The sequence below is a fragment of the Aegilops tauschii genome, chromosome 4 (genome assembly GCF_002575655.3).
Source record: "Aegilops tauschii subsp. strangulata cultivar AL8/78 chromosome 4, Aet v6.0, whole genome shotgun sequence".
In the NCBI taxonomy this organism is placed as follows: domain Eukaryota; kingdom Viridiplantae; phylum Streptophyta; class Magnoliopsida; order Poales; family Poaceae; genus Aegilops; species Aegilops tauschii.
Window position 1 is genome coordinate 510,101,575 of NC_053038.3, and position 72,089 is coordinate 510,173,663.

The 72,089-nt window shown below is 42.4% G+C and overlaps 3 protein-coding genes across 3 annotated transcripts; 1 reads left to right on the forward strand and 2 right to left on the reverse strand.

Annotated features, from left to right (window-relative positions):
- Positions 1–5,503: 5,503 nt before the first annotated feature.
- LOC109735066 (WAT1-related protein At5g64700-like) lies at positions 5,504–7,274 on the forward strand. Its single transcript, XM_040386335.2, has 6 exons — positions 5,504–5,670; positions 5,764–5,877; positions 5,974–6,214; positions 6,411–6,569; positions 6,656–6,807; positions 6,981–7,274. Exons 1-6 carry the CDS (start codon positions 5,570–5,572, stop codon positions 7,129–7,131), a joined length of 918 nt encoding a protein of 305 aa, XP_040242269.2. The 5' UTR covers positions 5,504–5,569; the 3' UTR covers positions 7,132–7,274.
- A 17,570-nt stretch (positions 7,275–24,844) lies between these two features.
- LOC141022036 (uncharacterized) lies at positions 24,845–25,676 on the reverse strand. Its single transcript, XM_073497915.1, has 2 exons — positions 25,640–25,676; positions 24,845–25,558 (listed from the first exon to the last, which is right to left on the reverse strand). Exons 1-2 carry the CDS (start codon positions 25,674–25,676, stop codon positions 24,966–24,968), a joined length of 630 nt encoding a protein of 209 aa, XP_073354016.1. The 3' UTR covers positions 24,845–24,965.
- On the reverse strand, positions 25,580–59,898 carry LOC109735075 (callose synthase 9). Its single transcript, XM_020294275.4, has 51 exons — positions 59,436–59,898; positions 58,764–58,861; positions 58,217–58,380; positions 57,961–58,084; positions 56,752–56,862; positions 56,539–56,664; positions 55,477–55,566; positions 54,487–54,584; positions 54,284–54,401; positions 53,182–53,307; positions 52,992–53,068; positions 52,838–52,916; positions 51,906–52,022; positions 50,786–50,888; positions 50,559–50,682; positions 49,348–49,525; positions 49,178–49,230; positions 49,031–49,091; positions 48,866–48,947; positions 47,959–48,008; positions 46,598–46,684; positions 45,984–46,069; positions 45,887–45,911; positions 44,910–45,004; positions 44,754–44,835; positions 44,487–44,647; positions 44,282–44,402; positions 39,333–39,430; positions 39,147–39,237; positions 38,890–39,050; positions 36,642–36,751; positions 36,148–36,282; positions 35,972–36,040; positions 35,710–35,884; positions 35,457–35,571; positions 34,956–35,075; positions 33,581–33,696; positions 33,408–33,491; positions 33,213–33,325; positions 32,310–32,362; positions 31,375–31,551; positions 30,576–30,623; positions 29,898–30,056; positions 29,495–29,608; positions 29,300–29,388; positions 29,056–29,214; positions 28,850–28,952; positions 27,389–27,508; positions 26,741–26,791; positions 26,466–26,648; positions 25,580–26,075 (listed from the first exon to the last, which is right to left on the reverse strand). Exons 1-51 carry the CDS (start codon positions 59,632–59,634, stop codon positions 25,839–25,841), a joined length of 5,715 nt encoding a protein of 1,904 aa, XP_020149864.1. The 5' UTR covers positions 59,635–59,898; the 3' UTR covers positions 25,580–25,838.
- Between the last annotated feature and the right edge of the window lie 12,191 nt (positions 59,899–72,089).

A 72,089-nucleotide genomic window follows, 5' to 3' on the forward strand; every position in this document is an offset into this window, starting at 1 on the left:
GCAGGCGGCTCGTCTGGCTTCCAGGCGGCGGATCGAATATTCCCGAGACTGGAGAAACAGGGTTGACCGACCGTGCGTGGCTGCTTCCGCTTCGGCACGACGCGACGAGCAGGGTAGGCTGTTATTGGGCTTTTTTTCCTCCAAGCCCATCTCTTATATTACCATTTTTTTAGAGAGGTCCTGCAAAACGGGCCGGCCCATTCTCACTAAAAGGAAATGTCACGAAAAACAACCGACCTAGTGATAACGCGCCACTGAACTAACGACTGAGCATGTGTTAAATTACAGCGCTCAAATTTACCTATTATGTACAGCGGCAGATCCTTTTTTAATAATTCGTTCAAGACATAAGGACGTTTTCTTGAACAAATTTTGAAACTCGAACATTTTTTTAAAACGTGATTTTTAGTAAAAAGTGAATAATTATTGAAACCACGAAAAGAATTTGAAAATCCAAACATTTATTGAATTTTATAAGTTTAAAATATACATTTCATTTTTTTAACATACGCCGAACAATTTCTAACTACACGGTGTACATTTTTGTGATATTTGATGAACAAATTCTAAATATACATTGAATATTTTTGTAATATACGTTGAACAATTTTGAACAACACGTTGAACAATTTTTTATATACACTAAACAAATATTAAATACATATTGAAATTTTAGGGTGGAGCGTGGCCCACCATGTGCCTCCTCCAATGACCTGGATCAGAGAATAAATGGAAGGGACTATGCCAAATTTGATTTTTGCCGAACGAATTTTCACGCCACACTCCTTATGTGTACCGGCGTCTAATTAACTTTTATTTTTAATTATGTATATTTGCAGTCTTATAGCAGATATAATTTGCAACACATACATGACAACATATAAGATCTGTTGCAATCTATGTAGGACACTATGGTCACGAACAAGAAGTCGACAACGCATATGCTGCAACGCTTATATGCATATCTCTTGTGAATTTTGCAACTTATAGTCAAAACGTTGTACAATATGTGTTGCTTTATAGGGTGTATCCTTGTAGTGGATGAGACAATACAACACTTATTTATAGAATGCCCCCTCGCGAGATTACTCTGGCAATCGATTCATATAGCCTTTAACATTAATCCACCAACTAGCATTGAAGGTTTATTTGGGACCTGGCTAGCTGGTATAGATTTGCTTACTGCGTCTCGTATTCGGATTGGAATATGTGCGCTTTTTTGGGCTATATGGAACTGCAGAAATGATATGATCTTTAACAGACAATATTCCTTAACATTCTTGCAGGTCATTTTCAGAGCTACTGCTTGGATCCGTACGTGATCCTTACTCACTCGTATGGAGTCCAGGGAGCCTTTGGTTACTGGGTGCATCCAATGTGAGACGGTAGCACGGGATATATTCAACCGGTTTGGATGGCGGTCTCTTAATAGAATAGGCGTTTAATATTCTATTCTTTTACACATGCCGGTTGTGGCTTTGATAACTCTTTAATTTTCGCTCCTCTTGCGAGCTGTAATGGAGATAAGACTATTTTTGTTTTGAACTTCGTTTTTAATAAAGATGGCTGCATGCATTCTTCGGATGCAGAGGCCGGGGGTAAGCCTCCTTTTAAAAAAAAACTTATCAATAGCGTGGGGCTCTTACCCGGCGCTACTGCTAAGCATCTACCTATAAGGTATTTCCTAGTAGTGCATGGCGAAATAAGATTTAAGAACAAACAAGCCTCTTATGTAAAGCATATAATATGGGGATCAAATAGCACATCTTTTGTTGAGGATAACTAACTTTCGGAGAACAAAAGTGCAAAAGCTGTGAAAACTATGGATCCCAAATGAAAACGCAGGGGGGCAACTCAAGGAGGCGTTAGCTTGGCGAGGAACATACAACCAACAAACAAGACATTGAAGAGAGCGGTAGAGGGAAGTCCTGGCCACCGGTGCAGCACCGGGTGTGGGAAAGAAGAGAAGAGGCGCGACCAAGCAAACCCCATGTGTGTACCATAATTGTTTCCGAACCGGATTATTTCAAAGATTTTTCTTAAAATAGTAATCAGTTTTTAACATGGAAAAAATGGTATCACTAAAAATGAAAAAGTGTTGATGTATGTACATATGAATAAAAATTCCACCGCGTATATAAAAATGTTTGTATATACAAAAAGGTTCATGTATTTTTTAGAAATAGTTCATAGCTAGTTTTTTTTAATATTCATACACATTTTGAATATATATTCATGTACTCTAAAAAAAGATGTTAAAAGTAAGTATCCAAGAAGAAAAAGAACATAAATAGACAACAAAAAGGTGGAAATAGAAATAAAAAAATAAAAAAAGAAAAGGTAAAACAAACTAAGCCGAAGTATTGAAAGAAAAAGGAAAAGTCCGACTAAAGAATCTGCCCAATAGACTGACTGAATCTACTCTCTACCAAGCAGACTGAACTTGCTGTAGCAGTTGAGCGTGAATCTAGCTAGGAGCGAAGAATGGGTCACACGGCCTGCAGCTCGCCCGCCCGCCCGATTCCACAAGAATCTCTCCTCTCCCCTGGTTTGTTACTTCACTCCAGTGCTTGGCGCATCGATCGCCCATCCCACTCGACCCCCGCAACTCGCATCACAGAACTCCTATTCTTGTTGGCTGATCAACCAAGTTCTCGTCGTCTCGATCGAAAATCTATTGATGGGGTCGTCGTTTAAGTCGGAGTGGGGGCCGGCGATCTGCATGGTGCTCATCGAGCTGTTCACCACGGGGCAGCTGCTGCTCACCAAGGTGGTGGTCGACGCCGGCCTCATGGTCTTCGCCCTCCTCACCTACCGCTTCTTCCTCGGCGCCGCCCTCGTCGTCCCTCTCGCCCTCATCTTTGAGCCGTACGTCGTCGCTACTCTTCTCACCGCCCATGCATCTCATCTTCAAGATTTTATTATTACTCCCTCTGATTCATATTAATTATCGCTGGTTTAGTACAAAGTTGTTAGAGGGAGCACTTATTAATTTATGCGTGCATGCATTTCTGATCGATTATATTCATGACGTGACGTGATTGAATTCCTTCTTTGCACTTATATTGATATGTGGTTCGTGTGTGCCTATGGGTGGATGGCATGTTGTGTTTGCCTGTTGCCGCCGTGTCACTAGCATGTACTCCTAAAAAAGTACTCCCTCTGTTTGAAATTACTTGTCTCGAAAATGGATGTATCTAGAACTAAAATACGTCTAGATACATCCATTTCTATGACGAGTAATTCCGAACGGAGGGAGTATAAGATTGTTTAGACCACGAAAGACTATTTCTTTACAGAGGGAGTAGTCTCCAGACAAGTTTAGCTTGACAGACCATTTGTCTTCTTTCCTGGTGGCCGAAGAAGCTACTGAGTTTGGCGGTGGGAACTGTAAACATGACAACAACGCAACCTTGGGCGCCCGCCTTATAAGTAGTATGGAGGGTCATCACACCATTAGGGAATCAAGGGGAAGTAGTGGCTACTGGCTAGGCCTACGCCCGGTCGAAAACATAGCAAAACATTTCAAAAAAAAAAATCTCTGTATTTTTTACATCCCAGGAGCTCTGTAGCTCTGTATTTTTTACAAAGCTGCTCGGATGTCATTTGGGAATCAGACTTTGCAAAGACCTATAACACTTGTTCATAATCATTGTCACAAAGTTAGACAATATGGTCTACAAGTAACACTTAAGGCCGCAACAACGAAAATTACGCTCGTAAATTAAAACTACTCCCTCCGTTCGGAATTACTCGTCACAGAAATAGATGTATCTAGACGTATTTTAGTTCTAGATACATCCATTTTCGAGACAAGTAATTTCAAACGGAGGGAGTAATTGGATACACTAGCACCACCTCATGATCAGAAATTACAATATGCATGATCTTTGCATTCATATTGATCTGTTATGTTCTTCCCTGCTGGACCAATATATGGTTCGTGTTTGTCTATGGCGTGTTTGTCTGTTGCGTTCACCGTGTCGCCAGCATGTGGTCTGTTACTTCTGTACTGTGTTTAGCTAGATAGGTTGTTTATCTTCTTTCCTGATGGACAAAGAAGCTATACTGGGTTTGTAGGCGTGGGAATCGTAACCATATCAAATCTGATATGCCACACATATTTCCCAGGATCTTTTTAAAAAAATCAATAAAAAATGCAGCAAAGTCCAGCTATTTCTCTCAAAAAAAAAAATCCCAGGATCTCACTAGCCTTTTTTTTCGAAACGAAGGCAAAAGCTTTGCCTCATCTCATTAATAAACAAAAACGGAAACAAATTGCTTGGTTAATTAACGAAGACCCGGGCGAAAACCGCTACAACACGCCCACAAGAAAGGGCACCCCGGTCGACTTGGCACCGACGAGACCACACACACCACCGACAAGGGGACACCGCCAAGGTTGTCTGCAATGTCATCGTCATCACCTCTCCCCGAGCAGGCGACTCAGACCATCGCTCACCAACGTCATCCCACACAAGCCGTCAAACGGACCTCTCGCATCACCGGCCACCTGCCGCGATGCCGTGCAAGTCCAGCCCCGGGATCTCACTAGCCTTTCATGGCAACAACCTTGCATGTTTCTCATGTGGTTATTTACCAGCATGGGTTTAGCTCACGATGTCTTTGGAAGCCCTCCGCCGAACGAGTAGTATTTCACCACGAAAGGCTTACAAGGAAATTCCACTAGTATCCTACAGACTACGTACTCCCTCCGATCCAAATTAATTGACATAGATTTAGTACTAAAGTTGTGTCAATTAATTTGGACTGGAGGGAGTACATGATACAGGTTTAGCTCATTACTCGAATGAAACCAAGTCTACGACAAAAGACTAGGAATTACTTTATTAATTAATTGGAGGCATGTAGCTAACAGAGCAGGCCCTAAATCTGAAAGATTAGAAAGTTGAAAGTATAGCTAATTAGATGCAAACACAAGTTCTCTGTATAGCTAACAGAGCATGCACCGCCCACCCATATTCAAATATTTATTTTTTAGAGATTGAGGAATAACTATTATATATCCCTCAAACATAAAGAGAAAAATTAGAGGGTGTAGACATCTTGCAAACACAAGTTCTCTGTACATGCACGCCACTAGCTCACACATAAAGAATGACAAGCACTTGGTGAGTTGTTAGAGCCAGCACTCATCTCCCCTCCCTCCCCGTAGCTTTGCCATTCCCTCCTTGTCACTTTGCTCAAAGGCTATCTCCATTCTCCAATTCTCCACCACGTACGTCCAGCGACAGTAATGGGGGGCTCGACGAACGTGATGGAATGGTGGCCTGCCATCTTCATGTTGTTGATCCAAATTTTCACGACAGGGTTAATGTTGCTCACGAAGGTGGTGGTGGACAGTGGTTCACTTGCTTGGACCTTGCTCACGTACCGCTTCTTCCTTGGCGCCATCTTGACCATCCCCTTGGCGATGTTCTTTGAGAAGTTAGCTCTAATTAACTACTGTTATTTTAGCATATTTTTCTCCTTCTCATGGTTGTCATATGACAGGGAACATTTGGCAAGTAATTATCAAAATGTGTCGTGATATAGAAATATTTTGCAAATGATTATCTGTTTACTTACCCTCATCACCTCATGTAGAGGGAGGTTGAAGGAGCTTAAACTGAAGGCGTTCATATGGATTTTCACCAGTGCACTTGTGGGGTTAGTCATTTCGTTCACATCATCTCAGTTCGGCAATGGTTCTGATAAATATCTACGCACAAAGTAGTAGTGATTGTTGCTGTCACCTTCCAGATTCACAATTCCTGGTTTCGCCTACATTGGCCTTGGAGACACATCGCCAGGATACGCAGTTAACTTCTATAACATCATACCGATTGCCGCCTTCATCCTCGCGGTCCTTTTCAGGTAAACAAGATGGAAATATAATCACAAACGCCTACTATAGGAATATTGGGGCCATAGAGGAAGGAACTGCAACAACCGACTGTTTTTTTTTCTCAGGAAGGAGCCACTGGACATGAGGAGCCTGGTGGGGAACATCAAGGTCATTGGAACCCTAGTCTGTGTTGGAGGAACGCTGGTGATCAGCCTGTACAAGGGCAAGGTGCTGCACCTTTGGCCCACAAATATCATCGGCTACCACCCGAAGCAAGCCGGAGCTGCTTTTGGTCACCACCATGTGCGTGGAACCATCTTGCTCATCACCAGCAGCCTCAGCCTCGCCGTTTGGTACACAGTACAGGTATATAACAAACATATAAGCAACAACTCACCATTGCAAAGTCTCAAATAAATAGTATTACCTATATATCATTAATTTTGTACAGGTATTTCATGCAAAATTCAACTACTCCTCCGAGGGAGTATTACCTTTTTTTTAATTCTTAAGCAAAGTGTGACCAATACAGCTTAATTATATATGAGTTTGTAATGAGCAGGCTCAGATGCTAAAAGTGTTCCCATACAAGTACTGGTCCACTGTCGCTACATGCTTCGTGGGGAGCATCCAAACGGCTGTCGTCGGGGTTGCCATGAACAGAGAGAAGGCAACATGGGCGCTCAAATGGAACATGAGCTTGCTCACCATTGTGTACTCGGTAAAACTATTCGGCTATTCCTTTTGTTGTGCATCAGTTCACTTTGTGGCTCTCAGTTGAAGGTCCTCATTTACATCTTGCTGCAGGCAATACTCAACACTGCTGCCAAGTTTGTGATGATTTCGTGGGTCGTCACGCAGCGTGGGCCAACCTATCCGGCCATGTTTTGCGCCGTGACGGTGTTCTTCACTACTATTCTTGACTCGTTGCTTCTCGGCCATGATCTGTCCGTTGGGAGGTATGCTTACCACTTCTCTCCATCCTATGTTAATAAGTGCAGATTTTGGCTAACGTTCTTAAGACCGTAGGTATATACCAGAATATGCATCGCCAATTACTAACATTATTTTCTTAAAAATTGTTGCTGAGTTTTCCTTGCAATTAATAATCGATCTGTTTACATGCCTGCAGTGTTCTAGGCATGTTCATGATTCTAGCTGGGCTCTATCTTTTCCTTTGGGGAAAGAGAAAAGAATCGGTACCTCCGAGTGAAGAAAATCCAACGGAACAAATGTTGTTTCAGAATGGAGACAAGAATGATAAATCAGTAGCTAATGTATGATTATTTCATTTGGCAATCTTACAAAAGGGACTATTCAGAAGTTTGTGTATACGAAAAACAGAGAAAAAAGGTCAATACAGTTTGTGATGTCCTCAACCATTCATCCAATTTGATCATCACGTAAAAAGGTCAATATCCCAAAATTGTTGATTATGGTTGAGTTTCTTCATTTTAATTAGCAAAATTCAAACCAGAAAGTGAAAATAGCAAAATGACACAATTAGTTCTAAGTTTTGTAGTTTCTTTGTTTGGTTTTATATGAAGTCCTCGAGCATTGACCCTGCATTATTGTATCTCTCCACTGCCTCATGCTTTTCCTCCTGTCTGAATGGATCGAGATGGATCTGTGAGGGGGCCGGGGTGTGAATAGGTCTCTACAATATTTATGATGCTTGCAAGGTCAAGGGACCAAAGTAAAACGCAGATGAACGAGCTACGGTTAGGGACAATCAAAGGCACGAGGAAACGAAGATTTATTTCGATGTTCACTCCCTTGGAGGGGAGATAATCGCCGTTGGAGAGGTGGGAATCCACAAAGTAAACCAACACCACATTGCATAAGAGCAACTCCAACACGCCGACCCAAACGGACACGCGCTTTGTCCGTTTTTTGTCCATTTGGGTCAGCCGCCCGCTTGGCGTCCACCCTCTTTTTGATTTGGATCAGTCGTGTGCCCAATGCTCGCGGCCCATTTCATGTCCTGAAGGAAATATGCCCTAGAGGCAATAATAAAGCTATTATTTATTTCCTTATATCATGATAAATGTTTATTATTCATGCTAGAATTGTATTAACCGGAAACATAATACTTGTGTGAATACATAGACAAACAGAGTGTCACTAGTATGCCTCTACTTGACTAGCTCGTTGATCAAAGATGGTTATGTTTCCTAGCCATTGACATGAGTTGTCATTTGATTAACGGGATCACATCATTAGGAGAATGATGTGATTGACTTGACCCATTCCATTAGCTTAGCACTCGATCGTTTAGTATTCTGCTATTGCTTTCTTCATGACTTATACATGTTCCTATGACTATGAGATTATGCAACTCCCGTTTACCGGAGGAACACTTTGTGTGATACCAAACGTCACAACGTAACTGGGTGATTATAAAGGTGCTCTACAGGTGTCTCCGAAGGTACTTGTTGGGTTGGCGTATTTCGAGATAAGGATTTGTCACTCCGATTGTCGGAGAGGTATCTCTGGGCCCACTCGGTAATGCACATCACTATAAGCCTTGCAAGCATTGCAACTAATGAGTTAGTTGCGGGATGATGTATTACGGAATGAGTAAAGAGACTTGTCGGTAACGAGATTGAACTAGGTATTAAGATACCGACGATCGAATCTCGGGCAAGTAACATACCGATGACAAAGGGAACAACGTATGTTGTTATGCGGTTTGACCGATAAAGATTTTCATAGAATATGTAGGAGCCAATATGAGCATCCAGGTTCCGCTATTGGTTATTGACCGGAGACGTGTCTCGGTCATGTCTACATAGTTCTCGAACCCGTAGGGTCCGCACGCTTAAAGTTCGATGACGGTTATATTATGAGTTTATGTGTTTTGATGTACCGAAGATAGTTCGGAGTCCCGGATGTGATCAAGGACATGACGAGGAGTCTCGAAATGGTCGAGACATAAAGATTGATATATTGGAAGCCTATATTTGAATATCGGAAGTGTTCCGGGTGAAATCGGGATTTTACCGGAGTACCGGGGGTTACCAGAACCCCCCCCCCCCCCGAGGGGTTTAATGGGCCAAGATGGGCCTTAGTGGAGAAGAGGAGGGGCGGCCAGGGCAGGCCGCGCGCCCCCTCCCCCTCTAGTCCGAATTGGACAAGGAGGGGGGCGGCGCCCCCCTTTCCTTCCTCTCTCCCTCCTCCTTCCCCCTTCTCCTACTCCAACTAGGAAAGGAGGGAGTCCTACTCCCGGTGGGAGTAGGACTCCTCTCTGGCGCGCCTCCTCCTGGCCGGCCGCCTCTCCCCCCTTGCTCCTTTATATACGGGGGCAGGGGGGCACCTCTAGACACAACAATTGATCTCTTAGCCGTGTGCGGTGCCCCCCCCCCTCCACCATAATCCACCTCGATAATATCGTAGCGGTGCTTAGGCGAAGCCCTGCGTCGGTAGAACATCATCATCGTCGCCACGCCGTCGTGCTGAATGAACTCTCCCTCAAAGCTCGGCTGGATCGGAGTTCGAGGGACATCATCGAGCTGAACGTGTGCTGAACTCGGAGGTGCCGTACGTTCGGTACTTGATCGGTCGGATCGTGAAGACGTACGACTACATCAACCGCGTTGTGCTAACGCTTCCGCTTTCGGTCTACGAGGGTACGTGGACACACTCTCCCCTCTCGTTGATATGCATCACCATGATCTTGCGTGTGCGTAGGAATTTTTTTGAAATTAGTACGTTCCCCAACAGTGGCATCCGAGCCAGGTTTTATGCGTAGATGTTATATGCACGAGTAGAACACAAGTGAGTTGTGGGCGATATAAGTCATACTGCTTACCAACATGTCATACTTTGGTTCGGGGCGGTATTGTTGGATGAAGCGGCCCGGACCGACATTACACGTACGCTTACGCGAGACTGGTTCTACCGACGTGCTTTGCACACAGGTGGCTAGCGGGTGTCAGTTTCTCCAACTTTAGTTGAACCGAGTGTGGCTACGCCCGGTCCTTGAGAAGGTTAAAACAGCACTAACTTGACAAACTATCGTTGTGGTTTTGATGCGTAGGTAAGAACGGTTCTTGCTCAGCCCGTAGCAACCACGTAAAACTTGCAACAACAAAGTAGAGGACGTCTAACTTGTTTTTGCAGGGCATGTTGTGATGTGATATGGTCAAGGCATGATGCTATATTTTATTGTATGAGATGATCATGTTTTGTAACCGAGTTATCGGTAACTGGCAGGAGCCATATGGTTGTCGCTTTATTGTATGCAATGCAAATGCCTTGTAATGCTTTACTTTATCACTAAGCGGTAGCGATAGTCGTAGAAGCATAAGTTGGCGAGACGACAACGATGCTACGATGGAGATCAAGGTGTCGCGCCGGTGACGATGGTGATCATGACGGTGCTTCGGAGATGGAGATCACAAGCACAAGATGATGATGGCCATATCATATCACTTATATTGATTGCATGTGATGTTTATCTTTTATGCATCTTATCTTGCTTTGATTGATGGTAGCATTATAAGATGATCTCTCACTAAATTATCACGGTATAAGTGTTCTCCCTGAGTATGCACCGTTGCGAAAGGTCTTCGTGCTGAGACACCACGTGATGATCGGGTGTGATAGGCTCTACGTTCAAATACAACGGGTGCAAGACAGTTGCACACGCAGAATACTCAGGTTAAACTTGACGAGCCTAGCATATGCAGATATGGCCTCGGAACACTGAGACCGAAAGGTCGAGCGTGAATCATATAGTAGATATGATCAACATAGTGATGTTCATCATTGAAACTACTCCATCTCATGTGATGATCAGACATGGTTTAGTTCATTTGGATCACGTGATCACTTAGAGGATTAGAGGGATGTCCATCTAAGTGGGAGTTCTTAAGTAATATGATTAATTGAACTTAAATTTATCATGAACTTAGTACCTGATAGTATTTTGCTTGTCTATGTTGATTGTAGATAGATGGCCCGTGTTGTTGTTCCGTTGAATTTTAATGCATTCCTTGTGAAAGCAAAGTTGAAAGATGATGGTAGCAATTACACGGACTGGGTCCTTAACTTGAGGATTATCCTCATTGCTGCACAGAAGAATTACGTCCTGGAAGCACCGCTAGGTGCCGGACCTGCTGCAGGAGCAACACCAGATGTTATGAACGTCTGGCAGAGCAAAGCTGATGACTACTCGATAGTTCAGTGTGCCATGCTTTACGGCTTAGAACCGGCACTTCAACGACGTTTTGAACGTCATGGAGCATATGAGATGTTTCAGGAGTTGAAGTTAATATTTCAAGCAAATGCCCGGATTGAGAGATATGAAGTCTCCAATAAGTTCTACAGCTGTAAGATGGAGAAGAATAGTTCTGTCAGTGAGCATATACTCAGAATATCTGGGTATAACAATCACTTGATTCAACTGGGAGTTAATCTTCCGGATGATAGCGTCATTGACAGAATTCTTCAATCACTGCCACCAAGCTACAAGAGCTTCGTGATGAACTATAACATGCAAGGGATGGATAAGATGATTCCCGAGCTCTTCGCAATGCTAAAAGCTGCGGAGGTAGAAATCAAGAAGGAGCATCAAGTGTTGATGGTCAACAAGACCACCAGTTTCAAGAACAAGGGCAAAGGGAAGAAGAAGGGGAACTTCAAGAAGAACAGCAAACAAGTTGCTGCTCAGGAGAAGAAACCCAAGTCTGGACCTAAGCCTGAGACTGAGTGCTTCTACTGCAAACATACTGGTCACTGGAAGCGGAACTGCCCCAAGTATTTGGCGGATAAGAAGGATGGCAAGGTGAACAAAGGTATATCTGATATACATGTTATTGATGTGTACCTTACTAATGCTCGCAGTAGCACCTGGGTATTTGATACTGGTTCTGTTGCTAATATTTGCAACTCGAAACAGGGACTACGAATTAAGCGAAGATTGGCTAAGGACGAGGTAACGATGCGCGTGGAAAATGGTTCCAAAGTCGATGTGATCGCGGTCGGCACGCTACCTCTACATCTACCTTCGGGATTAGTTTTAGACCTGAATAATTGTTATTTGGTGCCAGCGTTGAGCATGAACATTATATCTGGATCTTGTTTGATGCGAGACGGTTATTCATTTAAATCAGAGAATAATGGTTGTTCTATTTATATGAGTAATATCTTTTATGGTCATGCACCCTTGAAGAGTGGTCTATTTTTGTTGAATCTCGATAGTAGTGATACACATATTCATAATATTGAAGCCAAAAGATGCAGAGTTGATAATGATAGTGCAACTTATTTGTGGCACTGCCATTTAGGTCATATTGGTGTAAAGCGCATGAAGAAACTCCATACTGATGGACTTTTGGAACCACTTGATTATGAATCACTTGGTACTTGCGAACCGTGCCTCATGGGCAAGATGACTAAAACGCCGTTCTCCGGAACTATGGAGCGAGCAACAGATTTGCTGGAAATCATACATACAGATGTATGTGGTCCAATGAATATTGAGGCTCGCGGCGGGTATCGTTATTTTCTCACCTTCACAGATGATTTAAGCAGATATGGGTATATCTACTTAATGAAACATAAGTCTGAAACATTTGAAAAGTTCAAAGAATTTCAGAGTGAAGTGGAAAATCATCGTAACAAGAAAATAAAGTTTCTACGATCTGATCGTGGAGGAGAATATTTGAGTTACGAGTTTGGTCTTCATTTGAAACAATGCGGAATAGTTTCGCAACTCACGCCACCCGGAACACCACAGCGTAATGGTGTGTCCGAACGTCGTAATCGTACTTTACTAGATATGGTGCGATCTATGATGTCTCTTACTGATTTACCGCTATCATTTTGGGGTTATGCTTTAGAGACGACTGCATTCACGTTAAATAGGGCACCATCGAAATCCATTGAGACGACGCCTTATGAACTGTGGTTTGGCAAGAAACCAAAGTTGTCGTTTCTTAAAGTATGGGGCTGCGATGCTTATGTGAAAAAGTTTCAACCTGATAAGCTCGAACCCAAATCGGAGAAATGTGTCTTCATAGGATACCCAAAGGAAATTGTTGGGTACACCTTCTATCACAGATCTGAAGGCAAGACTTTTGTTGCTAAATTTGGATCCTTTCTAGAGAAGGAGTTTCTCTCGAAAGAAGTGAGTGGGAGGAAAGTAGAACTTGATGAGGTAACTGTACCTGCTCCCTTATTGGAAAGTAGTTCATCACAGAAACCGGTTCCTGTGACACCTACACCAATTAGTGAGGAAGTTAATGATGATGATCATGAAACTTCAGATCAAGTTGTTACTGAACCTCGTAGGTCAACCAGAGTAAGATGCGCACCAGAGTGGTACGGTAATCCTGTTCTGGAGGTTATGTTACTAGACCATGATGAACCTATGAACTATGAAGAAGCGATGGTGAGCCCAGATTCCACAAAATGGCTTGAGGCCATGAAATCTGAGATGGGATCCATGTATGAGAACAAAGTGTGGACTTTGGTTGACTTGCCCGATGATCGGCAAGCCATTGAGAATAAATGGATCTTCAAGAAGAAGACTGACGCTGACGGTAATGTTACTTTCTATAAAGCTCGACTTGTTGCAAAAGGTTTTTGACAAGTTCAAGGGATTGACTACGATGAGACTTTCTCACCCGTAGCGATGCTTAAGTCTGTCTGAATCATGTTAGCAATTGTCGCATTTTATGATTATGAAATTTGGCAAATGGATGTCAAAACTGCATTCCTGAATGGATTTCTGGAAGAAGAGTTGTATATGATGCAGCCGGAAGGTTTTGTCGATCCAAAGGGAGCTAACAAAGTGTGCAAGCTCCAGCGATCCATTTATGGACTGGTGCAAGCCTCTCGGAGTTGGAATAAACGCTTTGATAGTGTGATCAAAGCATATGGTTTTATACAGACTTTTGGAGAAGCCTGTATTTACAAGAAAGTGAGTGGGAGCTCTGTAGCATTTCTGATATTATATGTGGATGACATATTGCTGATTGGAAATGATATAGAATTTCTGGATAGCATAAAGGGATACTTGAATAAGAGTTTTTCAATGAAGGACCTCGGTGAAGCTGCTTATATATTGGGCATCAAGATCCATAGAGATAGATCAAGACGCTTAATTGGACTTTCAAAAAGCACATACCTTGACAAAGTTTTGAAGAAGTTCAAAATGGATCAAGCAAAGAAAGGGTTTTTGCCTGTGTTACAAGGTGTGAAGTTGAGTAAGACTCAATGCCTGACCACCGCAGAAGATAGAGAGAAGATGAAAGATGTTCCCTATGCTTCAGCCATAGGCTCTATCATGTATGCAATGCTGTGTACCAGACCTGATGTGTGCCTTGCTATAAGTTTAGCAGGGAGGTACCAAAGTAATCCAGGAGTGGATCACTGGACAGCGGTCAAGAACATCCTGAAATACCTGAAAAGGACTAAGGATATGTTTCTCGTTTATGGAGGTGACAAAGAGCTAGTCGTAAATAGTTACGTCGATGCAAGCTTTGACACTGATCCGGACGATTCTAAATCGCAAACCGGATACGTATTTACATTGAACGGTGGAGCTGTAAGTTGGTGCAGTTCTAAAGAAGGCGTTGTGGCGGGATCTACGTGTGAAGCGGAGTACATAGCTGCTTTGGAAGTAGCAAATGAAGGAGTCTGGATGAAGGAATTCATATCCGATCTAGGTGTCATACCTAGTGTATCGGGTCCAATGAAAATCTTTTGTGACAATACTGGTGCAATTGCCTTGGCAAAGGAATCCAGATTTCACAAGAGAACCAAGCACATCAAGAGACGCTTCAACTCCATCCGGGATCAAGTCCAGGTGGGAGACATAGAAATTTGCAAAATACATACGGATCTGAATGTTGCAGACCCGTTGACTAAGCCTCTTCCACGAGCAAAACATGATCAGCACCAAGGCTCCATGGGTGTTAGAATCATTACTGTGTAATCTAGATTATTGACTCTAGTGCAAGTGGGAGACTGAAGGAAATATGCCCTAGAGGCAATAATAAAGTTATTATTTATTTCCTTATACCATGATAAATGTTTATTATTCATGCTAGAATTGTATTAACCGAAAACATAATACTTGTGTGAATACATAGACAAACAGAGTGTCACTAGTATGCCTCTACTTGACTAGCTCGTTGATCAAAGATGGTTATGTTTCCTAGCCATTGACATGAGTTGTCATTTGATTAACGGGATCACATCATTAGGAGAATGATGTGATTGACTTGACCCATTCCATTTGCTTAGCACTCGATCGTTTAGTATTCTGCTATTGCTTTCTTCATGACTTATACATGTTCCTATGACTATGAGATTATGCAACTCCCGATTACCGGAGGAACACTTTGTGTGCTACCAAACGTCACAACGTAACTGGGTGATTATAAAGGTGATCTAAAGGTGTCTCCGGAGGTACTTGTTGGGTTGGCGTATTTCGAGATTAGGATTTTTCACTCCGATTGTCGGAGAGGTATCTCTGGGCCCACTCGTAATGCACATCACTATAAGCCTTGCAAGCATTCAACAAATGAGTTAGTTGTGGGATGATGTATTACGAAACGAGTAAAGAGACTTGCCGGTAATGAGATTGAACTAGGTATTAAGATACCGACGATCGAATCTCGGGCAAGTAACATACTGATGACAAAGGGAACAATGTATGTTGTTATGCGGTTTGACCGATAAAGATCTTCATAGAATATGTAGGAGCCAATATGAGCATCCAGGTTCCGCTATTGGTTATTGACCGGAGACGTGTCTCGGTCATGTCTACATAGTTCTCGAACACGTAGGGTCCGCACGCTTAAAGTTCGATGACGGTTATATTATGAGTTTATGTGTTTTGATGTACCGAAGATAGTTCGAAGTCCCGGATGTGATCACGGACATGACGAGGAGTCTCGAAATGGTCGAGACATAAAGATTGATATATTGGAAGCCTATATTTGGATATCGGAAGTGTTCCGGGTGAAATCGGGATTTTACCGGAGTACCGGGGGTTACCGGAACCCCCCCGGGGGTTTAATGGGCCAAGATGGGCCTTAGTGGAGAAGAGGAGGGGCGGCCAGGGCAGGTCGCGTGCCCCCTCCCCCTCTAGTCCGAATGGGACAAGGAGGGGGTCGGCGCCCCCCTTTCCTTCCTCTCTCCCTCCTCCTTCCCCCTTCTCCTACTCCAACTAGGAAAGGAGGGAGTCCTACTCCCGGTGGGAGTAGGACTCCTCCCTGGCGCGCCTCCTCCTGGCTGGCCGCCTCTCCCTCCGCTCCTTTATATACGGGGGCAGGGGGCACCTCTAGACACAACAATTGATCTCTTGATCTCTTAGCCGTGTGCGGTGCCCCCCTCCACCATAATCCACCTCGATAATATCGTAGCGGTGCTTAGGCGAAGCCCTGCGTCGGTAGAATATGGAACTCTCCCTCAAAGCTCGGCTGGATCGGAGTTCGAGGGACGTCATCGAGCTGAACGTGTGCTGAACTCGGAGGTGCCGTACGTTCGGTACTTGATCGGTCGGATCGTGAAGACGTACGACTATATCAACCGCGTTGTGCTAACGCTTCCGCTTTCGGTCTACGAGGGTACGTGGACACACTCTCCCCTCTCGTTGCTATGCATCACCATGATCTTGCGTGTGCGTAGGAAATTTTTTGAAATTACTACGTTCCCCAACATGTCCACGCATAAATTTTAAAAGGCCCGCAGACATAGATCATGTCAGCGGCCATGCCATCGGCCAAAGTTCATGTCGGTGCTATGCCAGCCTCCAAAAAAGCCACCACACAGTTCATGCTGGCGCACTTGCCAGCGGTCGGCACACATACCAGCACACAAAAAGGGGCGGGAATTTGACCACGCCATCTCGGCCGTGGTCATGCCGGCATACAAAAAACAGATGGCGCTCTCCGCCATAGATCACTCGTCGTCTTGCAGGTGCTTCTCCTCCCTTGCGTCCTTCTTGCTCTCCACGATTGCAAGCAAAGAAATCGGCGCCGCATCGCGCTTGTCCTCCTTCTTGGAGTTGGTCTTCCCCCGCGGCCGTGACTTTTCGCCCTCCCCAAGCTCCTCCACGGCTTCCTCCCCCCCCCCCCCCCCCCACGCGACATGAGGATGGCATATTGCGCCTTGAACTTCTCCTCCCCCTTGATGACCATCCAATAATGGGAGAGGTGGAAGGATTTACCATCATGTTGGACCTTGAATGCCTCCAAAGCCTGGAATGCCTACAAATGAATAGCATGCAAGCATATGGGCAAATGGACATGCAAGCATAAACGAAAACAGAAACGGATACGAAGAGGGGCACATGTATACCATATCTTGCATGCCGATGCCGCTCATGGGGCGTGCCTTGATGGTCTCAAGGGTGGCACAAAACTTGTTGTACTCTTGTTGTATCACCCTCCATCGCTTCAAGAGGGACACCCACCCACGGTTGCTTTGCATTTGGTATGGCGCAAACTTCTTGCGTTCATGGTACTCGCGATGCACACAAATCCAAAAGGTTGATGCCTTTTGTTCAGCGCTGACCTTGGGGTATTGCCCAATATCCCTCCAACACTCACAAAGGAGCTTGTCCTTGGACGGGGTGTATGCCTTCGTCGGCTTGCTTTTGCACTTCGGCTTTGTAAGTGCTAGTGCCACTCCTAGTTGGTTTTGGAGTATTGACGACAAACTTGGTTGAGGGACTAATGTGTTTGTGAGAATTGCAGGATAACATAGGTTGTAGTCCCTTATTGATTCGGTTTACCTACCAGAGATGACCCCTAAAATGTATGAAGACATTGAAGATAATGGTGGTTCGTGAAGACATTCACGACGAAGATTATGACATGTGATGACATTCACTTGAAGATTATGGAGTGCGAAGACATAGTTGTTTCGTAGTTTCCTTTTCTTCTTTATTGAGTCATAGGAACCACCGTACTGTTAAGTGGGTTCCAAGTGAACAAAGTCAGAGTGACTGAAGTGATGCTCAACCAAAATCCTATGTCTTCGAGCGAAGACAATGTGAGTAAATCTTATCCAGAACTAGATGAGTCAGCTCTACTTGTAGCCCAAGTCAAGCTGCCGCGTGTGTTTGAAATCCTACCGTTGGACACGTGTCGGTTCCTTAGTGACCCAGGGTCATTTCGGACATATCAGGTCGGGTTGCCTCCTGGCTATAAATAGCCCACCCCCTACACCCTAAATCGGTGGCTGCTCAGAGTTAGTGCACGGCTTTTGTCGTTTGACAGCAACCCACCTCCGAAGTCTTTGAGGGAGAGATCCTTGCGAGGACAAAGCCCAAAACACCCAGAGCCAAAGAGTGATAGGCATCACTGAAGTCCTTCTGTCCGCGTGACCTGAAGACTTGTTACACTTGAGGACTGTGAATCCTCCAGCCGGTTAGGCGTCGCGTTCTGAGCATCCAAGAGTCATTGTGGATCGCCGGTGAGCGAAGTCTATGAAGGTTTGGAAGTCTACCTTGAAGACTTACCAGAGTGATTGGGCGAGGACTGGGTGTCCTTAGCTCAAGGGGAATAAGGTGAAGACGCGGTCTTCTGAGTTCAATCTCAGCCTCCCTAACCAGACGTACAGTTGTCACAGCAACTGGAACTGGTCTACCAAATCCTTGTCTTCACCAAGCAACTGGTTCTATCCCCCACTCCCCTTTACTTTTCTGTTTGTCTTCGTGAAGTCATTGCTTGCCTGTCTGATCTGATTGACTTCACTGTGTGAAGACTGTTACCTGTTTGGCTTCATACTGTCTTCCATCCTGATCCATACTACCTAGTTGTTGATAGTCTTCGTACTTTCACTACATTTCTTACTTGACTATGGCTTGTCTAGTGTAGTATATCTTCCGCTGCATATCAATAGGTTCATTTCATCTGTTTGTCTTCAAAGACCTCGTGTTTTGAAGACTTTCATAAAAATCGCCTATTCAACCCCCCCCTCCCTCTAGTCGATAACTAGCACTTTCAGGCTTCGCGCCAGCTTAGTTGAGGAGCTCGTCCTCGAACAAAGGCTCCCCATCGATGTTCATATCATCCTCTTCCTCGAGGACTCGTGGTCGAGCGGGAAGCTGGCCAGGCCGACCTGATCTTGCATGAACGCGTCCTCCATGCCAGCTTGATCATAGGTCGATGGTGTGAATGGCGCTCGGCAGTCTTGGCTTTGGGTCTCCTCGGGATCGTAGGCAGCTGCGGCGGCACCGCCAGCGAAGGCAGTGGCCGCCGCACCACCTTCGAAGATGATGTTCTCCATGATGGAACGGCTGGCCCTTTCGTCCTTGCTGACCATCGGCATTATGTCGAATAGGTTGCGTGCGCCGGGGAGCATGTCGGCTGGCATCTCCCGCGGGTATTTCCTCGCTCCTCCAGAGGATGATGAACTGGCCACCGGCATGGCATTGAGGTCGATGGCCACAGGCGCGGGCATGGACAGCACCACCACGCTCACCTCCGGCGAGCATTCCCCGGAGAAGCGGGAAGCTTGCGGATAGACGTGGAAGCCGGGAATCGTTGTGTGGCAGACGTGCGCGGTGACTCTGGCAGCACCATGCGAGCAAACGTTGACGAGCCCGTGCTAGCCGCGGCCACGGAGGCGCTAATGAGCCCGTGCTGGCCAGGATTCAACCCTAGGTACATCAGGGCCTCCCTCGTTGCAACAGCGACTCGGGCATTGGTTTCCTCTTGCTGTGCGGCGGCGGAGAGGGCGGCGACGGCCGCCGCTTGGTCTCTTGCGTACGATGCGTGCCTCCGGTCCTTTCGCTTCGCCAACTGCACGGCCCGCTCCTCGGGCGTTAGCTTCTTCTTCTTGGGCAGCGCCACGATCTTGCCGGGCGCACGGGGATTTCCTTTCGCGGAGGCGATGGAGGCGAGGTCGGGCGAGGCCGGCGGCAGCATCGAGGGTCGGCGCATCGTCGACCATGGCTGGGAGCGTGAGCGGGCGGGAGGGTTTTGGGAAAGTGGAGGGAAATGGTGGTCGTTGTGCCACCGACTGGCGGGCCAGGGGGAGGAGTAGGCATTTCGTGTCCGCGCCGACGCAAATGAGGCTCAAATTTAGGCCGGGAATGGGTCGGCAGGCGGCGAAAGGCGGACGCGCGTTCGTTTGGGTCGGCGCGTTGGGCCAACTTTTTTGTCCTCGGCAACCCAAACGGATGCGCGCAGACGAAATGGGTCGGCGCGTTGGAGTTTCTCTAAGGGACTAAAACCTGAGTGTACACTTAGCAAACATATTAGTCCCTATAATTGTGTGACATCAATACTAAAACAACATTAGGGGCCAAGATGTACTTTCACCCTCTCAATGGGACACTTTAGAGTCACAATTAAGAAAAATAATGTCAATAGCAAGAATGATTTGGCATGAGTTTTTTTTTACAATTCCTATTTTCCTTCTATTGTCATACAAATCCAACACCTTTCCTGCAAAAGTTTTGACTCTTCTTACTGGATATCTCATCAAATTTTCACTTCCCTTGTGACACACCCATGCCACAAGATCTCCCCAGTAATGACCTTGAGCAATTTTTTGCCAAACATAGCTTGGATTTATGATAATCCAAGAGTATCCATGACACCGTTCATATTCGATGATAGCACATGGAATTAAGTAGGCAAGTAGCAATAGGTGCAATGACATTTGACAATGAAGGAGATGTAGTGCATTTAGCACATCGAGGAAGTTCTTCAGTTGGATCAAGTTAAGAGTACATTTTTGTACATAACTTGACGAGCTGCCCGATGAGGCTCCAAGCTTGTAACTTTTGCACGTATGATGTTTCTTCATGGATCTCCATGGTACTGTTGTGAAATCTTCTTGGTGTTGCCTATTCTCCTTGAGATATCACCACAAAGGTGATTAGCAACCACTAGTGTTAGACCTTGAGACGGCATCCAAACCTTCACAAACTTTTCGGGGGGAAATCACAAGTTGATTCCTCATAGGTCCATCTCGGTCATTTCACCCCCAACCCATTCATAGGTTCCAAATCACTGCAAATCCAAACAAGAAGACCTCGGAGGGTCCGTAGGAAACATGCTCGACAACTTTGAATGAACTATTGTTAGCCTATCCTAGAAGGGTCTGAATGAATGGAACAAAGGGTTTTGTAAAATTCACTTATCCCAATTCGAAGGTTCCGACTACTCGCCATTCAGATGGTACGGATTATATTGGGACCTAGGGATGTCGCTAGTGATCAATATCGAGATGTTTGGACGGATATGTCTATAGTGTCCAATTTCTTTGAAACCAAACTTCACTGGCTAGAGGGTCTTGGACGAATTCACTTGGAGGAACCGAATGAGAGTAGGACCTTCTTTGGCATCATGTAATGCATGAACCACCCGGTCGAAGGGTCTGAACAACACTTAAAGTAACTCGAACACTCTTTAAAGGACTCGAGGTTCCAAAGATAATGCACTCGAAGGCTCGGGACATGAAAAGAGGAGAGGATATGGGTGGAAGAGTGAGGGGTTTTGTGCGAGTTCTGGAAGTCTAGGTTTGAGCACTTAGCAAGAAATATCTTCTCATCACAAAGTCCAATATCCCCTGGTTTCTTCGACCACAAAAGGCTAGAAATATCATTAATCTTATCGATCATTTCTCATAGTTTTTTAGGGGTCAAGAACATCTCTACCAACTAGGTGGACTAGAAATGATTAATACTTGAGCAAAATGTTCGACCATCAATCTTGTCTTGAATCGTCAAAACCCAGTATGGGGGCCTAGATGCACTTTCCACCTTTATTATACGAGGTATTATTTTGTAGATGTATATACTAGTATTTTAGTTTTGTCTTGTACATATGCGACGATACATACACAAATATATGAGTACACTCTCGTACAAATTGTAGATCTTCAAAACGTTGAACAAAACCAAACTAAGAGTACCTCATATGGTTAGGTTCCACTAGTGCTCCCATTTTTCTGGATTTAGGCTTTTCGACGATGTTCGTTTGGTGCGAGCAGATGTTCCCGTCGACTATGAGGCATCTGTGGTGATTTCGTCAATCCCACGATGTGATGTAGGCTCGGTATCTCAAAGGTGCTCATAGGGGTCGTGCATGTGCATTCATAGGGGTTGTACTGTGTTAAATAAAAGTGTTGAACGAAAAATTTGAAAATTGACATTACTACTAATTCTATTTCGATCCAAACACCGAAACTAATGGAATTGATCACCAATTATATTGCTTGAGGAACTGGAATTGGTAAACGGATCCTAAGTAGAATTTCAATTGTCTACTGTCTACTTACCCTCTATAGTCAAAAAACGGCAGCGCTATATCTAGCATTCAGCGAGACGGTAGAATACCTCGCTGAAGCGTCTACAGTAGTTGGGCCAGCCCATCCGCACACATTAAAGGAAAAGGAGAATGAAAAAGTAGGAGAACGCAGCTTCTAGTTAGTGATAAGTAGTACGGGCACAACCTACTCGAGGCGATTGGACTGGTTTCCTCCGGGTTTTTTTCTTTTGTTTCTTTTCTTCTTCCTACCCTAAATTTTTTTCATTCTTTTTTCTTCTACATCAGCTTACATACATAGTATTACTACCATTTTCTTTTTCTTCTCTGATTTTTTCATTCTTTTTGCATTTGTTTCTTTGTTTTTAATTTATGTTTTTCATTTTTCTTCTTCTTTTTATTTTATCATTATTTTTGCATGTGTTTCTTTGATATAATTTTTTGATTTATTTTTTTCTTTTTTATGTTTTGTTTAATTTTTTGTTTCTTTTGGTTTTCATTTTACATTTTTTATATGTCAGCACCATTTTTTTAATAATGTTTAACATTTCTCAATGCAATTTTTAAAAAAAATACATGGTCAACTGGTTTTCTTTACATATTTTTAAACATTTTATGAATACATGGTCAACATTTTTTCTATACACACTTTTAAACTTTTTCAAATGCTTGATTAACATTTTTCAAATACAAGATTTACATTTCTAGTACATGGTCAACATTTTTTCTATGCAAAATTAACATTTTTTCCAAATCCTTGATTAACATTTTATAAATGCAATATTAACAATTTTATCACATGGAAAACATTTTTTCTAAATATATTTAACATTTCTCAAATGCTTGGTTAACATTTTTCGAATACTTGTTCAACATTTTTCAAATGCTTGATTAACATTTTTATAGACATGATCAAAAAAATCATCATTTTTTAAATACATGGTCAACATTTTTTCTCTAGACATTTAACATTTTTCAGATACTTTTCAACATATTTTCAAATGGTTGATCAACATTTTTATATACATGATCGAATTACTTTCATCATTTTTTTAATACATGGTCAACACTTTTGTATACACAATTCACATTTCCAAATGCCTACGTAACATTTTTTCAAATGCTTGATTTACTTTTTTAAAACACATGATCAAATTGTTTCATGCCCATTTTATTTATATCTTGTACTATAAATTCTTCGTATACATGATATACATTTTCTCTATACACGTTTAACATTTTTCAAATGTTTAATCAACATTTTTCAAACGTTTTGTGTAGATTCATTTTTGTAATTTATTTATTTAGAATATTAGGAAGTATAAACAAAAGTAAACAAAAAACAAAAACGTGAAAAAAAACAGAAAATAAGTGTTGTTGTTTCTCATGCGCCTGGGCCGGCTCAATTCACGCACCCTTCAGCGAGGGTTGCCTCTATCTCGCTGGGCTGAATCCCGAAATCACTAGTTGAGGAGTACTCGTTGCAAAGATCACTCCAACTCCCCTGGTTGCAACAAGTGGCGAACATGCACGCCACTTGTTGCAACCTGAGAGTTTTCCCTTTTTCCGTAGACCCGTTTATTCAAAACGTTTTATCTCTCAAACCGTGCGTCCAAATCTCTAACCGCTTTCACCGTTGGATTCCTCGCGTCGAGATCTTCAAAACTAGATCTCGTGTTGATAGGTTTTGACGAACTTTTTTTTCACGAAAAAAACCCGACAAAAAACTGACCGGGAGCACGGGTTTTTTTCCTTTCCGAAAGAGGCACGCCCGTGCCTCTCACGAAAATCACAACCGTGCCTCTTGTGGAAGCAAAACCGTGACTCGCGAAAGGGGAAAAAAAGAGAAAACGCATTTTTTTTCGTTTCCGAGGAGGCACGGCCGTGACTCTCGCGAAAGCACAACTGTGCCTCTCGCGGAAGCAAAACCGTGACTCTCGCGAAAGAAAAAAAATAGAAAACATGTTTTTTTCGTTTCCGAGAGGCGCGGCCGTGACTCTCGCTAAAGCTCAACCGTGCCTCTCGCGGAAGCAAAACTGTGACTCTCGCGAAAGGAAAAAAACAAAAAACATTTTTTTTCAAGAGGCGCGGCCGTGACTCTCGTGAAAGCAAACCGTGCCTCTCGCGGAAGCAAAACCATGACTCTCGCGAAAGGAAAAAGAAAAAAAGAAAACGCGTTTTTTCGCGCAAAAAGAAATTCCAAATTTTTTTCCCGAAAAGCTAAGGAAGACCGGTGGAAAACCAAAACGTCAAAAAAGAAGCTGAAAATAAAACCGTTTAAAAAAGCAGAAAACGCGTGCGGAAAAATAAAAAAATTCCAAAGGAAGCGTTCAGAGCGCGACACATGGCGAATGGCTGAGAACGTGCCAAGTGGCGTTGGTCGTTGCGAGGCTCCCGGAGAAGCGCTCGTTAACTAGTTGCTCTCGCTGAATCCGAGATTCTTCTAAAAAAAAACCTGAATCCGAGACATGGGCCCGCCCAGATAGGTTCCTAACGCCACCACCATCCGTAACAATGCTAATTATCATGTTTCAAATGGAATTTGCGTCATAATGCACCGTCAATGGAAGAAACTAATTATCATGTTTCAAATGGAATTTGCGTCATAATGCACCGTCAATGGAAGAAACACAGGAGGATTACGGCATGGTTGAGCAAAGGCATGAGAGGAGGTACGAAAAGGGGAGCAAGAATGACCTTGCAGCCCCATGGTACTAAGGCTCCGTTCGGAAGCTCTCGAGGAGCTGGCTTCCAAAAATCGCTCCGAGAAGTCGGCCGAACGACTCCGCTCCGAGAAGCTGGCTCCGCGGAGACGAGTTCTAGGCAGTGCAAATATCACGGAGATGAGGAGCTGCGCTGGCTCAGCTTCACAAAAATCAGAAGCTGGAGTTCATCAAAATTACGCTAGCAATGCCACCCCGAAGTAACACTGAGTCGAATCGTTTTCCTCCATCAAAGCCCAGCCTGATGGCCCGACTAGCAGCCCGTACAGAAACGAACGCCCACCTGCTCTGCTCTTGCAACCCTAGCCACCGGCCGGCGCCCCATCGCCGGCCGGCCACCCCGCCATCGTCCGCCGCCGCAGACCCCTTGGATCTACGCCTCGTCTCGCAGATCCCTGTCCACCGCCGTTTGCAGCAGCCGCCACTCCCCATCAGCCACCACTCCCGCAGGTCTGCGACCATCTCCGCCATCTGCCACCACTCCCTCCATTGATCGCCGCCGGCAGCTGCATGAACTAGAGCTCCTGAACGGGCATGCCACAAGATCCACGCCGGAGAAAGCCGTTCCCCCAGCTCAAGGTGAGCAGCCACCTCCAGCGTAGCCGAACAGGCTGGGAGCTGCAGCAGTGAGCCGAACGCTTCCTGCTCCTCACAGAAGCTGGCTGCTGGCCGGATGAGAAGCGGGAGCCAGCGAGTTTTGGAAGCGAGAGGACTTCCGAACGGGGCCTTAGTGGCACGTAAGATGACTCAGGATGTGCAGACCACAGTTTCACAACATAATCTAAAGAAACTAACATAAACAAGCTATTTTAACAATGATTCAGCACCCGGTCCTTCAATAACACCACCTCCTATAACTATCATGAGTGCAAAAAATGTCGCAGGCGATGTACATATACAGCCATAGAAAATAACTGCCAGTCAACACGGAGATATATACATATGCTGCTAACTCAGAACCGGGGATCAACTAACTACGAAGGTGCATGATCTGGGTGAGGATTCAAAAAATGGATGATGCCACCATCATATGCCTGCATTCTGATTGTTGCCAGCCAGGATGAGAGAAATCTCCAAACCTCTGCTGAAAGCCTGGTTGAACAGTAGCCGTGTCTGGAAGGTGGAGATGAAGGGAAACCAGGAGCAGATGGCTATGGGCACAAAAATGATCATTCCCATGCCAGCATCATACAGACGAGCCAGCGAGCGCACTATTTTCCACAAACCCAATCTCTTCACAATTGGTTTCCATGCCACAGCAATCTGCAGAAGCAAAAACAAGATCGATAAAGATTTGGTTAGTAAGAACTCTTGTATCCTGAAATTTGGATTTGTTTTCTTTGAGATAAAAATCTATATGGTGTTTGAAACAGTTGTACGGTAGTAAAGATATCTCCGCCTGTCGAGCTAACAATGGAGCAACATTCTGTTACTATGCAAAGGTAAACCACATGGAAGACTTGACATATACCATCTGTGTCATCATTCTATATATAAATCCTTTCATTAGCTACGCAACATGAGCAGATCCACTACCAAGTTTTAAGTTGCGTAATAACCAACTAGCCTTTACTATCCAGTGTCATTTTGAACAATGGCACGGTTTCCGAAATGCAGGATTTCATGGTACCAAAGTTGCCACATGAAACTCACCGAAAGAATTCCCCATCCAGTAGGGACATATGCTAGGATGGAAGCAAGTACATCTAAAACAGTGAGGGGTGTCATCGCAATTGCCACAACCAAACCTGCCAAAACCACTAACAGTGCAATGCTTTTGACCAGACGCAGGAGCAACTGGAAATGAACCATGGCCTTGGGGTTTAAACTAAATACCTGCAGATTAATACAGAAAGCAACACAGGTGAACACTGCGATCAGTAAAAACCAGGTATGGCTGTTAAGCATTACATTGCGAATACACGTACCATTAGGAGGACAAAAAGCCCTCCAAGCACTGCCCATGAAACCCAATATACCTGCAGTGCCAAGACATGATATTACTATTCTAGTATTCTTTTCTTTTGATAAAGTAGGCCAACAAATACATGCAATTGATTCTTCCCCAACTGTTCTCAAAGGAACAACTGATACATCGGTAAGCTTAAACCGCATTCAAGGAAATAGTAGAACCAGACATGGTGCTGTGATGTTCTCAAGCAGTTAAGACGACCAAAACTAGCAAAAGAATGGCAATGCTTAACATTCAATCCAAGATCAGTTTTATGCGGTGTCGGAATTGCACCTGTGTATGCGTTATGGGTGGGTTCAGGTAACAGAAAAACAGATTAGTGTTTTGAGTTAATTTTGGTGTAATGGGGTCACTACTAAATTAAGTAAATGGCAACCATTTTTAACATGGTCTTCCTTCTAAACATACAAGAAATGAAAGAAAATATTTTTGTAATCTTCTAAAGTACAAGTGGAAGATCAGACAATCAACGATATATACAAATATAGACTTTGCCTTAGCAAGTGCTTAAAGAAACTGCAGTATCTTTGGTACATAAAATCCATGTTCATTTGTCAGTGAATTTCATGTCAGCAAGCAAAACAGTGCTGAAACACAAACATACCGATAATGTTGTACTTTCTTTGGCTGCATGCATGTGGTAAACAACTCCATACTGGAAAATAAAAAATCTTAAACTAAGTATAGTTTCCAGTATCCTCCCGCGGAAGGTGTGAATATGTGCCTGAAAAGGAAATGTTTGGAAATGAATTATTTTCAACACCTTGGACCTCAACAAAACTTAGTGTATGAAACTTCCAAGCGTAATACCAGGGGCGGATCCACATGGGGTCAAGGGTGTACATCTGTACACCCAAATGTTTTGGCAGGAAATTTTTATATATGATTTATACTAGATACATGTATAAAAAGTGGTGTGGTTTGTGCAATAAACATCATGCCGATTCATATAAACCGGTCTCAAACCTTTGGTCCAACTATCACAAACATCTTGATTCCCTTAAGACCAATTACCATCGATGCGTTTTCACCATCTCGTATTACTATTACCAATCCTACATGAACTATGGTTTTAACGACGCCTTGTTTCTGGCCATGACATATTTTATGATTGTATAGAAAACAATCGTCATTTTTTTTACTATTTTCTGTAGGGTACTGTCATTATTATTGAGGAAAAAGTTTTTACTAGCTACATGAACCTTTTAGTTATTACTTACGTACTTACGAAGCCTTTTATCCCAAACAATTTTGGGTAGGCTAGATATGAAACCCTTTCACGAGGACTTCCCAGGAGGTCACCCATCCTAGTACTACTCTCGTCCAAATGGGTTTCATACCCAAAGGACTGGCTAGTTTTTACGTTGGCTCGCCAAGCATATCACAACCCTTAAATATGAAACCCTTTCACGAGGACTTCCCAGAAGGTCACCCATCCTAGTACTGCTCTCGCTCAAATGGGTTTCATACCTATGGGACTGGCTAGTTTTTATGTTGGCTCGCCAAGCCTTTTAGTTATTACATTGGAAAAAATATTTGAACACCCAATTTTCGAATCCTGGATCCGCCACTGCATAATACGTATTGGTATCACATGAAGAACATAAACCCAACTGCAGACTTAAGGAGACAAATTATGCAATGGCACAAAGGAATTAACACCTTTCAGTATTTTCTTTAATTGTGTCCTTTTCAAAGAAAATAATTGCGGAAAGAGCACAAGTAATGACATAATCAGTGTAGAGGTGGTGCAAAAACAGAGCAGGAAAAGTACGCAACATTTGGCATAGTAGTAAGCAAGACGAAAGATAAAGTGAGCTTATTGAAACTATTGATACATCTATATAAGAATTCAAAAGCATAAATCACAATGCTGCTTCAAAGAAATATGCCAATATGTTCTCATGACATCATCAGGCTGCAGCAGGATATTTGTAGAAGTTCAGTTTTGTGACAATGTTGAACTTCAAAAGCAATTCAGGTGTTGACACAAATAATGCAGCAGATAGATGTCATAACAGATCATTCGAGACTGGAGAGGCTAGTCAAAGCAACATTGAATTACCAGTTCTTCATCCCACCAAGCTTCCCAGCTTTCTTCTCCTTTAACCCCAATACCACCTCGGTAAAAAAGCCAGTTTGTCCAGTCTCTGAAATCCTCGACGACCCTGAGAGAGCAAGAGAGAAGGGGTGGCACAGGATTTTATCTTTGTCCTGACAGTTTATAGTGATTGGCTGGAATAAACATACATACAATGCTAAGTGGCTTACTTTTGCCATTCAAATCCAGAAGGGTTGAATACATATGGAGCAAAAAGCCAAGAAAGAGCCATAAACCAGCTACTTATGGAAAGTAAGATATAGCCAATTGCTCCACTGTTGTTAAAACCATAAGCTAGAAAGATAACCAACAGAAGTGCAACCTCCAGCCTACAAAATGGAACAAGAATTGTTGGCTTGGATATTACTGAAATTGCACATACAATCATGAAAGTAACATCACATGACAACATACCCTTTCACAAAATGGCTTCGGGAATAAAGACGGTAATTCTCAGCAAACTTAATATGCCGTACCACAAAACCCCTACCAGTTGCTCTATACTGGTAATAAATAAGAAAAACAAGATCAGTATAGTGCGAAATTCTCAACAACAGAAAAATGTAGTGTGAGATTAAGAAGACGAGCATGACTTCCAGAAAGCCCTACCTTTGCACCTCCATGCAGTATTGTGCGACCAAAATAGTGAGTCCTTGTTCCAAGAGAGAACGTGAAAAATACAGAGCATAGTTGGAACTGCATAGTAATGAAGCTAACAAAAGCCTGCATCCACACATTCACATGTAAGGATTCATAACCGGCTGTTCTCTAGGGAAATATTTACAAAGTAGTGGCTATTCATGAACCAAGCTAATAAATATGGCCAAGGTTCCACATAACACACCAGAAAGATAAGCTCATCTAAAAACGAATAAATTAGAACTATATTGGAATCAGAAGGAACATAACTTAATTTAAACTCAATATTCTTTTCAGAGTAGAGACAGTAATAAACCAACCATAAATAGAGATATGATAATAAACCCAGAAGTCTGCAAGGTAAGAGAAATACCGTCAGGACACCTTCTTCCAGGATGAAACCTAGAATCATAGGAATTGCAGTAAACACACCAATCTGGAAAAGAAACTGGGTGTTCAGAGCCACGCTCAATGCTTTATTTCCCTGTATATCCGCCCTATTTTGAATTGATTCTCCAACACCAGATAAAGCCTACAATACAACAAAAAATGCGTCAGAAAAAATCCAAAACGTGACAAAGAAAAGACTGAAGAATCTAAAGATGCAAAGGTATTTTTGACACATAAACTGTTACATACCATTATAATAACAAATGAAGAAGTTTCTTTTGAAAACAGGTAGTATTTAAATGCCATGCAAAGCTTGAGAAAGTTTGCATTCACTATAACTTTGTGTGAACTTCATGTCCCAAAAGTAACATGTACTGGCAGCCGCATGAGCCAACAAAAAGTGCTTATGCTGTCACCAAACTATGTTGCATGAAAAGTAGTGGAGAGAAAGAATAGCCGAGACATAATTCAAGCAATATGTGCGGCCTATATGACTGGAACAGCAGTAACTAGAGGCATAGATAAGCATGACAAAAGGCGCAGGAAACAAGTAGGTTTGACATTTACATGCAAGTAGATTGACATGATAAAAAACGACCTGTCTGAGATTCTCGCAGAGATCTTACTGCAAAGAAGGAGAACAATGGATATTGAATCTTACCAGATAAGTTTTACCATAGAGAAATATGTACACTGTCAGTACAGTTAGCTGCAAAAATAAATAAACAATTAAATATCGGTAACTCTTAAGGACAAAAGAAGAAAAGGGATACAACAGCGGAATTCTCAAGGTCAACAGGCAGCATCTTCAATTTGTATAATTAGTTTTATCAATGTGACTTGCAATAATACAAATCCCACAGATACAGGTATAGCTCTTATAATGCACAAAACATGAGCTTGCACAAGAAAATGTATTAGTTGGGAATTTAAACTAAGAATAATATTTGAACATTAAAGATTCGTTCGAATGATAATACATGGTAGATTCACAGAAAGTAACAAAAATATTATGGGATCATAGTGAGCATTTGGAAACAGAGTAAAGTAATTGCCATAGCAATGCCTGAAGATACATACAACCTTTTCCACCCCTTTTCAATGAAAAGAAACGCAAAGTCTTTGCGTTTTCTCAGAAAAAGAAGATCCATGCAATATACTCTGTTCATAAATAGATGACCTTTTGGGCCTTCACAGTTACCAACATGCAACTTTGACTATCAGTTTTCATACGAATATTCTAGTGAGACTTGATAGAACTGCAATATTATGACAACACTTATCTTCAAGAATCTAAATAGTATGAGTTTCACATGACCAAACTACTTTTTCATATATATGAGTCGAGGTTAGAAATGTTTGACTGCACACATTCTAGGACATTGTATATTTACGAACAGGATAGTAGAAAACACAGCTGCCAGAAAAAACATAACATATCGTATCAGATATAGAATTACCATAGTACAGAAGTAAAACCCAACAGTAGTCACATAGAAGGATAACATCCTGAAAAAATCAAAAAGCTGCCCAAGTCTGTATATATCTCTGCTAAGAACTTGTTCGCCGTTTCCTCCCGCAACTTTTCCTTCAAATAGTGCGATCTGATTAAGCCCAACATCTCTTCCTTTACCAACCTACAGAATATGTCAAACATCCATATAATGTTCACAAGGCAGTAGTAGAGCCCAAGTTATATGCTACAGTCGGATAAGAGTGGAGATCAATGTGTGGGAAGAGAGAATCACACTGAGGGCATCAGTACTTTTTTAAGCATTTCATTCATTTATAACTATAAAATTGCTGGTAAATATAATTAAGTGGTAGAGGCAAACTATATTGCTCTCTGAGTAACATAAAGTAAGCAAGGTTTAAAGCTGGCAGCTCAAAAGTGGAATCACTCAAGGCCAAACATATTTAGAATATGAAGATGAAGAAAAAGTGGCATCCATCAGAAATTGAAAATACTGGAACACTTGTGTTGCTTACTTCCCCTTAACACACCGGAAAGTTAGCTAGTAATAACCAAATGGAAGTAATCTACCTCACACGACTGAATGACTTCGATCAAGAGTTCATATATGCTCTAATTTAGCAGAAACTGCAATGTAGTCACATAGTCATCTAAAGTTTAGTACAAGACATGCCGTAGATTAAGTTCTGTTATCAAGTCTATCAAAAAAAATTGCAGGGTGTTATTAAGTCTATCCTTGCTGAGTTCTGTAGTACAGTTTTGTCCAATAAAGGAGTATAGATGCGAGGAGTGAACTAATAAAAGTTTACTTGTTTAGAAAGATTCATAGTCAACAAACAAAGAAAGCTTAAGGTTTCCGTTGACTGAAACACCTGATCAGCAGGTACAGTAAAACAATTACAAATTGAAGAAAAACAATACCTGGATATACTCATGGTGAGTTATGTTCCCTTGACGCAGAGTAGAGTTAAACCCTGCAATTCAAAGATGGTGCACCAGTAAGAAGATACAACTCCACGAGTGTAATATATTATCAGCTAACTAGCGTAATGATAAATGCTATAGCAGAAACAAAGATAACTTTCACGCATATATGGAATCAGTAAGAGGGATACCATAAACAATTGACATACTGATTGTATATGGAAGAGATACCGTCCAGCTAAAACATGAGAAAAAACACAAGACTAAAATATGGTGTTCACAGATGTGTGCGAGGCTTCTACTTGTTTCTTGAGAATACGGTTGCATATAATATCTAGATTACAAAATGGCATTGCAACATATCATTATTAACTTGTTAATTTCATCAAAATTCCTTTCCATGAATAACAGCAAAAATACTGTTAGTGTTTTGTTAAACAAACATGAAAATTGTGAGATATTTCGTATGCTTTCCACTTTTACAGATCAGCAAACAGTACATAATATCAAAATGAGTAAAACATTAAAAAATGTGTATAGTTGACTCCAAAGTGAAGAATTTCTTTCCCTTATGAAGAGCAACACAGAATGGTAACCAGTTGGGATCTAAAGACAAATCACAACAAGATTTAAAATATTATTAGCTAGCACGAGTAACAGAAAGGAAGGGCAAGATAATGCAAAGACTCACTTCAAACATAACCTAATATATACTGCTCAGCTTCTGAGATGAGAAACAGATATAGTTTCCAATGAACTATGTAAAAATGGTGAGCCGTGTACCATCATGTTCTTAACTCAGAAAATAATAGGCAACCACAGAACAAATTAATACTAGAAAAGTAAAGAATGATACACAAACACCAAGAGACAAAGCAAAAAAAGGGTATTTGATCTTACCTGCAAATATATCCTCGCTGATATTGATGATACGGGACGCCTTACTTATGCCACCCCTCGTAATATGAAATATTCTATCAAACACGTCTGGGTGACCATAATGCATTCTCACTCTGCAAAAAGAAAAAGATGTTAACAAGATGTAATTCTAAGATACTTCAGTCGATTAGAAAATTATTATGTAAATGCACTTACTTCAGTGGATTAGAAAGAACACGCTGTCCTAATGTCACAAAACTAGTTTCCTGATTTGACATAAACGAAGCAAGGGAGGAAACACTACACAAGAGAAAATGTTATTTTGACTGGGTTTACCAATGGAGCAAACCAGAAAGAAAATAAACAACCAAAGTATACTGAAATATCACCTTCCGGTGAAGACATGTTCTCTAACACCAAGAATTGAAGGCCTGAACTTGCCATGATTTTGAGAGAATTCCTCAAGCAGATTTCTCATTTTGAGTGCCTCCTCGAAATAGTTATCCTTCAATTGAAAAAACAACTCAGCAATGATAAACAAAACAGTTGATACAGTCTTGCAATGGATCATTAGTCAAATCCTCGAACAGAGACAATATACATAGCAGAGTGAATAGAAACTATGCACAGAATACAGAACTACCAAATGTATAAGAAATGAACACACAAGAAAAAATGTACATGGGAAAGTGAAGAAGGTGCAGCAAATAAATACATTTTTTAACAGAAAGTACTAGATAGCTGCCTCTATTACTGTAAAACCTTCTCTGAGTTGATAGAAAACTACTATTCCCTTGCAAAACAAGAAACTGAATGTCCTAGAATATTTAAATGTGCAGAATTTGGATTAAAATGACACTAATTAAGACAGGATCAAAAAGGCAATGCGTATTGATAGGCGGGCTTGAACAGTAACCTCTCCTATCTTCCTGATTTGCAAGGAGGAAGAGAAGATATTCGGCATGCTCTGTCTGGGAGACGCCGGGTGAGGAATATTTGGAGGTGGGGTCCCAAAGACAGGATCAAAAAGGCAATGATTATTGATAGGGTGGGGTCTGCTATTTTGGATTAACTTATTAGTGGCGCTGATGTTAACAGTATGTATATGGAGCATGTTTCTATGGCCGTCCTTATTGCTGTGGGATGCTGGTATAAGTTGTGAGAGAGAAGGCAGCAGGTTAATAATGAAGCGGTATAATTGCCTGAATGATCGGCGCTCTCGATTCAGACATTGCCTCTGAATTACTGTCAGGCCGGAAGCACTGTCAGCAATTCCGACAAAACAACTCTTTTAATTGTTCAAGCTAAATGTCGATGCCTCGCTGTCATATGATGATAGTACAGGTTCTTGTGGTCCGATGATACAAGATGATGCTGGCGATTTTGTTGTGGCGCAGAATTTCTTCACAGGGCCCATAGCGGATGCGCATACCGCAGAGGCAATGGCACTGAAACGCATACCGTCACTAGCTCACGTAATGGGCATTGAACATCTGCTGGTGCATTCAAATTGTTCGGACCTCACTGATCGCAGAAGAAGTGAGCTTGAATCCCCCCTGTGGCAGTGTCGATCATTGATGATTAGTTCGACATTAGTCAGGAGTTTGGCAAGCTTAGCCAGGATTCATCCCTTTTTCTGCTTTGGCTCCGAAATGGATGATGTATCTCTATTTGATTCGAAATAAAGCTAGCCAGTAGCCATGAAGTATTTCCCTAAAAACAATGACAGTGAATGACTCAAGAAGCGTGAAGATAGCTGGATACCTGATTCATATCAATGGTTTGTACGGCATTTCCGCGAGTGAATATTACAGCATGGTTTTGATTTTCGGGTTTACCCTCCCCAAGCTTTGGATTGCCGGGCAATTTAACAGAATAAATTTCCTGCAACGGGAAGTTTAGTTTGGTCAGAGTGAACACATTGCTCATATAACAAAACACAATATTGAAGTTTAAAATTGAAGATTTAGTGCAGCTTGGATAAACAGGTGTATGGTCATCAAGTAAGTATATGAGAACTGCGATAATAGTATCAGTATGAAGAATCAATGTACTTACTGTCACGGTCTACCCCACAGTTTTATGCACAGATTTTACTTAATGTACCAAAACAATTTAAAAGAACTAACATCGTAGACATTAAAGGCGTGAGCAGGGAAAACAACGGCTGAAACCCAAGCCAACTGCTATTGAACAGCCCCTTAAGAAAATCGATAAGAGCAATCAACCTTTAGCCAGGAGGAAAGACATCCAAAACTAAACTACCTTGTCCTTTCCATGGATGTCAGCTTTAACAAGCTTTGAGTAATACTCAGTGCTAGGCTTTCCATTCTTAACGCTCTCAACAACATCGATGTAAGCAATTCTGAGAGCTTCATTTCTGAAAAACAAAGAAAAATCAGAGATGGTGTACTGGTGTAGCACAATATAATACGCACAAAAAGAAAGAGCTAATCAGCTCCTTCACTGATTCTAAAAAGAGAAGCATCGCTTATTTAGCATGAAATATAAAGAGCACCTTTGCATCAGAAGGGCTATATCTGCAGCTTCTGGTTTCCCTTCTCCTTTCTGCACTCCATATATTTGGCAGGTAACCACATACGTAAATTTCAAATCAGCCTGTGCGCGTGCTTCAGGGGAGTACTCAAAATGTGTGTCAGCCAGACCAGCCATATCAAATGCAGATTCGAGGTCTGGACAAGAAAAACATCAGAAAAGGATGTTACATACATTCAGTTAAGTAAAGAATTTATGTCTGAAAAGGAAGCTAGTAGACATACCTTCAGAATGCATCCTCTCCAAATAACTTTGCAACATAAGGGCCTTCCTGTAGTACATCATCCCACGAACTACAGAGAAACATAGTTACAAAATATAGATCCATGCATAGGAAGAGTATTTACAAAAGGAATGCACACGGGGAAGAATCAACATGTAAATCCAAAAGAAAGCAAACCTGTTCGCGCTAATGTTTGCCCACGGTAAGATGCCCATAGCCGAAGTTCTAATATGTCATTCGCACTGCTAAAAAGTTCAGTGTCTGCTGCATTTTCATCCCTGTTGATGCGAGTAAGGAAGTTCTTCCATTCATCTGTATACAGAAGTTAACCGCATAAGGTTTGGACAAGGAATTCCCATGGTAACAAAGAAAAATGCATTCTCAACAATTAAGACGGGAATGAAATAAGCTCAGTTGTATAGCATTGGTATTGATGACAGTATACGCTAGGTCGAGTTGTCCATGTTTAGATATTAACACTCCTCAAACAGGAGGCTATGGTCCATAGGTGTTTATCAATATTCAAGCTGTAAACCGATTGGTAAAAACAAGTGGGGCATCCGATCTACTCGAATATAGAAACAGATCTCTTAGAAGGAACATGGTTTGAGCGAGGAAACCACCTTTTACATAAGTGTCACCAAATTTCACCAGGAAAAGAAAGAACAAACCTGGATAAATCTTCTGAAGATAAAACAGTGTAGATATACCATCTTCATTTTTCTTTTGGAGTTCGGCGATGCTATAAAGCACAGTCTCAGAGTAATATGGAGTAAATACGCTACAAAAGAGCATGGCAATGTCAGAGCAGCAAGTGCAACTGAATGGGGGGAAAAGGAGAACTGAAGTTCATACCCTCACTTGGTCAGGAAACTATACCACTCGAGCATATAATTCTCAACTCGTAGTTTCAGCAAACTAAAGTTGAGAATTATATACTCAAATGGTATAGTTTCAAATACAAAAATACAAATGATTTAGTTCTAGTACTGTCAAATACGCTGCCTACTACACATCAAGGAATATGTTTATGTTACAGAGTTGCAGACTGGGTATTATACCAATACATGGACAAATATGTAACAAGAGCCTTTCTACGGCCGAGTATCGCAGTAACTGTAGGATATTCGGATGTGTACCAAAACCACTAAATTGTACATAAGATGCTGTTTAGCAGGACCCTGCTAAAAACGCTATAGCCCACCATTTAAAACTATGGTCATCACTCATCAATAGATTCTAAAAGAAACCTCGGCAGAAACTTTTGGATGGATAGTTGTGAACACATTAGCTCTATCAACCACTAGGATTTATTTAATGTTTACAAGGAAATTAGACATGTACAACTTAAAAAATATAATGAAGTAATACATAATTTGGGTAAAAAGCATATATAATGTACTTTGTTATGCTACAGTAAAGATTGAATGAGTTATACTTTATGTATTACTTATTCAAACCACCAAGAATATGGAATCATACACTTGTTATACAAAGTATTGTTAATTCTATATACTATTTGTACTACAAAGGCATGATATGAACAAGAATATGGAATCATACACTGGTGTTTTTTTAACAAAACTACATATTTCCAATATGTTATCCAGTATGACATCTGATATGCCAAAGTCAAACCAGTATGAACTTAATATCCACTAACTGAGATAATACTTTGCTTATCCTTGTACACATTAGTGGATATACTAATAAAACGACCTAAGAACATATACTGCTCCTGCCCCTCAGGTGCTTTCATGCCAAAATAAGGTGCAAATGGTCATGAAAGAATTGAAAACAAACAATCAAGCATCCAAAAAAAATGATCTGTAATATGGCAAACATTAGGAAAAACAGAAAAGGAAACAAAATCTCACTTTAGTTTTTTCTTTATTTCCTTGCAGTCAGAATTTGTTTCTCTTTTAGTTTCACCATTTGTATATAAAGAATACCTTTCAAATTTAGTGGCATGGTAGATACATTTTTTTGTCAAACTTTTGAAATAAGTGCACCGTATTTGCGGAGGGGGCTGTAGAGAACAGCTGTGTGGCAGTAACTTTAGGGGAGAAAAGGACATGGCGCTACAGATAAGAATGACTTGGACAAGAAAACAGGAGATTACAGATGAGAATGACTTTATTGGTTGCTTTTGCTTAATTCCAAATAGTATGTGCAGCACATTATATAGACCTCAAGCATATATCACTTATAATAGTATCTTATCTTAATTCTTTTTTGCGCAAAAAAAAGGCATCTTCTTATTTAGTACAAAGGCAAGTTCGGTATACAAGAGCTTGAGGACGTGGGGCAAACAAAAAATAAACTAACAACACGCACATAAAACCTAATCCCATAACAGGATACTTATATTTATCAGTTGGAGCTCTACCAGGTAGGATGTTTAGCAGGGTCGGCTTAGCTGTTGCTTTACACATGAATAGGAGCAGTAGAAAACTGATAACCACTGCATGTGCTCTCAGTTTTCCAAAACAAAGGACAGTTTTGGTCAGCGTCTGATTAACATCAGCTAATTCTAGATTCTTGTTATAAATTACTTATGGGAGAATGGGCCATGGCAGCACTTTCTCCCCACTGTAAGATTTGTAGCAACATGTGCAACACATAGTATCTCAGTGTATCATTATTCTTGGCTTGTTTTCAACTAAACATCCTACCGGACAATATTATTAGGAAATACTGAAAATCAAAGGGCAGTTGGTTTTAACCAGTTTCTAGTGACAATCAGCTCGTTCTTGCTATGTTATGGGGCAACCTTAACTTGCAGAATTAATTATATTGAAGTTTAAAAGGTGGAAAAAGCAGTTTGCAGCTGTTACTGTTATTAGAACCTGCAGAGAGTGGAATCAAGTGCGGTGGCAGTACTGCTTGAGAGAATATTAAATGCTAAAGAAGCCTCACCTAAAGGAAAGCATTTCTGAAACAGGCCTTGCAAGAGGCATTTGCATGAACAGAGAGTTCGTGAAGAACTGCAGTCTCCGGCTGGCTTCCAGGTTTTTAGGAACATTTGCAGCTGATTCCTTGATGGTCAGAAGTGAATGCAATCGTTTGATCATGTCCTTCTGCATTCCATTATATCAAGATATATTTAAATAAGAGCTATAAAGAGATCAAAGCTAACAGGAAAATATCAACTCAACAAGATCATACGACAATACCAATCCAGGTTCATTTGGCCACTTGAGATTACTGAAGAGGCGGCCTTCGGCTCTTGCTCTATTTATCTGACTCCAATCGTCAATGTTACCACTAACATTCATAAGCAAAGGGGATTAGAAATGAAATGGCACAGCAGCATACAGATCTGACTAAAAGGTTAGAACATTATAGACAAGATAGCAGACCTCAAATCAACAAAAAGCACTTCGTGATGAACAACTTCATATAGATCTTGAATCGCATTAACTGCCCCCTTCTTCATATCAGCAGATTCCGTTTCTTTCTGCAAAACATCATTTCAATTTTCAACAGTTGTATAAACTAGTAACCTGTTCTAAACACCAGACTACAAAGAGTATTTTAGGAGCGGGGGTTAAAATGTTTGATCCGGTTTGGGAAAAGATCTGTATCGTAATTGACTACTTTCTCCGAAGTCCTGAACACCCTTGAACAAAACCAAATAATACACTTTAACTTCTAAAACTTGAGTGCATGGTTTTTGAGTCGCTGATTAGTCGCTGTATAGTCGCCGACTAGTCGCCGACTAATCGCCAAGTCGTTTTCCAAAAATCAGGGCGACTCGCGACTATACAGCGACTTATGGCGACTATACAGCGACTTTCGTCGACTATACGCTGAGCCGCAGGGCTCGCGGCGACTCGCCAAGTCGCGACTCAAAAACCTTGCTTGAGTGAATAAGTAGGTAGTGTTATGACATGCGGAACCAAACTACCGCAGATGCAGCAGCAAAAACATTTTTTGGGAAGCTCCTCGTGTTCTCTCCTTTGCTGCTGCAAGTCCATCTCCAGTCTCCATCCAAAGCCATAATCATGTTGTCTAAGGTAGTGATGGCACTCAGCAGCGATGACAGACAAAGATAAACTCATTTGCGAATGGAACAGCCTGGTGCGAGGTAAAGAACATGGATGAAGCTGGGTTGCTAATCAAGGCTGACAAGGAGGCAAGTTGGGGAAGCCTCCAGCGGAGGTGAACTAAGTGAAGTACAGTTGGGCAGGCTCATTGATACGATGCCAAGTATTGGTGGTGGTCAGAAACTACAGTGATTACACTTCAGTTACTACTGATGTGTAATGTTTCTTGCTGAGAAGAGTTAGATCATTAGCAAATTTATATAAATAATTAATGCATGGCAACGATTAAGAACTAGGGCTTTTTGGGTTAGAAAAGGCCAACATTGCTCCATGATTTATAACATATGATTTCACCTATTTCTTGGAACCAAACAGCCTTTCTCACAAACCAAAGACTCAAAATTACTGCATTATGTGTTCTTTTTCATGAATCAGTTACCAAGTAACTCGATCCTTATGTTTGTATCACAAAAGATGTATAAGAAAAGTTGTCTTCCAAATGCTAATAAGATATAACACTACCAACAAACTCACATCGTTGGTCTAGTCCTAGATAGTAACAGCACTGTAATGGACTTGTGTAAACGAAAATAGACAGCACACTCCAGTTTATCTTACAGGTGGTAGTTACAGGTGGTAGATAACTAGCCTCTTTATGCAACAAAGCCTTTAGTCCCAAACAAGTTGGGGTAGGCTAGAGCTGAAACCCATAAGATCTTGCAACCAACTCCTGGTTCTGGCACATGGATAGCAAGCTTCCACGCAGCCCTGTCTATTGCTAGTTCCTTGGTAATACTCCAGTCCTTCAGATCTCTCTCTATGAACTCCCATGTCAAGTTCGGTCTACTCCGACCTCTCTTGACATTATCAACATGCTTTAGCCGTCCGCTATGCACTGGAGCTTCTGGAGTCCTGCGTTGAATATGCCCAAACCATCTCAGGCAATGTTGGACAAGCTTCTCTTCAATCGGTGCTACCCCAACTCTATCCCGTATATCATCATTCTGAAACCGGTCCTTCCTTGTGTGGCCACACATCCATCTCAACATGCGCATCTCCGTTACACCTAACTGTTGAACATGTCACCTTTTAGTCGGCTAACACTCAGCATCATACAACATTGCGGGTCAAATTGCCGTCCTACAGAACCTTCCTTTTAGCTTTTCTGGTAATCTCTTGTCACAGAGAACACCAGAAGCTTGGCACCACTTCATCCATCCGGCTTTGATTCGATGGTTCACATCTTCACCAATATCCCATCCTTCTGCAGCATTGACCCCATCGAAAGGTGTCCTTATGAGGCACCACCTGCCCATCAAGGTTAACCACCTCCTCCCCGTGCTAACAGTACTGAAACCGCACCTCATGTACTCTGTTTTAGTTCTACTAAGCCTAAAACCTTTTCCAAGGTTTGTCTCCATAGCTCTAACTTCATATTAATCCCCGTCCAACTATAATCAACTAGCACCACATCATCCACAAAGAGCATACACCACTCGTTCATAGCAGACCCCTGGTGCAGTCCTATTTTAATCGGAAAGCAAAAAAGAGAAGGGCTCGAAGCTGACCCCTGGTGCAGTCCTATTTTAATCGGAAAGTCATCAGTGTCGCCATCACTTGTTCGAAAACTTGTCACAACATTATCGTACATGTCCTTGATGAGGGTAATGTAATTTGTTGGGACTTTGTGTTTCTCCAAGGCCCGCCACATGACATTCCACGGTATCTTATCGTAGGCCTTCTTCAAGTCAATGAACACCATATGCATCTCCTTCTTTTGCTCCCTGTATATCTCCATAAGTTGTTGTACCAAGAAAATGGCTTCCATGGTCGACCTCCCAGACATGAACCAAACTGATTTTTGGTCACTCTTGTCATTCTTAAGCGGTGCTCAATGACTCTTCCATAGCTTCATTGTATGGCTCATCACCTTAATTCCACGGTAATTAGTACACCTCTGAACATTCCCCTTGTTTTTGAAGATTGATACTAATATACTCCGTCTCCATTCTTCTGGCACCTTGTTTGCCCGAAAAATGAGGTTGAAAAGCTTAGTTAGCCATACAATGGGGATACACACCTCAATGCGGATACAATCACGGTCCATCGCCTTGCCTCCTTTCATCCTTTTTAAAGCCTCCTTGACCACAGACTCCTGGATTCGCCGCACAAAACGCCTCTCATCGAACGGGTCGTCCAGTTCAATGGTAGAGCTCTCATTCTCCCCATTGAACAGCTTGTAGAAGTACTCCCGCCATCTATGCTTAATCTCCTCATCCTTCACCAGGAGCTGGTCTACTCCGTCCTTGATGCATTTGACTTGGTCGACATTGCTCGTCTCCCTCTCTCAGATCTTGGCCATCTTACAGATGTCTCTTTCACCTTCCTTCGTGTCTAAACGTTGGTGGAGGTCCTCATATGCCTGACCCCTTGCTTCACTCATAGCTCGCTTTGAGGCCTTCTTTGCCACCTTGTACTTTTGTGTTGTCTACACTCCTATCCAGGTAAAGGCGTCTGAAACAATATTCTTCTCTATCATAAGCCTTTCGGACATCATCGTTCCACCACCATGTATCTTTAGCTTCGCTTCTACTTCCCCTGGACATTCCAAACTCCTCTGAGGCAACCTTACGAATGCAAGTCGCCATCCTCATCCACATATTTTCGGCATCACCTCCTTCCTCCCAAGGGCCCTCCTTAATGACCCTCTCCTTGAATGCCTGAGCTACCTCCCCCTTAAGGTTCTACCACTTCGTTCTAGTTACTTTGGCACGCTTATCCCGCTGGACACGAATCTAAAAGCAAAAGTCAGCCACCACAAGATGCTGAGGGACAACACTCTCCATGTATCACCTTACGACCTAGGCAAGCATGCCTATCTTCTCTTCACGAGAGGATGAAATCAACCTGGCTAGAGCGTTAACCACTACTAAAAGTCACTACATGTGATTCTCTCTTTTTAAAGAGGGCGTTAGCTACAATCATGTCGTAGACTAGAGCAAAGCTTAAGACATCTTCTCCTTGATTCCTGATGCCATAGCCAAAGCCCCCATGCACCCCTTCAAAACATGTGTTAGATGTACCAATGTGGCCATTGAGGTCTCCTCCTATGAAGAGGTTCTCGCCAATAGGTACACTCCTAACCATGTCCTCCAGGCCTTCCCAGAACTCACTCTTGGTGTTCTCATTGTAGCCAACTTACGCGTTGATAACATTGAGAACTAAATCCCCAATTACCAGCTTGACGAGGATAATCCGGTCCCCGCGCCTCTTGACGTCTGCCACTCCATGCTTGAGGCTCTTGATGATCAAGATGCCTACTCCATTACTGTTTGCAGCCATACCCGTGTACCACAGCTTGAAGCCGGTATCCTCCGCCTCCTTCGCCTTCTGCCCCCTCCATTTGGTTTCTTGGACGCAAAGGATATCAACACCTCTCCTCACCGTTGTATCAACTAGCTCCCGAAGCTTACGTGTCAGGGACCCTACGTACCAGCTACCTAAGCGGATCCTCCTAGGCTCGGCTAGCTTCCTTACCCTTCACATTCGTCGAGTCAAATGCGAAAATAGCCTCTTCGTGCATACATAAAGAATGTTTTACTGCATATGCTTGAATAAGGGACTTCGATCACATTTCACTCCAAAGCCAACATGTCAGAAGTGGCCCAAATGGACATGCTAGTGTTCTAAGTCATGGCTATACAAGGAAGTGCAAAACTGGAAATGTTGATAAGAGTTGTCAATGCCAATTAAAGGACGTGGACACCATATTTTATATAATAAGAAAATACATCCAACACTGGCAGCCACAGGGGCAGATCAAAATGGTGTAGGGAATGTAGCAGGTTTCAGCAAAGCTTTTACAGTACCAGTGACATCTAGCTTGAGTAGATGCACTCTTGCTATAGAATACAGGAATTCTAAAGAGAATCTAGTTCTAGCAAATGGTACAGATTGGATTTCAGCCATGAATAAGGTGATCTTCCGGCAAATATGGCCTATACAAGCCATGTAACTGAAAAGGGAATGCTAGGAGGTTTCAACAGAGCTTTCGCAGTACCAGGGATATCTACCTCAGTAGACAGTGAGCAAGCTAAATCATATATCCAAAGAGAATCTAGTTCTAGCAAATGGAAAAGTTCGGACTCCAGTGGAATAACGTGATCTTGCCGTAAATATGACCGATACACACATGTAACTGAAAAGGCACCCAAAAGGCACACCACAATATTGATGTATTCAAACTAAATCATAATATTTACCAGTATTCCCGCTACAGCAACAAGCTTGGCAATGACATTAGGCAATTTGCTGAAATGAATATCACTCTGGATGTTGTTCTTTGAAATGCTTTCTTGAATACCATCAAAAATCCTTTGCACCCTAAAAAATTAAAATACTTTGCAGCATAAAAAATCTGCTGAAGAACACAGGATGCAAATAAATAATGTTCTAAAAAACCATTACCAGAGATGGCCTTCTTTATCTAGAATAGATGACAGGATATACTTGATGCTATGAAAGCACTCCTCGACAGCATATTGCATATATTCGTCCTTTGAGATCCTTAGCCAGAGTTCATCTTGTGAGTCGTTGCAATCGACTGCAATATCTTTGGCCAAAAAAACCTGCAATGAAAGGGCAACTAATCACTAAAGAGACACTAATCAGAGACGGCACGTGGAAAATATGCGAGGGAATACTATTAGAAGTTAAATTTGGTTGACTTTTGACCTTGCTGGCAAGCAAAAAAAGTGGCCACTGCACAATTGGAAGACCGCCTATATTCTTGGGCATCAAGAGTAAATCCAGTTCACTGCAAAAGGGTCAAAACATCAAGCTATGGCTTTCAACAAAACAATAGCACAAATTTAAAAGAAATGTGCTTACGTGTTACTAATGTAGTCCTCTTCCCGCAAATTCTTCACAATTTCATTCCAGAAAGGAGCGAATCTAGATGCATCAAGCTTGTTTAGCTCTGCTTGCTGGTAAATTTGGATTTCCAGTGTCAACATATTTAAACTAAAAACAAATAACTGAGAGAAAACATGGTATATTTATAATTTGCACACAAAAAGACAGTTTGTATTACCGTACTTGTTTAAGCGAGAAATAGCAATACAGACACAAAACACTTAGCCATAACTGTCATAACTAACAAAAGCTTAAACAACCATGAGGAATTTACGAGTCCAGTGCAAGGCATACAGGACAAGCCAAAAACGAAATAAAAATTACGATATCTAGAAAACGCTAAAGAGAGGGCATCACAGGTGTAAGGCATAGGAAGCAGAGATGCTCGTGTAATGGAGGAGGATTAGGACTGAGCAAATACTCAGACAGCAGGAGGAGGAATGCCTACCTATTTAACTTTTAGTGGAGAATTGGCTATTTTGCACAGGTACATATAACAAATATATTCACTTTGTAGGAACGAAAATATTTCAAGTCTGAAGTTCATGCTTTAAGCTAAGGAGCCAGTTGCTAAAAAAAAAAATTGTATAACCGACAAAACAAGATACCACTGGTCCAAAATTTATCACTTTCATGTCCATTAACAGACACAGTTTTGGTAATTTTGACCACAAATATGTGCATAGATTAAGTTTTCACGAGAAAATTAGACTGTATTTGTCGTAAAAGGTACTTCAATGGTACATTTCTGCATGTTTCTAGTAACATATGAGAGTAAATATCAAGTTGAACCATGAGCTCTTTACAAAACAAAGCTTCTTAACTTGAGGAGGAAATAAATATTGAATTTGGAGAATATATATTTTTTAAAACATGCGATCAGGGATCCACATACAGAAAGCTAAACTGTGAAGGAACAAGTTGTGAAATGCTGGTGCGAAAAAGAAACACACCTGACCAGATGATAGCAGTTGTTTCCTGTATGATCCATCAAAACCAGCTTTAGTGTATTGAAATGAAGTGTAAAAAAACTGTATAAACATTTAAAACCTTTTTGGAACAGCAACATGAAGTTTATCCATGAATACTTCAGGGAACTTCTCAAAGAACCTGTGGACTGCTTCAACAGATCTAATCTGTAAAAATAGGACCACCAGGCAGGATAAATCAACAGATGATTAAACAAACCACGCTTTATCAGCCATAAATATATGAAGAGCTAGGAAAGAAAACATCAAAGTATGAACTATACGCTGGCGGGGCAACCAAAAGTTAACACATATCCATCCAAAATGTAAATATATTTTGCATGTGAATGGTTCATGTGCTATTTATGATTGCATTTCCTTACAGAAGTGCACTTTACCCAAACTAACTACACATAATAAGCTGCCTCCTTAGCTCAGTTGTCTAGCGCCACAGTTGGTGGGATAGCCAACAGGTTCGATTCGACCCCTCATCCTCTATTAACAGAAGTCGGTGGAAGTCTTCCTCCCACATCTTCCCTTTTTTTACTAATTACACAGTGATAGTCCAATAAAATCATCTTACAAAAAATAACAAAATTTCCCTTGTAAACAATAAGAGTAATAGATCTTCCAGAAGCAACTTATGAGAAAATAACAGCATGACAATTAGCATAAAGCTAAAGTTTAAGGACTAACCTCTCCCAGGCGATCACGTGCACCAAGGAGGAATCCAACAATAGCAGACATGATAGTGTAAAAAACATGGATGTCCAAAAGATAAATCTGCACAATAATATTCGTCTTATAAATATGCATTTCATATATTCACTGCACATAAGAAGCAGCTACCTGCACAATCAGCCCAACAGAAATAAAAGGAACAAGCAAGCTGATGGAATAGGCATAGGCACGTTTAGCCTCCCACGAGTCTGATCTTAATTATCAAGGTTGCATGGTGATTCAGCCAAATAATATAATTTGCCACAGAAACAATATTTATCAGTTTGTTATCTATCCATGTACTAATAACCAGCATGCCAAAATAATGATATAAGAAGATAATTTACCATCAAAAAAGATAGGCGAAATATGTTGTAATATTACTTATCCTATGGCTGCTGGCAAGGAAACCATACTTTTGTTCAGGTCAGACGCTATGTTTACACCGCGCGTCAGCTGACATCTATGTGGTAGTTCAACTACTGACTCTAGAGAACTTTCAGTCTACAGCACAGAATTCAAAATTCATCGCCTACGCAAGCGGGGGCTACATGCACCGGGCTGCCCTTTTTTTATGCTCTATAGACCAGGATCAAGTAAAGCAATGACCACAACTGATATCATCAGCTAACCAATATGCAGTGAGCACATCAGCACAAGAGCACCCATGTTTGACCTGGTAATGTTGGGTTTAGGCCCACATGGTTTAATCCTAGTTGTGTGTGAGTTGCACATAAACACTGAGGAAGCGCCCATAGTCAGCCACTCAAGAAGAATGGAAGTGTATGGGCTCGATGTACATAAACTGACTGATAATTAGTTAGTGTTCTTTTAGTGTTACAAATTCCAATGCCTTGGAAATACCTTCTGCACATCTGCTACATATAGCCTACTTACTCCTTTGTCATCCATAGAAGCTCTGTACAAGTATTTTCTCTTGTTGGATAGTAAGGACATAGTTTATCCGAGTGGTATCATGTCACTAAAGAAGTGTATCTGTGCATTTCTACCAGACTATTGAGCTTATTAGGCGTGACACACTGGAACTGATACCAAATTATTGTCATTCTTTGGAGTCCTGCGAGCTGGAGTTGTGTCTCCAGTAAGTTGTGCAATGTTTCAACAAGACCCAAAGTTACACTGAAATGATAGTCAAATTAATTCTTCTAAAGGAACCTTATTACATTGTCATTTCGAAATACCATTGTTAATGATTGTGTAGTGCCATGGATCATATATCATACCTACAGTTCAATAAGTCGGAGGGGATGCATGTGAAATAATACTATAATGGTACATAATGTCAACCAAAGCTATAAGGAAAAAAGGTTACTTACTGAGGCCACTGGAGCCCATAAAGCAAGGATTGTAATCGCATTATGGTTATCTGCAAGCATTCCAAGAACCAATACAAAAATTAAAATCTGGGCCTACAAGCTCACTTCAGAATGATAGAAATTGCATACAAGTTTTGCACATCAAAGGGCACAGCTTAGCGCATCACACTGGGATAGCAATGGAAAAACATGGTGGCAAGTTGCAACATAACAGACTTAAGAGATTAAGGGCACTAATGTTTGGGAAGAGATACATTTTTCAAGAAAAAATATTTCCAGATATACAACAGAACCCAGAAGGCACGAATATTTGCAAAGAGATTTAGAGGCACTACTCTTAGGCCTGCAAATAGCAGATTTTTGTTCTATCAATATAACCAAACGAAATATGCTCATGTGTTTTCTCAAAGAAGAAACAAGAAAGAAAGTTGAATATCCATTTCTGAGCCTGGGCTCATCTGCACTCTATGAACAGTAAAATCAAATAAATACTCAAAAAAATCCAAAAAAAATTGTATGGAAGATGTTTCAGTGCGTGAGGTCCGTGCAAAATTTCAGTTCGTTTGGACATCTGAGTAGCTCTCAGCAAAAAAACAAAATCGGTCCAAACAGTACATGAACAGTACACTTTCACAGATCTCAAATTTGTCTTTTGCTGAGCGCTACTCAGATGTCCAAATGAGCTGAAACCTGGCACGGACCTCTCGCACTGAAACATCTATCATGCGAAAAAAATCAGAAAATTTTGAACATTTCAAGTATTTTATTTGATTTTACTGTTCATGGCGGGTGTAGATGAGCTCAGGAGCCAAATCGCCCCTCTCAACCAAGAAAGTGAACTATTACTATGATCAATTGATGCTAAAAATGACAGTGTAATGATGGGATAAAGTGTGTATATACTTACTCTTTGAGACAAAGTCATGCCATTGATACTGTAAGCCTTTGAAACTGATTATCAGTCTTGTTGGTTTTACAAGAGGTTTGATCTGCATAAGAAAGCCAACTTTCAAATACAAATTGATGCCGGTATAAGCAGAGAGCAGAGTTAAAACAGATAAACTATACTTTCCTGGAGGAAATAGGTGAATGAAAATTTCGCAGCAAAAATAACAAGCCAGAAAGCGACATATCTGCACAGTAAATCAAGTTAGTGATGATGTGCTTCAAACATGCCAGCACAATCACAGAACTATGCTTCAGGGTTAGACCAGATTACTTGATATAATCTAGAGGCCTTTCATGCAGGCCTCTTCCAACATAATTGTGTTCCTTCAGTATATAAAAAAAAGTCAGACATCAATAACATAATCTAGAGGACTTTCATTACAAATGTTTCTACAGAAAGGCAGCTTTTAGATAGTCCGAACGCGTGAAAAGGGACAAGACCTGATGCATCCACTTGGCAAGGCGTACAAAAGACCAGCTGTAGCAAGCATTGGTAAAACCACGGCAGCAGGGAACACTCATGAGTAGGCTGATGATTATCTGGAAACCCGCATACGCGCTGATTACAACAACATAAATCTTAAAAGGTGCAGATTGCACCCCATCTTGAAGTGCCTTGCTGCAAAAACGACAAGTTATTAATACTTTTACTGAAACTGTGTAAACACCACAAAGGGATTTTCCCCACACTTAGATACCAAGTAAGGAAATCTATTAATAAGCTTGGGCAGAAAGTTTTGCTAAATATTGTGGTCATGGATGCAAAGGCGAGTAGGTACGAAACAACTAAGTTTTTCATCCAAGTAAACTAGCATAAGCATTAGAGTTGACATCAAAGGGTCTCAATACTTTGCTCCTCGATAAGTAGAATTGTCAAAATACATACAAAAACGTTTGGATGGCTAATGTGATAGTTTCATCAATAAAACTGAACTGATGCCCTGGTCCACAGGCCAGTTTTAGTATTTTTATTTCAGAAAAACAGAAGAGATGTTCTTGGGCCAACCTGCTATTAACTTTTTCAAGCAAACCACATAAAGCCTTGTTCTATCCATCTTATTCTCAGAATTAAGATGTTACACTTAACCAAAACCGTCAAAAGAGATGCAGAATGCCAGAAACTAATGGAGGGTGGTTTGCATAATGACAAGCTTCAAAGGGCATACAAACCAAGTCAAGGTGGGCCAGACATCACAATTAGGTACAAATTCGATCTTTCTACTGTTGGCCATCATGTCCTTATATTCAACACAACTAAGATCATAGATATTTCAAATGACTAACAGAGAACCATTAATCCTTTCTTTATAAAAATGGTAAGGCTAACTAAATGTTAGCCATTAGTCCTTATGCTTGGGCCTTAAGAACAGATCATATTCAACCTACCAATTAAGAGTGCCAGGGAACATTGAGGGCACCAGGTCAATTTTTGGCATACTAAGTTTCAGAGATGTTACAAAATATTATTATCTGTTTTTCAACAGCCCAGGATCAAACGCTTACTGATTGAATCCCGGGACAAGATATGTTCCCAGAATTTCAGTATTCATCCTGAGCTAGATGATAAGATCCTTAATGGAACGATTCAAACAAATTATCCAGTTACATAGTGAATTATTGGCAATTCACTCTGGGCAGGCATCGAAACTTACATATATAGGTAACAGATGACCAGTGAAGACGCAGTAAACCAACAGAATCGCCAGATCACTCTAGTAATTGCAGAACCACGAGATGTTGAATAGGCGCCATACATCATTAGAATGTCCAATACACCTTCCGCAAACAAAACAAAGAACAGGAGCAATTAGTCGCCTACAAGAGAATTTATGCAAAAGATCACACTGCTATGGTAACAGAAAGGTTTTTTGGTACAAACTCTCGATAAATTCCATTATGATATAAGTTGGGCCAAGGCTAAGAAGTTCCAATACAGTATTTGTGTCAAAACTGCCATTGTTAAAAGCAATGATAGTAAGTCCCTGCATGCACATAAACAGAACCGCACTGTTAGGTGACACAACAGGCACGATAAAAGAATTTAAAAATGACAAGAAAGCACAATAGAATTTTCAAGGCAAGGAAATACCATCCGAAACAGCAATAAAGAAACACGAAAAGTTGTGCATCTCTCCTACTGAACATAATTTTTTAAAGTCTTAACTGTAAATGCATGAATTTGTATGACGATGAACTCGCATGTGAAAAGAATACACGTTGGTCAGCAAAGCAGTATCATACTGCCAGTGTAATGCATGGCAATGAAGCATATAAAGAGAAGTCCAACTATTATTAGGTTATACTCCCTCCATCCCAAAATAAGTGTCGTGGTTTTAGTTCAAATTTGAACTAAAATGAACTAAAACCACGACACTTATTTGGGGACGGAGGGAGTATGTACAAAAGTAAGCTTCTGCAATGTCTCTGTAAGGCTAAATCATTCTTCACTCTAAAAAGCTGGCTCCTGATTCAGCATTGCCTTTAAGCCACATCACCTTTAAAATATTGTCATTATATTGATGTTAATAATAAATACTAATAATTGGATCATAAATTGCTAGAGGGGTTAACAAGAATGGGCAGCTTTAGAGGAAGGGTGGAAGTTTCTATCAAATCATGTAATATTTCATGAAAGACAAATACACAGTTCAAAAAATTCATGGGAATATTTTCTGTAAATATCATTCAACAGACCAGCAGCAAAGCACAGTTGATACTTCCAACAGACACTAAAGTGACACTATCCTAAGACACACACACACTCATGAACTGTGCCTCTAAAAGACACACATTAGTTTAAAATATCCCTTATTATTCCCCTTCAAAATACAAATCCCCAAGACACAAGCCTTTAACCAGAGTAATGTGCCCCTGGCACCTCCCAACTCATGAACAGAACAAACCTAAGACACAGACCACAAAAGTTACAACAGAAAGGGTGGACATTTAAGGTGAACCCAAAGCAGAATACTGAGACCGTTGTAGGATAATTCATGTACCTGAAACATCAATAGTAGGAACATCCAGAGGCGGTGAAAGCTATGGTAAAGATGCAGAAAAGTTCTGTGCTCCACGAAAGATGTCTTTCCGTAATGATGATTCCTACTTATCAAGCCCTGTAAAAGAAATTGCGCCAACACAATTTTTATGAAAACTACCAAACAATTCATAAAATATATAAACAAAGAAAAAATATCAAAGTATTCAACATAGCTAATGATGTGTACAGCATTCAAGAACAAAATTCGTCGATTCTAGGATTAGGGCCTGTTTGGCGAGAATGTTGGGTTTGTGTTGGTAATTGCTGAAAGATGTTATGGCACTGATAAAGCATAAAATGGGAATATATTTCATAACCTAACAATGAAAATTCCAGATCCCTCTTCGTTGCACACAATCCAAATCGCTACTCAATACTCACCTCCCAATACCATGACAATCCTCCCCAAAACAACAATACACAAGTGAACAAAAGACAACACTACTGTCAAGCACAGCAGAACAGCAGATCTCCGAGTTCCAACGATTCTGCTCAACAGTAAACCTCGTCAAACACTTTGAGAGCTGGCGGGTAACTGCGCCACAGTGGCAGCCCTCATTAGGAAAGCAGGAGCTAGGGAGCAACACACCAGAGAAGCCACTATGACGGTCTTAGCTGACCATGTCAAGTAAGGTAAAGAGAGTGGCTGGGACGCCGGGAACAAGTGATGAGCTACCAAGACCCTCAAAAAGAGTGACAGTGGCTTACGTGGATAGATAATAGTGCAACTTAAGTCAGAAAAGAAGATAAACAATATCCTTGTGACTGACAGTCATACTAACAAATAATCATCAAACGAGAAAAAAAAAGGATCCCGTAACACACATTTATTAGTTTAGTTCCATCTACTGCAAGATCCAAAAATCTTATATACAGTTAATGCAAACAAACCTGTTCTTTCCTACTAGGCTTTGAGAAGAATGGGTTACTCAGTTTCCACGGCCAACCCAGCTGAAAACATTTCTCAGACCTAAAAGAGAGAAGCAACAGTATTTGAAAATAGCAACAGAATAACAAAATCCGAGAGCTCAATTGATCCACCTACCAGAAGAACTCATTGAAATCATCATAGTTTCTCCATGCAGAATGTGCTGCCCGCCCATTGTCATTGTTGCCTGCTTCCTGCAGTAGAACCACCATTCAGACATTTATATAGGACAGAACATATCGAGTTAGACTAGCTGATAACCCTTGAAAAAAAAGTTAAGACTAGTTGATCAAGCAGCACCACTTACAGCTGCAACGATTTCATATAGAGGATAAATGACTTGGTCAAGAAATGATACGCCATCATTAGAAATGCAGCTTCCAGCTGGCTCAGCAGTCTGTTTCTGCATAATCACCTCTAGTTCTCTTGCTAGCTACAAAATTGAAAGGAAGCAGGAATTTCAACAACAAAAGTTGAAATTTGGCATCATTTACAAATTTAATTGGTTAGAGATCATCTATACATTTAACAGCTGCAACTGAATATGCAAGAATGAAAGAAAAATTGAGGTTAGTAATCTACAAATATAATAAGATGAAGGTTAGCCATGCGCTTAATTTTAATATAATATGCTAACATAATTTGCTGATTTGTTTGCTCCTAAAGATTAAAGATGATCACCTTAGAAATACATAAGGCCGAAAAGCCTACAAGCCTAGAACAATCCCCAGCCTTACAAGCATGCCAACGAGGTAATAGAGCAATTAAGGAAGTGTAATTTGTGCTCCTAGGAGTTTGCTCCCCCACTGTCAAGAATAGTTTGACTATAATGTATACTGTTAAGCTTCATGCACTAGCCAACGCAACCAAAAGTCCGGACCTTTCCATCAGTTCGGACTTCTGCAATTTATCCAAAAATTGCTGGTAGCTCCCCTTTGTGTCCACGTATAGGCCTCTTGAGTCATACGTGAGTTTCGCGCGCCATCACTCTCTTCCTGTTGCACGTGTTGACTTGTCTTCCCCATCACACGTGAGAGGGGATGTGACAGTATATGTGTATTGGACTAGCCCTTATCAAAAGTCCGAACTGATGGAAAGGGCTAGTGCAATCCACATATACTTCTTGTTGTTGCTTTTTTTAATTTGATGCGTGTTCATACTTGAAGTGCACTTTTAAGTTTGGCCAATACAAGTACCATCCAAACATGATTCATCCAAGGGCCTATGTTCAAAGTAAGCATAATAGCACACAAATGTGAGGCTTGCGCGAGATTCTTAAACAAATATACAAGAGACAAGAAAAAATGAGTACTCTCATGATATTCATGCATGAAAGAAGTAAATGGAGGCACAACATGCACCAAAATAAGCACATTGGAGAATTTGAGTAGAATCCTCTACGGACTTACATGATGAAATATGTAGCATAAGCCTTCTGGAAGAAATCGTACGTTGGCAGCCTCTCCCCAGATCAAGTAGTATAAACAAACATATAGCAACTTCTTTTCTTTGGTCAATGATTCAATGCTAACAGAAAACAATGCAGTCGCTTGGTATTTGTAACAAATAAGGCAAGAATAAGAATTGAAGTGCAGAATATAAGAAATCATACTTATTCCAGACAGGGCGTAGTGGTAAATAGTTGCACCATTTTATGTAGTTATCCAGGGACTTGGAAAACACAACATGTACAGCACCCTCGTCAATTTTCTAGCAACAAATGAAAACAATGTTAAATACCATGCATAAGCTCAATCAACACGATAATAAGGCCGGATGAAAAAACGTATTTAGCTGTTACCATATTTTATCACATGATGGAAGTAAAAGGATATGCTCTGAAGTGTCATCATACATGGAGCAAAAATATCATTGACTACAGTAAAGAAATGTTCCATAAGCATTTTAAATGGCACCTGATTTGTGCATGGGTTAGGAGGCAGTAAGTCCTGCCCATATAAATAAGGAACAAGATCCCAATAGTGGGGATTAAATTATATGTACTTTTTAGCGAAAAATTATACTATTTGTTAGGGACTCACTATCTCTTGATCATTGTGTGTTTCAAAAAATGCCTCTTCTTGATCATAAAGTGTTTCATGCGTTCTAAAGCACTAGACAAAATGCCTTTTCTTGGTTAGGAAGACAAAAGTGCTGAAGCGGAAGTGAGTACATGTATGAGTAAAACAATACACAAACAGGAACATGACATATCAACTTATCACCAACAAGAAAGAAGAAAACATATGTATATGTTGCTATCAGATAGCGAGCTAGGTAAATCCAAAAGAAACTGTTCGGTTCATACACAATAGAGAAAACATTGATCGGCCAAGTACAACTATGTTGGCACAAGAAAAAGGAACATCAATAATAAGTTAAAACACCTAATGTTTTGTTCAGGGTGATAACTTGTTCCAAATTCTAACTAAAAATTCCAACTGACGTATTTTAATATTTATTAGGACAAAAATCATTTAACTGGCCCGGGAAGGAGGGTATAGCTAAAGGAAAAAAAACAAATATATTCACACGTGGTCTCCTGCATGCTCTCGTAATTAAAAAAACAGAACAATGAGCTGAATATATAGTGTGCACACACCGGTTCATTCCCTGATAGTTTGCCTAATCGAGACTGCTCATTTGCCAACAGGTGAACAATGTGCTCCCGTTGATTGCTCACATTGTCTTTCTGCAACCACAAGATCAAGGGGGTTATCACATATTTCGATGAAAGCATCAACATTATGTAGCATTGTCATTCTATAATGGATCAAGAAAGCCCAGATAAGTTAAAAGGGGTGTGTTAAGTTTGAACCGAAGACAGCCGTGCCAAGGATTTGATTGCCCATGTTGAAGCCAATGTTGGCAAGAAAATACACTGGGAGACTACAAGCAGCTAAAGGAGCATGGGCATACCCAATTTGGCAACCATCCAAACAACGGCCATAATCTTGGGCATGACCAAATAACTAAAAGGATAGGTTTGGTCAGAAACCAAACATACCCCAAGTGCAAGGACCAAGAGATATTATGTATCGCAACCTGTATTTCTATTTCCATCTTAGAAATCATAGAAATAACACATAAGTCAATATGCTTATTTTATTCCTGCCTCATTTTCCATAACAGCTTCAGTCATACACTCGTACTGTTACACTAGGATGCAAGTTTGGCTCCACAAATATAATTGTTTATTTATCATTTATAAGTGTGCACAGTTACATGCTAAGACACTATATTATTCACCAGCGTGACTTGTAAATATATGCATTGCCTTATTTTTCAGTTAAATGCTCGATGAAATGTACATCAGCGTACAAAAGAACATGTGATAAGGATAACATGGGAAGTATTAATCTCAACATCTCAAGTAATGTTGAACGGGTGCACAATTTAACATAGTTTCCAAGTTTGCAGTATCCAGAAATATGCATATAGCATAGCACATTTACTATTATATCAGTTAACCCATATAGTTGAGTACGACGAGCAAGCAATTTGCTGATTGCTAATCAGAATTAGTGTTTGTCCCTCGGGTTGGCAACTAAATTTTTGTTGGCAGATAATAAGGTAGTTCATCAAGCAGTAAAAAGATTACAGCAGTAACTCCACAGAAAATGTAGGCTAGCTTACACAACAGGTGAGCCACATGCTAGCTAACCTGAAAACCAAACACGCAGTGCAAAAGGTCCAGCATATCAGAATTCCTAGCATCAGGAACTGAAATGGTATTCGGAAGCCTGGGCAGATCCCTATGGTACTGCAAAGATGATATTGCTGCCCTCACCTGAAATTCAAACAACGTTACAGGAATATAATCACTACCAGATCTAAAAACTGTAAGAATAAAAAAAGACCAGGCCCTGAACTATACCTCTGGAAAAGTGACAATTAGGTTAGTTGTAGACAAGGAATCTAGAGGAATGATATTATACGCCACAACATCCTCTGTCCTTGCCGCATCCTTTTGCATGACTTTTTTCATCTGAGTAGAAAAGAGTGCATTACTATTTACACACACAAAATAAAATAATGGAACATTTATTTTTGCCAAGTAGGTTCAGAAGGTGGGAGCAAAACTGAACAGGCACGGACTCATAATAATCGCACCACACTTGAATTCAGTTATACATTAAAACTTTGTTCGCAATTCAATTTATGGTGCTATTGATACACTACAGTTTATAGTTAAGATAATGGTCAGGTAAAGAGCAATGCCTGCTAAACAATGGAGTTTCTTTGCACAGCACCTTATACTAGAGACGTGGGCAAGAATAAACGAGTAAGGAAACTACACCCTGAGGTTACACAATATGCATGGGGCCAATATGCATGTTTTTGGTCAAAGTAAATCCTTGAGACAACTCAACATTATATCTGTTAAAGCTCAATAAAATAACTGAAATCTTAAAGTTAAAGCTTCTGTCTTGTTAATCTCACATATTTGATACTTCTACAAGATACATGGTTCCTGAATATTTGTTAATCCACTGCCGCTGGTAACAGAACATATGAATGTACAAATAACAGTAGGTGAGGTCACTCTTTTAGTTTTTAAAAAGATGAAAATACTTTCATTATCTCCATGGTGGCACTCAACCACGTTACAGTAAAAGGAAGTACTCCCTCCTTCCCAAAATGTTGGGCGTCTAATCTTTTGCGTGCAATCCCAGAATGTAGGGCGTGCATGTCTTCCTCTCTCCTTCCGTTACAACCATAGATAACGATAGCTAATTTTCTGGGAAGGAAAACGATCGCTGAATGGGTCTCCATTGGAGTTAGCCCACGTCATCTCCCTCTCTCTCTCACTTATCTCCCCAGTCCCCACGAAGGCACCCCACCTGGCTTTCAATCCCATGACAGAGGAGTTCGTGAGGAGTAGAGGAGATCAAGGGAGGCAATTTCCCTCTACCAGCCAACGACAGCTCAAGTAACGAACGCCTGCGCTAATTTTCGTGCTGAAACACTAGACGCCCAAGATTTTGGGAAGGAGGGGATACTGTTAATATTTTCTCTGATCTTTAAACATTTGAATGAAGGAGAAACGAAGTCAAGAATTAATCATCAAGGATAAGAACAAAACCTCTTCAGAAATCAAATTTGCTGCATCCTCAGGGGAAATTTCCTTTGTTATATCCTCTATTACTGACCATAAGACCTTGAGAGTTGCAAGTACTTTTTTGCGCTTAAGTGTTTTGCGCTCCAGCCTGCTCAAATAACAGTAGTGTAAACACCACAATGCTAGAAGTTGAAGTAACAACCATGCTTAAAAACAGCATGTCTCAAAAGCAAAAATGAATTAGAACTTTCAGCAAGGTCTCCATAGGAGGAATACATACTCTCCAAGGTTACCGCTGAACACACCAGATTCCCTCAGCTTCATTTCGTCGTCACACAACTCGTCAACTTTATGTCTTTCTCTGTAGAGCTTATAAAATTCTTGCAGTTTAGCTATATCCTGGCTTCGGTCTATAGCACCACCTTCCCTCTTAGCTAGTTTTTGCTAAAATTTTGAGAAAGACAAAAGCACTGTTAGAAGATGTTTTACTTTCCCAAACAAAGAAGTCTACTGCAATTCAACAAGTCATGGTTCAGGAGATGTGGTGTGTGATTTGATTCAGGACTGAGATTGAAATGCAAAAGCCTTCCTGCATGCCCAAGGCAGTCATGAAATGTTACAGCTCTGATTGGCAAGCAATACATAAAAAAAAGTAAATTATAGCTTATTTTAGAACGTCCGCAGTCAAACATTTGTGAACTACTAGATTAGTGACTAGTAACATAGATAAGTGTGTCTGAATGGTCATGTAACAATAATAATAGTAGATTCACCCCCAAAAACAAGAAAGGGGTGAGGAGAGGGAGTAATGGCAGACATGTGCATACCCGGATTACTGACATTAAGCCGGTCTTGAACTGAAGCACACCTCTCCCTTCGCTATTTGGATCCAGATTTTGGGCGAGGGCATATGCGTGCTCACACACTGCTCATGGAAGTCGAAACATATTACAAGACAATACCACATTGCGAGTAAAAGTTAGATGCGCTAAGGAACTTAATTGCTATGGAAGTCAAGACATATTACAAGACGATAACATATTGCGAGTAAAAGTTAGATGCGCGAAGGAACTTAATTGCTCAGATATAGTCCAGATCATTTCATCAGCGTTGTGTTTGCTTTTCTCAGAGAACTGCTAGTTTAGTTTCTACTAACATATCTTTGGTCTACCAAGTGTGTTCAGTGGAGCAAAATAGCTGAAGCATGGCAGGCGAATTCTGGTCATGGCAATGTCGTAGACAGGCAAACTGTGTGCCAAAGTAAAACGTGCAATGGGACTTAATTGCTCAAACGTTAGTGCGAATCATATCAGAAGTGTTGCGTTTGCTTTTCTCAAGAGCACTGGTACTTTGTGCTAGCATCTCTTGGGCCCAAAAGGTGTTTTCAGTGATGTAGTAAAAGGTACGGCCCAACTATGAGAGGCGGATTCTGGCCATAGCAGCGTCGTGGACAAGCGGCAGCAGGCAAGGGTTAGAAACGGTGGTGGAGGGGGCCTTACGAATCCTGGCGACGGTGGGGTCCTCGTCCTGGATCTCGTCGGCGGCGCGGAGCACCTCGTCGATGTGGGTGTTGTTGCCGAGCGAGGAGGGGACGTTCCCGGCGATGCCGCTGGCGGGGACCCCGTAGACGCCGCCCATCCGGTCCCCGCGGAGCGCCGCCCGCACCAGGCGCTCCCAGTTGGCCTCCGCCCTCGCCATCTCGCCGGGGCCCCTGCTGGATCTGCACGCGCGCGCGCTCTCAGAGGCCGCCCCGCATGAACGCCCGAGCTGCCGGCGCGCCGAGCTGGCGAGAGAGGGAGGGGGGCGATCGGGGGCTAGGGTTTGCGCGTGCGCGCTCGAGCTGGGGCGGGGCGGGGCGGGGGTGGGGAGGAAGGAAAGGGGATGGGGAGGGGGGAGGGGAGAGGAAATGCGGCAAGGAAAAATCTCAAAACCTCTCTCGGCTTTCTGGCGAGACTTTTGGTTTGGACTGGAGGATGCGATCTACCGCCGCTCGCTCCAGGTGGAAGAGGAGGGGGAGGGGAGCGGGGTGGGGCGGCGGCGTGTGTGAAAATCGCACCGCGCGGCTCGGCTCGGCTCGGCTCGCAGGGCGCCGCTTGCTTGCTTTCTGTTGCTTCCGGCCCCAGCTAGCGCGTGCGCCTGCGCGCCCAGAAGAGGAAATGCTCAACGCGGAAGGACCCGTGTGCGCGTGCGACCGCAGTTTGTGTGACTGACTGACCTGAGACGTGCGCGGCGGCCGGGCATGTGTGGTGCGGCGCGGTGCCTCGGTCGGTCCGTCAAACAGTGCGACGACCACGCGCCGCAGACTGGGGACGCGCATTTGAAAGAGCCTCCCATTGCCATGCCTAAAAACCTGTCCCGTTGGAGCTTTTTTTTTGAAGAAAAAAATGAACAGTTACGGGCGTGTTTGATAGGTTGCGTCGTTTTTTTTAACTATGCATTGGTTGAGAAAATGCGGACAAAAGAAAAACATATTGTCTTGGTGGCCAAGGATGGCAAATTCCAGTAACACACGGCAAGTTTCGGTTAAAAAATAAACTAAAGCACGAAATTGTCATGCTTGCCAACTAAATTTGTCATTCTCGCATAACTAAACTTGCCATAGAAAACGTTCGGAGTTGCCATGTGCTCGTACCAGACGTGTGGCACTTATCAGGGTCCATCATTTTTTCCTGACTTTGGTGGCATGCAATGGGCTGGTTTGATGCACTACGCGGTGTTTGGTTGTGCACGGCGCAATCAAAACATTGTTTCCGTTCTAGCCAGTAAACAAATGACAGTTCATCCTAACTACTAAGAAAAAGCAGTACAATTTAACAGTGTTAAGGCTAAATAGGGGAAAGTCCATCGATGTTGAAATAGGTGTAAGTCCTTCGTCTTCTTCTCCTTCTTCATATCCTTGTCTGACATCTGTTTGCCTGCATCGCCTCATTCTACTTCATCTTTTTGTTATTTCAAGCTTCATTGTCAGATGCCTCCACACCATGGTCAAAGTTTTCAACATTATTAGCCATCGCATCTTCCTCCTCCGACACAAGCTCATCACAACCTCATTGTAGGATCCAGTTTTGGAGGATGCAACATGCAAGAACAAGCCTAACTTGAGTGGGGAAGTGTGGAATGGTTTCTGATCCAGGATCTTAAATCTATTCTTCATAACTCCAAATGCCCTCTCAACTATGGGTAGAGTGCCTCAGATTGAACAATTCCTGTTCAGTCCTAGGATAGTTCTTGAAAGAGAACTCGTTCGGATGGTACCTATTTTTTCGAATGGTGGAAGACCACCAGGCCGACATGCATATCATCTTTTAGAGGTAGAGCTTATCGCCGGGGATATTGATGCCATCAGGTCGAGCCGTGATGTCAGCAAGAATATTAGCATCGAGGGCAGATCCCTCCCAGCCAGATAACACAATGTGAACGTCACATCGAAATCAACAACAGTAAGCACACTCTGACTTGTGTATTACTTTATACCCCTATATGTTGTAGCATGTGACTTCCGCCCCTCGCAGTCGCATGAGTACCAACTCATTGCACCGATGCAATCCTGGAAGTGGCATGAAAACATGGTGGTATGGTTGTATTAAAAGGTGGCATGAAAACATGGTGGTATATAGTTTTTGAAAAAAAACACAGATTTAAAAGAAGTTCAAGAATTTAAATAAATATTGTGCGAATTTGAAAATGGGTTGAGATTTTTTTAAATCATGAATTTGAAAATAATTTGATAATTTAAAAAATAATAAATTTGAAATAATTTATGAATTCAAAAAGCTATTCGGTACTGTCGCTAGTTTGAAAAAAGTTCATTAATTCGGAAAACATGAATTTGGGAAAAAACTCGGGAAATAAATCGCCGATTCCACTAGTTTGAAAAAAGTTCACGAATTTCGAGGAGACATAAATTTGAAAGTAATAAGAATATCTAAAAAATGTTCATGTATCCGATAATGTTCAGAAAATAAAAATAAATCATGCATTTAAAAAATAGAAAAAGGAAAGAAGAAAGAAGAAAGAGAAGGGAAAACAGAAAATAAAAAGAAACATAAAAAATGTAAACTAGTGAACATGCAGATAAAAACAGGAAAGAAATTGAACAAGAAAAAACCCGGGTGAAGGGACATTCTAGGATGTTCCCATGAGGCGGCTCATTAAGGAAGAAGGAATGGGCTGTGCCGCGTGAAACAAATAGGCGCTGAAACGCGGAGGGCGCCCGAACAGGTCGCTGGCGCCCACTGCAACTCCTTCTTTGGCCGCCCACAAAGGAAAGACAACGAACAAATAACACAAAAAATGCCACTTCTGATTGATAATAGCTCTAACAGTATAAGAACAAGTGTGGCCGTGTTATTTTTTAATAACTTAGATTTTTTATTTTTTAAGGAAAATTACGAATTTGAAAAAAATCACAATTTTGCGACAAAAGTTCATCATTTTGGAAGAAAAGTTCACAAACTTAAAAATAGTTCATCATTTTGAATAAAAAATCACAAAGTTAATAAAGTTCAAAGATTTTCAAACACATTTATGAAGAAGTGGGAAATAGTTCATTGTTTTTGCAAAAAATCATCAAATTTGAAAAAAAATCATAAATGTTGGAAAAAGTTCATCGATTTTGAAAAATAGTTCATTGATTTTGAAAAAGTTTACAAATTTTACTAAAAAACATCAATTTTGAAAAAGTTCATCAAATTTGTAAAAAAATTCATCACGTTTGAAAATAGTTCGTCGAATTTGATTTTTTTAAAAAAATTCATCAAATATGAAGAAAATGTTCAAGAACTTGACAAAAAGTTCATCCAATTTGATAAAATATATTTTTTTAAATCATTTATTTTGGAAAAATGAAGACAAATTTGAAAATTTCATCGAACAAGGAAGAAGGAAAAAATAAAAACGAAGTAAAGAAAAAAAACAAGATAAGAAAATTATGGAAGGATTGCGCTCTATTTTTTCAGTTTATCAGAAAAAGGAGGAAAGCAAATAGGCCGGGCCCAACTAGCACGCCTTGTAGGCGACCGTTTGCACAAACAATAAGAACGGGCGCCTACAGCGCTAAATAGGAGTCGGCGCTGAAACGCACAGGCCTCAGGAGGGCAAGAACTACCCTTGTTGCGATTGGGTCTGTCTTTGGATTTTTATTTTTCTGTGTTCTTACTTTGTTTCTTTCGATTTTGCTTCGTTTCTTGCTAATTTTTTTACTTTTACCTTCTCCCTTTCATTTCCTTGTATATTATGTTTTATTCATTATCTTTTGGCTTTGTGATTTATTTTTTATAATATGAACATTTCATTATTCGATGATCTTTTCTAAGTACACACTGAACATTTTTAATACACATTAAACATTTTCTTAATATAAATAAAAAGAAAAATACTAATATGGAAAATGCTTCATTCCTACCGGCGGATACTCGGAAGAAATCGGCCGCGCGTGTTGCCGTTCAATCAAACTTGATCGTAAGGTACGAGTTGCAATCGCTTTTCTGGAAACATCCGGCTTGAGCCGTTCTTATCCTCATATAGTCAGCCCCCACCAGATCGATCCATCCCGTCTCCTAATCTGTTGGGAACGTAGTAATTTTAAAAAATTTCCTACGCACACGCAAGATCATGGTGATGCATAGCAACGAGAGGGGAGAGTGTTGTCCACGTACCCTCGTAGACCGATAGCGGAAGCGTTATCACAACGCGGTTGATGTAGTCGTACGTCTTCACGATCCGACCGATCAAGTACTGAACGTACGGCACCTCCGAGTTCTACACACGTTCAGCTCGATGACATCCCTCGAACTCCGATCCAGCCGAGTGTTGAGGGAGAGTTTCGTCAGCACGACGGCGTGGGGACGATGATGATGTTCCACCGACGCAGGGCTTCGCCTAAGCTCCGCGACGGTATTATCGAGGTGTAATATGGTGGAGGGGGGCACCGCATACGGCTAAGAGATCTCAAGGATCAATTGTTGTGTCTCTGGGGTGCCCCCTGCCCCCGTATATAAAGGAGCAAGGGGGAGGCAGCCGGCCAAGGGGAGAGGCGCGCCATAGGTGGGAGTCCTACTCCCACCGGGAGTAGGACTCCTCCTTTCCTTGTGGGAGTAGGAGAAGGGAAGGGGGAAGGAGAAAGAAGGAAGGGTGCGCCCCCCTTCCCTAGTCCAATTCGGACCAGACCATGGGGAGGGGTGCGGCCACCTTTTGAGGTCTTTCTCTCCTTTCCCGTATGGCCCATTAAGGCCCATTACGAATTCCCGTAACTCTCCGGTACTCCGAAAAATACCCGAATCACTCGGAACCTTTCCGAAGTCCGAATATAGTCGTCCAATATATCGATCTTTACGTCTCGGCCATTTCGAGACTCCTCGTCATGTCCCCGATCTCATCCGGGACTCCGAACTCCTTCGGTACATCAAAACTCAATAAAACTGTCATCGTAACGTTAAGCGTGCGGACCCTACGGGTTCGAGAACTATGTAGACATGACCGAGACACGTCTCCGGTCAATAACCAATAGCGGGACCTGGATGCCCATATTTGCTCCCAAATATTCTACGAAGATCTTTATCGGTCAGACCGCATAACAAAATACGTTGTTCCCTTTGTCATCGGTATGTTACTTGCCCGAGATTCGATCGTCGGTATCTCGATACCTAGTTCAATCTCGTTACTGGCAAGTCTCTTTACTCGTTCCGTAATACATCATCCTGCAACTAACTCATTAGTCACAATGCTTGCAAGGCTTATAGTGATGTGCATTACCGAGTGGGCCCAGAGATACCTCTCCGACAATCGGAGTGACAAATCCTAATCTCGAAATACGCCAACCCAACAAGTACCTTTGGAGACACCTGTAGAGCACCTTTATAATCACCCATTTACGTTGTGACGTTTGGTAGCACACAAAGTGTTCCTCCGGTAAACGGGAGTTGCATAATCTCATAATCATAGGAACATGTATAAGTCATGAAGAAAGCAATAGCAACATACTAAACGATCGGGTGCTAAGCTAACGGAATGGGTCAAGTCAATCACGTCATTCTCCTAATGAGGTGATCCCGTTAATCAAATGACAACTCATGTCTATGGCTAGGAAACATAACCATCTTTGATTAACGAGCTAGTCAAGTAGAGGCATACTAGTGACACTCTGTTTGTCTATGTATTCACACATGTATTATGTTTCCGGTTAATACAATTCTAGCATGAATAATAAACATTTATCATGATATAAGGAAATATATAATACTTTATTATTGCCTCTAGGGCATATTTCCTTCACAATCAACCATGGCGCATGCTCTTTGTCCTCTCCTCTCTCTTGCAGATGCATAGCTCTATGGCGAAGCTTTCATCGGAGCTTCCTCCATCCCTTTTGAACCAAGCATCGCGACGCTCCTCCTCTTTGCAACATCGAAAACCACGACCACTGCCACCCGCCTCCATCACGACCATCACTGGGCGCGTCCCTGCTGCAATTGCAACGACTGAGTTGCAAATGGCAACGACCAGCGACGACGGTGTTTCTGAAACATCATCTTCATTGCATTTTTTCCGCAACACCATCTGTGTTGCAAAAATTCGTTCCGCAACAATACTCACATTGCAAAAGAGCGAAGACGAAAAAATAATTTACGAAACATCAACTATGCTACAAAACTTTCTGCAGAGTTTCGTTGCAAAAAATTCTGCAACACTACTTTTGTTGCAATTGTAAGGACAAAGCTAGATCGCTGGATGGTGCTCGATCTAACGAACACTGAGGATCCGCCGACTGACACGTAGCATGCCCATATCTGTTTCAGCATAAAATGCACCTTTACTTTAATTATTTCAAATTATTTTATTTGGAATTGGAACATTTCTGTGGGTATCTTTTTTTTACTTTCTAGAATGTAACTACGTTCTACGGGCTGGATATGCATAGATAATACGACATTCGTAACTGCTACCGAGAACAAATCAAACAAGGTTGTATGATCAGAGTCAGTTTGGTTTCTGTCCTAGGCGTCGTGCATACGAGAAAGTAGCACGTGACCTTGACATGAGAGGCTGAAACTTTTTAACCGACGATGCTAGCCAATTGGAAGAAATGTGTTTAGTATAGCAATTTTTCTGCACAGTACAGTTTTTCTGCCTAGCGAGCAGCGGCGGAGGTATGTGCAGCTCTGGGGTGGCCGCTGCCCCCCCCCCCCCCCCCCCAGCCGTAGCCTAACTACTGAAGGGAAAAAATTTAGAGGGTTAAATTAAGGAGAGTTTAGCCATTTGCGCCCCCCCATCCCCCAAAGATGTGTATTTCTTGTTTGGCCCCCCTGAGATCTTCTGCTAGCTCCGCCACTACTGGTGAGGCTAACCTGAAAGAAATATGTTTAGTATAGCAATTTTTTTGCACAGGAGAAACTTTCTACCCTATCCTGGCCTACATCGCTAGCACTAGCATTAACGAACAACTCTTCAAGCTTCTTGTAGTGCTTTTCTTCGGGTTTTTTTCTTTCAAAATCTTTCTTCACTTTTCAAATCCATCCATAATTTTCAATTTCATGATTTTTTCCTCAAATAAATGAACATTTTGACTGAAATTCTCAAATTCATGAAGTTTTCCATGACATTTTCAGTGAACAATTTTCAAATCCATTCACTAAATAAGTTCTCAAATGCATGATTTTTTTTTTCAAATTCACAAAAAAATTGACTGAACAATTCTTCAAAAGTCAAGGTTGCTGAACAATTTTTTAAATGGTCAATATTTTTCCCTACACAAAATTTCAAAAATCTCATTTAGTGAACAATTTTCAAAATCACAATTTATTTAAATACATTAACACTTTTCAAATTCATGAATATTTTTCGCTAAACAATTTTCAAAATCTCATGCACCAAATAGTTTCCAAAATCATTAAGTTTTTCATGAATTTTGGGAAAAATGTGAATACTATTTACTGAACAATTTTCAAATCCGCGAACATTTTTTTGGAAAATTTCAAACCTTTTTTGGGAAAGTGAACAAATTTTATAATTTCATTTTTTAGAGATTTTTTTTTCTGAAACATGTGAATTGTTTGAAAAACAAGAAAAGAAAAGGAAATGGACAAAAAATAAAATTAAAAACCAAAAAGAAAACTGGCAAAACCAGTAAAGATAACAACTCAACAGGAATAAACATGGCCCGTAAGCTTCCTAAAACCGTCAGGGAAGCTTTCGGAACCTTTCCGAATGAAATCGTTGCTTGCCATTAAGTGGGACGGCCCGATGCGGGCGCACATAGGCGATCGGACGCTCCAAGCATTTACGTTAGGTAAGCTCACCACATATTATATGTGTGCAAGGTAACAACATTGGGCCAAATGTGTACTCCCTCCGTTCCTAAATATAAGTTTTTTTAGACATTTCAAATGGACAACAACATACGGATGTATGTAGACATATTTTAGAGTGTAGATTCATTCATTTTGCTCCGTATGTAGTCTCTTATTGAAATCTCTAAAAAGACTTATATTTAAGAACAGAGGGAGTACAACCCAACATAAAAGTCCTCTTCTGCCGCCGAGCTCAAATAAACCCGGGATGAACAGCAAAAATCGAGACATGCGTTCAGCCTGCCCAAATTTCCAAAATGCGAGCAACCAAACGGTGGGGTTTTCACGGTGCTCTAAAATCTTCTCGGCCCTGCTCATGGTTTCATGGTCACGCAACACAGCCAACACGAAACTCATACGGGCTGCATTCCCTGGCAATCAAATACTCCTACTCCGTAATAAACATTTGAGACCTATTCTTTTTTGAAACCTATTACAGTACTGTACGTATGTTGCATCGATGCCTTTCGCCGTTCAGTACTGTCGACAGGCACATCGAGTTACTCTCAACCCCTGTGGAAAACGTGGCATCCAATGCCATCTTAATTCCGATGTGACTGTCGAGGGCGACCCCTGTCTGTCTCTTTGCGCATGGATCAGGCCACGCAGCACGAAGTTCGGTGAAAGCTGTGTCCATGGATCATGGACGCGATCATGAGTGGCTGCCTGTGCCTGGCCATGGCCTGCCCGACGGCGATCGGGCAGCAAAGCGGCCTGCTCGAGCTCTCGAGCACTTCCATTCCGTTCCGTTCCCCGAAAGCTGAATGTGCTCACGGCTTTCCATGCCGCGAAAGCAACGGCACAGGACGTCACCCATCACCCGTCAGGCGTCACCAGCGGCAGCAGGCTTTAATCTGTATCATGAGATGAGTGAGACGGACAGGTTTCAAGTTTCAGCTCACTCGTCAGTCTCCCAGACGTCCAAGCAGCAGCACATTTCAAATTCCTGCCTGGAGTGCAGGTCTGGCTCCACGGCCACACGCACTGTTCTCGGCTCAGCGCTCACGCGCGCGGAAAGCAGCCAGAGCGCGACGGCGATCCCTCTGCGCGCGGCCAGGCTTATCCAGAAGCAGAAGCTAGCCTTGCTGTATTCCCCCGTACCCTGCCCGCGAGGCCGTGATCGATTCCAGCAACGGGCGCTCTGCCCGGCGCCGGAGTGGGGCTGCAGGCTGCAGCGGGGTGGTGGATTCGCCGTCGTTCTCCATCGCGTCGCACTCGGGTCCCTGCCCGGCGCCTGTTCCACGGGCCACGGCGATTGGCAGGCAGTCGGCCGGGCATGCGAGACTGCAGACGACGCACGCACTCACACGACTGCTCGTGCAAGGCGACGAGCAGCTCGCTCTCGCGCAGACAAGGCTGCGGAAGACGGAAGTGGACGGGCGATGCGGGCAGCAGGACGGGCCCGGGCTCGGCGGTCCACCAAAATCATCAGCGCCGGGCCGCCGGGTGTGGCTGTGGGCGCGCGTAGCTCTCGCTCGTCGACCATGTCCAATGAACTCAACCGGTCCGCGTCAGCGAACGAAATCATACCTGGCTCCGTCGCCTCCGGGCATGTCTGGCCTTGGACAGCTCGGCGCCATTAACGCCGATCACGACGCGCCGTGTCCGTCCCTGCCCGCGTGCATGCCAGCCCGCGCGCAGCTGCAGCCTCTCGTCACCTCTGCCTGCCTGCGCCGTGCGTGCATGCATGCATGCATGCATGCGGCGTGGATAAAACGTACAGTACGTACGTGAAAACACAGTCCGTGCGTGCGTGCGTGCCGCCGTGGCGACAGGCGGCAGGGCCCTCCGGCCGTCGTCTTGGTCGCGTCGAGTGGCGTGACGTGTCGCCGTGCAAGCTGGCCGGCCACTTGCTACGGTGCTACTACGTGCCACCGGGGAATACAGCGCGCCGTTCAACGTTCGTCCGCTAGCTACAGCGATAGCTGCCCGCTTGTTCGCTCCAAATGATTGATTCCCATTATTCCATATGATGATTTGCATGGGTGCTGCAATGGCGACGGGTATCATCATCGGGTCGGTTCGGTGCACGGTCCTTGTCGCCGTGTCGGCAGTTCGGCACGGTCGAATCACGGCCGTGGAATGAAATATCGCAAGCTGTTACGTACGTGTGCTTGACGAGTGACGACGCTGCATGCATGGGCTCGAGCTCATCTGAAAACGATGCGTGATGCCAAAGTTCAACCTGTTAAGTTTCATGTACTAGCTAACACAACCAAAAATCTGAACTGATGAAAAAGATTAGACAATCCACATATACACTTCACCACAACCGACTAGCTAGTTGCATGCATTCATGACTCGTCGTCAGTCGTCTTACTTGGTTCTTGCACACCCTCGTCAACTTTTACTACACACAGTCCGGGTTTCTTCAGTGGTTGGATGTCCCGGTTATCAACAACATCCGTCCGGAAAGATATTCGGAGAGCACACGCATGGGATATATTGATGCCAATGCTATCCTCCGACCGGGCCCAATAATTGGTGCCCATCATGTACCATTACAGAGAATTTCGGCTCATCATTGGAACGAATTTCACCAGTCCACACCTTGCCTTATCCTCTGAGGAAGAAAAGAACTCAGCCCACTTTGCTGGAGCGTAGGCAGGAGTCTTTTGAGGCGATTGGACAAGAGATACCGCTACAAGTATATATCTAGGTGTATGATCTCTCATAATGCATGCATCTCTACTACTTCTAGACCTAACTGCAATCAGTGCTAATAATGAAGCAAGGGAGTACGGGAGCAGCTACGCTAACTATCTAGCGGTCTAACCCTTTTGAGCTTTAGGTTAGGCAGGCAGGCGCGGTGTACGTTAAGCTCCACTCGCCGCTCTGCCTAGCTACCACATGCAGCTTTAGGTTTTGCATGATGATCAATTAAACCTGGCCAGCGACGCAGCTACATCTTTACGTTTGTATTAGGGCATCTGTCTGTCAGGCAGGGCTTGGACCGGGCTACCTCCTTCCTTATCAGCCGGGCATGCATGGCCACACACGCCACTGCTTGAAGTTGAAGTTGAAGTTGATGGACGACAAAATATGGTATGTCAGCGAAATATTTTTGTGCAAGGGATGGCGAGGCATTTCCACAGGACGAAGCAGGCCGCTATTTTGCTCAAGCTTGACATAGCAAAAGCATTCGACACTGTCTCATGGCCCTACCTGCTGGACATGATGCGGGCGCGACGATTCGGGTCACATTGGTGCAACTGGATCGCCATGCTCCTCGCCACCAGCTCGTCCAGGGTGCTCGTCAACGGGGCGTTGGGCCGGTCGATCAGGCACCACAGGGGGCTCAGGCAGGGCGACTCGATCTCCCCGTTCCTGTTCATCCTCGCCATGGAGCCGCTTCAGAGGCTGTCGGACTTAGCCGTCCGTGATGGGCTGCTTTCCAAGTTGAAGGGGAGAATTCCAAGCCTACGAACCTCTCTCTACGCGGACGACGTTGCTCTTTTCTTAAACCCCGTCCGACAGGAGCTTCAAGCCATCCGGCAGATCCTGCAGGCCTTTGGGCAGGCCACGGGGCTTCAAGTAAATTTCTCCAAGAGCAAGGCCATCCCAATCCCCCCCGAGCTCTTCGATGTGGACGATATCATACAGCTGCTTGGGGCTGCACGCGCCGCCCTGCCGTGCTGTTTTTTGGGCCTCCCTCTGTCACTTCGCAAGGTTCGCAAAGCTGAATTGCAGCCGTTGCTGGACAAGATCTTGGCCCGATTGGCTGCATGGAAATTCAAGCTTTTCACTGCCGCCGGCCGTCTCGTGCTACTGAACTCCGTTATCTCCGCGCTGGCCGTATATTGGCTATCAGTTCACCAGTTACCAGCCTGGGTGAGGCGTCAGATCGACAAAATCAGGAGGGCACTGCAAGGTTGCATGGGGCAGGATATGCAGGCCTAAAGAACTCGGAGGGCTGGGCATCATCGACCTTGACCGCTTCGGCATTGCGCTCAGGCTGAGATGGCTTTGGTGGGAGAAGACGACCCCCTACAAGCCTTGGATCGGTCTTCCTATGCCTTGCAACGAGGACGACCGCTGGCTGTTCGCGGCAGCCACGACGGTAGCACTAGGCGATGGCCGAACGGCCTCCTTCTGGATGGATAGTTGGCTGCAAGGCCAAGCTCCATGCCACATTGCGCCAGAACTGTTTCGCCTCTCCAAACGCAAGCACCGCACCGTGCGTCAGGCACTAACCGGCAACCGCTGGGTAAACGACCTAGGAGGACGAGTTCCAAGCAACCTCCTCGCGGCTTTTGTTTCCCTCTGGGGCCGGATCAGTGCTACGACCATCCTTGATACGGGCAGGAACATATTCACCTGGAAGCTTGAGGCCTCTGGCAGCTACTCGGCCTCTTCGTCATACCATTTGCAATTCTTGGGGTCCACCTTCTCGCCAATCATGCAGTCCGTCTGGCGTGCCCGGGCGCCGGCCAAGATTAAGTTTTTCTCATGGCTCCTCTCCGCTGGTAGACTACTCACGGCGGACCGGCTCATGGCCAGGGCATGGCCTAATTCCTATTTCTGTCCGTTATGCTGGCGCAACCTGGAGACCGCTCAACACTTGTTCAGGGAGTGCACTTGGTCAAGGAACCTCTGGACGGCGGCGGCCAGCCGCTTTCGCGTCCCCACCTTCCTTCCAAGCTCCTGGAGGTCTTCAAACTGCATGGTGGATTGGCTGGACGGACTTAGCACGGTGCCTGTTGGCCGCAAGCGGGCGAGATCAATCGCTCTCCTAACCACCTGGTGGATCTGGCTCGAGCGTAACGGCCGCATTTTCAGGGATCTCGAGCGCCCTGTCCGGGTAGT

What these genes read in the sequence shown, in the direction of transcription:
- LOC109735075 (XM_020294275.4), bottom strand. Translation starts at nt 59,634, where the DNA reads ATGGCGAGGGCGGAGGCCAACTGGGAGCGCCTGGTGCGGGCGGCGCTC. An exon ending in CATGTTGCTGTTCCAAAAAG is followed by an intron (nt 45,912 to 45,983) that starts GTTTTAAATGTT and finishes TGGATCATACAG; the next exon opens with GAAACAACTGCTATCATCTG. An exon ending in CTGGATGGGGAATTCTTTCG is followed by an intron (nt 26,076 to 26,465) that starts GTGAGTTTCATG and finishes TTGCTTCTGCAG; the next exon opens with ATTGCTGTGGCATGGAAACC.
- LOC141022036 (XM_073497915.1), bottom strand. Translation starts at nt 25,676, where the DNA reads ATGATAGTTATAGGAGGTGGTGTTATTGAAGGACCGG. An exon ending in TGGTGTTATTGAAGGACCGG is followed by an intron (nt 25,559 to 25,639) that starts GTGCTGAATCAT and finishes GCACATCCTGAG; the next exon opens with TCATCTTACGTGCCACTAAG.
- LOC109735066 (XM_040386335.2), top strand. Translation starts at nt 5,570, where the DNA reads ATGATTATCTGTTTACTTACCCTCATCACCTCATGTAGAGGGAGGTTG. An exon ending in TTCACCAGTGCACTTGTGGG is followed by an intron (nt 5,671 to 5,763) that starts GTTAGTCATTTC and finishes GTCACCTTCCAG; the next exon opens with ATTCACAATTCCTGGTTTCG. An exon ending in CCGTTTGGTACACAGTACAG is followed by an intron (nt 6,215 to 6,410) that starts GTATATAACAAA and finishes TGTAATGAGCAG; the next exon opens with GCTCAGATGCTAAAAGTGTT.